Source organism: Choloepus didactylus, chromosome 3 (assembly GCF_015220235.1).
Source record: "Choloepus didactylus isolate mChoDid1 chromosome 3, mChoDid1.pri, whole genome shotgun sequence".
NCBI classification, from domain to species: Eukaryota; Metazoa; Chordata; class Mammalia; order Pilosa; family Megalonychidae; genus Choloepus; species Choloepus didactylus.
In genome coordinates this window covers 122,473,399-122,534,346 of record NC_051309.1, presented here as the reverse complement: position 1 = coordinate 122,534,346, position 60,948 = coordinate 122,473,399, and the positions used below count along the sequence as shown (strand labels likewise).

The 60,948-nt window shown below is 36.8% G+C and overlaps 1 protein-coding gene across 2 annotated transcripts; it reads right to left on the bottom strand.

The window, feature by feature from the left end:
- Positions 1–1,973: 1,973 nt before the first annotated feature.
- On the bottom strand, positions 1,974–51,679 carry AP1AR (adaptor related protein complex 1 associated regulatory protein). Of its 2 annotated transcripts, XM_037830470.1 has the most exons (10): positions 51,245–51,679; positions 27,055–27,103; positions 21,527–21,553; positions 19,648–19,673; positions 13,996–14,092; positions 12,728–12,826; positions 10,961–11,019; positions 10,234–10,307; positions 9,355–9,483; positions 1,974–3,940 (listed from the first exon to the last, which is right to left on the bottom strand). In XM_037830470.1, the coding sequence occupies exons 1-10, from the start codon at positions 51,325–51,327 to the stop codon at positions 3,675–3,677; spliced, it is 909 nt and encodes a 302-aa protein (XP_037686398.1). In that variant the 5' UTR covers positions 51,328–51,679; the 3' UTR covers positions 1,974–3,674. The 2 variants fall into 2 exon arrangements, with proteins under 2 accessions (XP_037686398.1, XP_037686399.1); XM_037830471.1 differs by lacking the exon at positions 12,728–12,826.
- Between the last annotated feature and the right edge of the window lie 9,269 nt (positions 51,680–60,948).

Sequence of the window (60,948 nt, the reverse complement as noted above, 5' to 3'; positions counted from 1 at the left end):
TGTTGCCAAAACATACTGACACATCTGTCCTCATCTTGATGCCTCCGTAGCATTTGATACTGCTGTGTTTCCTGCATTCCTCCTGTATCCACTTCTCTTGGCTGTTTCTTTACCTTCTCACCTCTAAATGTCAACACTTAGGTGAGCCCTTTTCTCTACTTACATGCTTCTCTGGGGTAATCGCAGCTAGTAGCATGACTTTAACATTTACCTACTAATGACTCCCAAAGTTGTACCTAGCCCTCCTCGAGGTACAGATATATATACATCATCTACTTGAGACATTCATTCAAATTTCTCAGACACCTCAAGTTTTACTTTCTAAAATGGAACTCTTTAATTTTCCTCTTTACCAAACCTGTTCCTCCCACTACATTTATTAAGTCAAGTCAGAAACCTACAAGTTACTATCAAGTGGTCAAGCAGTTCCTAAGCAGCAGTGCAGTTGTAGCTGCTAGGCTGGCATGCCACGCTTGCATAGGTTTGGCCAGTAGGGAGACAACAAGCCCAAACAGGGACTTGGTCAATTTATTACTTACACATATAGCAAAAGCAAGATCAGCATGACGTCAGCTCCTTGCATTCCTAGCCCCTAGGATGACACTGAACCCAAGAGGCCAGATGACAGATGATGTAAGCTGTGTCATTGAGGAGCCAAGCAGTTTTATGGCCTGCATATGTACCTGAAGGGAATGAAGCAGAAAGTCCATGCCTTACCAGAACCAGGGAGATGAGAAACTGCCTCATGGCAGCGTTCTGCAACAGGGAGAGGGAGGGGAATGGCCTTGTGACAGCTCCTCTAAGACAGCCTATCTTGCTGTGGAGGATTCCATGAAAGGTTTCAGGGGAGGATCACGGGGCATTCCGCTAAGACTTGGGTCAGAATGTGGTTGAACTTTGCCTATGTGATTTATATGCAATGAACAAGGTCACCAGGGTGCCCATGCCAGAGCTATTACCCTATAGTTATCCCTCAATCTCTTCTACCCCCATATCCAGCCCATCAAACTGTTGGTTCTACCTCCAAAATAAATCCGCTTTTCATTCCTACAGCCATTATAAATCCAAGCCATACCATGTCCTATTTGGCCTATGATACATCCAATCCTGTCCTTTTACAACCCACTTTCTACATAGCAGCTTGAGTAATATTTCAAAAATGCAAATCAGATTACAGTATACCCTGGCTTACAAAAATGTCAGTGGCTTCCAATTACACATCAAATAAAATTCCATCTTGGCCATGACCTGCAAGACTTTGCATGACCTGGCCTCTAACTACCCTTCCGATGTCATCTCATACCACTCCTTCTCACTGATAATGCACAGTAGTCTTTATTCTCAGAACATAGCAAATACTGTTTCCCACCTCAGGAACTTTGTGGTTGCTGCTTTCTTTGCTCATAACATGCTACATTAGTTTTTTTTTTTTTAACCTGGCTGGTTCCTGCTCAACAATGAGATCTCAGCTCAAATGTCATCTCTGCAGAGAGGCCTCTTAATCTATTAAAAGTAGTTACTTGGCCCCCAGTTATCCTCTGTCTTATCATCTTGTATATGTCCTAATTGGGATTTGTGATTTTTCTTATTCATATGTCTACATGTTATTGTTGGTCTCTTTTAACAGAATGCAGCTTCAAAAAAGCAGGAACTTGTAAATATTTTTACTGCTATATCCCTAACACACTGTCAGACACAGTAGATTCTCCAATATTTGTTGAATAAAAAAATAAGTTATTTCTAGTGCTTTTTAAATAAAAATAAACAAGGGCAAAAACATTAATACTCTATGCTTTTTCTAGCAGTTAAAACACATCAAACATTTTCAAGGTTAATTCCATCTTGCTTTCCTAGTTTACTCCCTTTGATCTTCATATCAGAGTTAATAAAATAATGATTGTATAAGTCAAAGTCAGAATCCTTGCATGTTTATGGAGTAAAACCAGTAATAAACAAATAATTTATTATTTTTAAATGTAAAAATGTTTTATTCACAATTCTTGAGAAGTTACCATTCCTTCAAAAAATTCTTTATGAACAAATGCCAAGAAAAATTTCAAGAGTAGCTTATGCCAAACCAAAAATATACATTTGATGTATACAAACTTTAAAAAGCGTAACACAGGCAATGTGAATGGAGATTACCTTTAAAATATTTCCAAGACATAGTTACAACTTGAATTAGGTTAAGACAGACATAAATAATAGCTTTATCTAATGTATTATATTTACATATTTAGTTCGTATCATATTTATTTCTATGACATTAAAAAAAGAGAAATTACAGATGTCTTTGCCTCGCAGTTCAAATACTGAAAGGACCACATGATTTTTTTTAAGTATAGCAAGAACTTTTATTTTACTATTTATATCTGGACCTTCTTATATTTTTAAGAACATGCACTGTCATTGTTGCAAGAAAAAGAAAATAAAACACTAAGGAAAAAAACTGAAAAACCATTTGCTTACTAAAATGATACTCAATCGTCAACAAAATCAAGTCAGGTAGTGGATCAGATCCTTGGCCTTTTAAATTGATATATAAACTTTAGGGAAAAGAAGAGCTATTGTATACCATAAAATGAAGCTATATATATTGAAATAATTAGTTCCATCCTGTTAAAGCACCTTGTATTACAAGGCAAAGGAAAGCTTCATAATATCAATGGATCCTTTCTTACCTGAAAGGAATTTTATTTACTTTGAAATACCCGTATTATCTCTTTTTAGTTTTCCTTCCCTCATAAATTGTGACAGAGAATATGTTTTGTGTAAATATTTTTCATTTAAGACTGGAAATGTAGAATTTCATTGGAAACGTAGAACTAAAAGATGATGTCTAGAAATTCAGTAAGTCAACTAACTTAAAGTCAATATTTATTTGTATTAACAATGTAAATGAAGTGAAAATTAAATATATATATTTTATACATATTAAATATATATATTTAATATATATATTTTCAATACATATTAAATATATATATTTAATATATATATTTTCTTGATATTACTTTTGATTATTACCAACTTTAAATGTCCAAATTCTGAAAACTTATTTGTATCATATTACCCTTTGTTCATTTTCAATCAATATTATCAAACTAGGATATACAATAAGCTTTAAAAGAAATTGATAGTTTAGTATTCCTTTAGGGACATCTACTCAAATTAATTATGTTTACAATAAATTTCTAATAAGTCATAGAAATAAATAATTCTGGAAAAGGGAACAATAGTCTATATCTGAAACTGGCAATCCTTCTTCATGCTCCCTTCACATCTGCTGAGAATTTCTAAAAAATGCTTTAATATTTTCACATTCGGATACTGAAATAGACTTAATAAAGTATTCTAAGTGAAATTAATAAAACTATTTTAAAAAGTGAAATTCTAAAGAATGCTATAAAGAAAACAAGGTACTAAACCAAACTTAATCAGTAGCATGACAGAATGATTTAATTTTTCTTGAAATACAGAAGGCAGATGATGAAATTGCACTTAATTATAAAGCAATTCAGATATATCCTATCATTCCTATTCCTTTCTAATAAGCATTTACAAAATGGTTTCTTACCTCCCCTTTACAAAAAGGTTAAGCACAACCATTTATACATTCTAGTTGATTTTTAACATTTGGTAATAACTGATAAACAGGATCTCACAATTTTACCCTACCGATTATGTTGATTTATATCAGATTGCTTTATGCCAGAATCAGACAGTTCTAATACAGGATTTACAAATCCAGAATACTCAGAATTGCCATTATCATCCATTTCAGCACTAACAAAATCATTCTCCCACTCCAGCCCATTGGAATCATCAGAGGCTGAGGTAGGATTACTTCCAGTCTTCTTGCTGCTATACTTCAGTGCTGCACGGAGAATATCTTCCTCTGTTTTGGAACGTTCTCTCATTGGAAGCATTCTATTCATGCCTATGATTTGAACACAGAGTTTTTTAGAAATCTCACTGACGATAAAAAACAACATTAAAATACTTCCCAGATTTGTGAATTATCTTAAAGGGCCAGTCCTATAGAGGCTTTTCTAAGGAAAATTGTTAGGGTCTAATCTTAAAGCATGTCTTAAGTAAAAATAAATATTATTACTCACCAAGAGAGTTTTGATGCAACACTGATCATCTGATAAAGATGACATTTCTAAAGAGCCATAAGTAAAACAGAATGGATGGAGGACTTCAATTGCTATTAGTCTTATATGCCCAAATCAGTTTGTCTGCCAAGTTACTTTCCTACCCAAATGATAATTTCATTTCCCAGAGACTAATAATAACTATAATGACAATAATAACAACATACACCTTTCCAACACTTATTAGGTTCCAGTTCATGTTATAAGCACTTCACATATATTAACTGATTAATCCTCAACAAACCCTATGAGGAAAGTAGAGTACTATCATTACCCCCATTCTATGGATGAAGAGATTGGGACATAAAGAAGAAAAGTGATCTGCCTGTCATGTAGCTATAAAGCAGTGGAACAAAAATTTGAATCCCCTCAATCTGGCTCCAAAGTCTGTGCAATTATGTATTCTGACTTCTGACTACAACAGAATAGAGAAATTTCAAGGGAAAAATTGTTCTAGATCTAATACTGAACAGTAAGAAACTGGCTGGTAAAGTGAAAGTGTAAAAATCTTGGAAGAAAAATAATGTCACTTTATTGACAGAAGGAAGGGAGGAAGAACAGAAGAGAAATTTGAATTTATAAGTGTAGAACAAACAAACACTGGTAACAGAATTGAAATCTAAGATTAGCAAAAAGATTATAAGAGAATACTTAGACACATTAAATATTTAATTTTATTTTCTGACCTTAAAAAATAACAGATCCTACAGTAATAAAAGAACATTTAAATCTGTGTCACTGTTATCTATCACCCCTAAAAAATGAGGGAGACTCAACCCAGAAAAGCAAGTTATCTCTACAGACAAGATAAAAAATATGGGGTGTATGCTAACATAATTTTGTGGATTTGTATCTGGTATGATAACACTATCTAAAAAAAGGTGGACTGCACATCAACCTGGAAGCAGGTTTCTAGTGGGCTCTGTCCTCCACCCAGTCTAGTTTAACAATTCTGTTAATGATTTGAATAATGACCTAGAAAGTTATGTTATATGCAAATTTCATTAGCATACAATGTAGATGACTGAATCAGGAATTTAAAAGACCTGAAAGGTTATAGATTATATTGATCAATCTGCTAAAATAAGAACAAATTTAAAGTCTGATGACTGGGATCCAACCATGTAATAACACATGGTAAAATGGTGTTTACTTGAGAAGACTCAAGAAAGCTAATTCAATCTTTTTTTTTTTTTTTTGAAATAAATTCAAAGTTACATGAATATCTGCAAAAACAATACTAGCCCCATACACAGAATTCCATCATACCCTGACCCCCCTCCCCCGATACCTCAATCCACCAACTTTAACATGCTGTCACATCACTACTTCTTTCCCTCCCTCCCTCCCTATCATCCATCATATATTTCTCTGTCTTCTGAACATATGAGAGTTAGCTGCACACATCCTTGAACATACACTATAATTCACGTATGTACTTCCCATGAACAAGAACATTGTTTTATGTAATTCCATTAAGCACAGTTAAGAAGTATAAGAGATTCAACAATGATACCATGCTTACATTCTATATTTCCTTTTCCTTATGTCTCAACTGTGTCCCTACTAGCCACCTGTCCTTCACCCTTCAATCCCATCCAAGTTCATCCTTAGCATTCAATTGTCTAGTTCGACTGTCTCTTTTTTTTTTTTTTTCCTTTTTTCAATTGTGGAAACATACATACAGCCTGAATCTTCCCATTCCACCCCCTTCCTAGCCTTCCATTAGTGGGATTAATCACATTTAGAATGATGTTATGCTCTTTCCCACCATCCATTGCTAGAAATTTCCCTTCACCTCAAACAGCAACCCTACACTCCTTTCTTAACTTCCCATTGCCCCTTCCCCCATTTCTCTTAACCCAAATTCTACTTTTCATCTCTATGGTTATATTCTCTGATAATTTCTTTGTGTTTACTATGGAGCTTAAAATTAATCTCTTAAATACCTATCAATCTTGTTTTTCTTTGATACCACCTTCACTTCAGTAGGGCACATAAACTATGTTCCTATACTCCTTCATTCCCCCACCTTTATATAGTTGTCTAAAATTACATATTTTACATTGAGTTCAAAACCACTGATTTGTCCTTAGAGTTTATGTATTTTTTATCATGTAGGAAGTAAATAGTGGAGTTACAGTTAAAAAATTATTGACTTCTATTTGTATTCCATTGTGTTTGGAGAATGTTCTTTGAGTATATTCAATTTTTTCTTTTTTTTAATTTCTTGAGGCTTGTTTTATGTCCCAGCTTATGGTCCCTTCTGGGGAAAGATCTGTGATCACTAGGGAAAAATGAGTGTCCTGGTGATTTCAGATGTAAGGTACTATATGTGTCTGTTAAAATTCTCTATATCTCTTTCTCCTTTCTTTGTCTCTCTGTTGGTAGGGCTTCCTTTAGAATCTGAAGTAGGGCAGGTCTTTTATTGGCAAACCCTCTCAGCATTTGTTTGTCTGTGAAAAATTTAAGCTCTCCCTCAAATTTGAAGGAGAGTTTTGCTGGATAAAGTATTCTTGGCTGGAAATTTTTCTCTCTCAGAATTTTAAATATGTCATGCCACTGCCTTCTCGCCTCCACGGTGGCTGCTGAGTAGTCACTACTTAGTCTTGTGTTGTTTCCTTTGTATGTGATGAATTGCTTTTCTCTTGCTGCTTTCAGAACTTGCTCCTTCTCTTCAGTATTTGAGAGTCTGATCAGAATATGTCTTGGGGTGGGTTTATTTGGATTTATTCTATTTGGAGTTCGCTGGGCATTTATGCTTTGTGTGTTTATATTGTGTAGAAGGTTGGGGAAGTTTTCCCCAACAATTTCTTTGAATATTCTTTCTAGACTTTTACCCTTCTCTTCCCCTTCTGGGACACCAATGAGTCTTAAGTTTGGACGTTTTATTTTATCTATCGTATCCCTGAGATCCATTATGATTTTTTCAATTTTTTTCTCCATTCTTTCTTTTGTCCTTCCATTTTCTGTTCTGTGGATTTCTAGGACACTGAGATGTTGTTCAGCTTCCTCTAGTCTTGTATTGTGAATATCCAGTCTTTTTAATTTGGCCAACAGTTTCTTTTATTTCCATAAGATCTTCTATTTTTTTATTTACTCTTGCAATGTCTTCCTTATGCTCTTTTAGGGTCTTTTTTATGGCGCTTATATCCTGGGCCATGGTCCTCTTGATGTCCTTTAAATCCTCTGCCATGTTTTCGTTCTTTGGTTGTAGTTCTTTAATTAAATTTGCGAGATATAACATTTCTTCCGAAATCTTGATTTGTGTATTTGGAGCTGGATTCTCCATATCATCTGGGTTTATCATATGCATTATGATTTTCTGTTTGTTTTTGGCCTCTTGGCATTTGTTTTGCTTGATAGGGTTCTTTCAAGTTGTATCAAAAAAAAAGGGATATGATCTAATTTTTCAGAGACAGTTTGGTGATGTACACTTTCTCTAAGTAACCAGCAGATGGCGTCTGTGAGCCACCTATATCCCTCCAAACAGTTCTCGCGTAGTGAGGGGAAATGATTCTTGTGTGTTCAGTTGGAGAGCTCAGCCTGGGCGTGCCGCTGGAGTCGCCCGCCCTGAATGTGGGGCGCGCGCATGGGTGGCCAGGGAGGAAAGGCAGCTCTCTCTCGGTGTCCCATAAACCACCGGACTTGGCGTAGTACCACTGGGTTCTCCGAGCGGATCCCCCCTCCCAGCTGCGATCCTCCCTCAGCCGAGAGAAAATGCTGTGCTACGTCATCAGTGTGCGTCGTCCCTCCAGGGAAGCCCTGGGCCGCTTGGCTGTGCTGCAGGGCTCTCAGCTAGTTTCAGAATGCAGAATGTGTGAGGCTGTCTTTACTGCAATGCCTTGCTGGCTGAGAACAGCTGAGGTTTTCTCCATAGAGAGTGAGCGAGAGACAGAATATTTCCCCCGATTCTCCCAAGGTCAGTTGTCGCCAAAAGCCTCTGTCTGCTTTTTGAGGATTCGCTGTCTGTATTGAGCAGTTATTATTAAAAGCTCACTTGGAGCTGGGCTGAGAAAGTGCATGGCGCAGCTTCCGTGAGGGAGGGGCTCCCGGCTCTAGGTTCTCGGCTCTCAGTGCAGGTCCGCAATTTTACTTACAGATTTTATGCTGTGATCTCGGGCATTCCTCCCAATTCATGTCAGTGGAGGCTGAGTGTACTATCACGTTTGCCTCCCCGCTACCATTCCAGGTTATTTACTGGTTTGTTGTTCATTTATGAATTGTTCTGGGGGAGACTAAGTCTTCCACTTCTTTCTATGCCGCCACCTTCCCAGAATCTCGGTAATTCAGTCTTTACTAAAGTTATTCAAGTCACCTGTGTATCTGTTTCTTTATTAAAACAAATGGCTTGAATGAAGATACTTAAAGTCTACTCCATTTCAAAATTCTATAAAATATTTAATGCTTCTCAGTTTTCTTAAAGTTCTAATATTCCATAATTGAGTTTCCTTTTTTGACTATCTATTTCTTAAAATGAAAATGAAAACTTGGGTCTTATTCAGCAAAATTAGCTCATTTGAAAAAAATCAGTATATTAGCTACAATTCTGAGTACTTGCTATGTGCCTCATCTTGTTCTGGGAGTTTTATATATATTGTTTACTCAAGCTTCACAAAATTCATTAATTCACTTGTTCAAATATTTACTGAATGCCTACTACGTTCCTGGCATTTTTAGGCTTTGAGTTTATAAACAACCTTTAAAGTGAATTTATTATTCCTTTTTTTCATAGATGAAGAGACCACGGTTTGAAAAGATTAAGTGATATAAAGTACTGCAGCTAGGAGGACATAGGAGCTAAAATTCAAACTCATAGCTATGTCATAGTTTGTGTTCTACAAAAAAATCTAACAAATTACTAATTTATAATGAACCAAAAATAAATAAACTTTTGGCTTTATATTGACCACAAGAGGGCAGTAATTCTTCACACAGAGTAATATCAAGGGCTGGATTACAAAATCCTCAAAATAAGAAATTAACATTTACTTTTTAAATCCCTAGAAACATTAAAAAGTAAGCAACCTTCTGAACTTATCAGCAGATGATAATCACTAATACAATAAGAGTAAAAAATGTTTAATACTGCTGTTTCAAAGTCTCGCATTCATTTCAGTTCAAAGTAAAACACCGAATTACATAATATAAATTAACACATTAAACTTTTTAGATAAAATTGTGAATTATAAAATACCTTCTTCATCTTCCCACTCTAGATCTAAGGATGTGCTGTCATCATTTCCACTAGTTGATTTAGTTTTGGTCATTAAGTCACAACTGCTTTCTGTATTTGGCGTCAAAACTGTAGCATCTGATGAGAGTCCTAGAATATACAACAAATACAATTAAGTGCTATCATCCGTACTTTTTTACAGCAACAGTCATTTATTTTGCAACTGCCTCTCTCCAAATATTACTATTCCTTTTAACTTCGTAAGAAACATTTATTGTTGAAATCAATACACTGGTAAGTTTCTGTTAGGAGTATAGAAGAGTGGTGCTGTTTTATTCCCATCTAAGCACAGTAAAAGTGCAAATTTAAATGAATTATAAACTTTTCAAATATGATGAACTTAAGATAATATTTTTAATAGACCTCCAGCAAAAGGAGACAAAAAAACATGAAAAAATAAAAATGGTAAAACAAAAGAAAAGCAGCCTATATTTCAAAAGGCACCACTGGGAAGCAAGAGTTTTGATTTCTGAAACTTGGTGGAAAAAAAAACCAGTTTAATCTCATAAACTAATTTGTAGTAAGTAAATTTCTTTATAATAAAGATTTTACTTGTCTAATACTCCCTCCTTCCCTTTCTTTTCTGGGGGGGAGGGAGAAGAAGCAACAGAATAGAAATGGAAAAAGGAGTACCTGACTTCCTATATGGATCTACAGATATAGCCTACAATTTTTCTTTGCTCCAACTCATTTTTAAAAGGGAAAGATAATATTGCATAACTAAGGACTAATTAATTAACTTGCAATACAAGTTAAAGGGGACAAAATTCTCTATAGGAAAAAGAGCAAGAATTATTTGTCGAATGTGATAGAATGTACACAGAATATATACAGACTTACTACTATTTCGAAAAACTTCATACTGTGACTTTACATTTCTCAAACAAGACTCAAAGTCATCTTCTGGTCCAGAGCTGTAATAAAAGAGAAATTTTTTTTAGTATAATTTTTAATATATTCATATAGTCATAGTAAAAACAACAAATACACACTTAAATTAATGAAGATTTTTTTTAAGACATCTCACACAAATTCACAATCACTGTATAATTAAAAGAACCTAAGAAAAATAAGTCTTCCTTTTCTAAATGATGGCATGAACGTGAAAACAAGATTTTGGTTAATATCCAAAGCTCAGCCACAAGTCCAACTTTACAACTTACAATAAAAAGAAGCATGAAAAAGCTTCTTTGAATGAGTAGGAGACACTAGTGGAAACATGACATTGAAATGTCTTTTCAAACAAACACCCACACCTTAAACTTTATTATAAAAAAGAAAAGGTGCTAAGGGAAACACAAACAACCAATTAGCTGAAGGCATTCATTTTCTAGGACCACTCTTTAAAAAAATGCAATATAGTCAATTTAAATAAATGATAACCAGTTTCTAATTTTAGGAAAGCAAATGCTTTCAGTGCTCTTTTAAAACAGTGTCTTTGAGAGGCAACAATTTTTATGGCACACAAGTTTGCATAAACATGAGTATGTATACAAACACTCAGAGATGAATTTGTTCTGTTTGGGAAAAAATTTTTCTACCACAATGGGAAAAATAAATGTTTTACCTTTGATATTCTCCTTTGTGGGAAGGATGGTATCGCTGCACAAACCTCTGCTTCTCTTGCTTTGGAAACATAATGCAATACACAAAATCACTCTGCTGTACAATGATTTTTTAAACCTATGCATGTAATGCAAAATATTTTTTCTAATCTCTCTCTAAAAAAACATAAATATTATTTTATTGAAGTCATTTTCCTTAAACTCATTACCGCTCACTTTTATATCATCTTATTTATGGATAGACTTTCTCTCAGTTTATCAATGTATAAACCATAAATGGTCAGAATATTCATAATGTTATAAAAAACAACTTGTTATCATCTTTCAACATCCTTATTATAACTAAGAACTTCCTAATACCTGGAAGGGAAGGCAGAAGGGCAAGAAAAGAATAGTTAAAATAGTATATGAAGTTCATCTGAGTCAAATAAGCAGCAATAAACAATGGATTTAGAAATCCTGGCTCAGTTGGCTCAGAAATAATAAAAGCAAAAATTAGAAGAACTGTCAGAGTTGTAGCTCTGATAGTTATTTGATCTGTGTCTCAGGGATGTCCTTTACCCTCTGCTTCTTCATCTGTAAATTACAGATGGCAATAATACCGCCCTAGCAAACTCATAGAGTTATTGTGAAAATCAAACAAACTGGTGTGTGTCTGTATCAGTGTACGGTGGACTATTATGTATTCCTGTATCAAATATTTAGTCAGGGAAGTTCAGAGAACCCTGGAAAGCACCCAAATAGAAACTACATATGGAATGTTTTTATGCTTTAAAATGTAGGTGATACATGAATTTATTATGTAAAAATAATGACCTATATTGTAACCAGGAAAAATACTTTTACTTCTTAGAAGGTGAGAGTTAATTTTAAACTTTTCCATTACTTAGAACTTAGTTTAAAAAAAAAAGACACTCTTCCATATAATTTAATTAATCTGCTGAAACACACACACACAAATGAGAGATAAAAGACACAGGTCACATAGAAATCACATAATATGATAAGCATGATTTTTCAGTTTCTCTTATAGTTACAATAATTATTATGTGACATGATCTTTGGACTACTGCAATTAACACTACACTGGATTTAAACTCTGATACCTACCTCCTAGGATTGTTGTGAGGAACAAACAAGGTAAAAATTGTAAATTACTTTGAGCTCCTGACATTTAGGGCTCAACTAATGTTTGTTACATTGCTGTCTGGCATTATGGTAATGTCATATTTGCACATGTCACGGTAAAATATGAAAATCTGCTGCCTTCCCTCATAATATGCCAAAGATTTCTCAAGGCTTTTCAAACTCTCAAGGATATAAGATGAGAAAAGAAACATATTCCTATGGGGCAAAACTGCCCCATGTGGTATAAAGTACAAAGAATTGTTTAAAAAAAAAAAAACTTGAAAAATTACATTAAAAAATGTTTGGAAGTTATAAAAGAAGTCTATTTCTGCAATGTTTTCTAAGACTATATTTATTTCTGCAAAAGAATACTGATTTTGGAAAACTAAAATTCATCTTTAAGTAAACAGGAATAAGCTTCTGCTAACCTAAAGCTAAACAGCATTCAATATCAAGTGAGTAAATTGATGTTATTTCTCACTGTAAAAGATTGACTAATTTGCCTTTATATCCCTGAGAATATATACATAAATGTTAAATAAGAGGCCCTTAAGTCTAGAAAGAAGAAGTCCCAACTAAGATTTGTCAGAAAAATAAGGAGAAAAGCAGCCCTAATATATGTTGGGGTCTTTTCCCCTCACCTCCAAGAGCTTTCGCTGCTTTGCTGCCCTGGCTGCTTCACGCTGTGCAGCGTATAAAGCTTCTTCTTCTAGTCTTAACTTCTCTTCTTGTAAGGCTAACTGTACATGAACAAAACAATAAGGATTAACAAAAATCAGAACCTGTCTAACTGCTCTAAAAATAAAATGTTTCTATGAAATAAAAATAAATTATTAAAAAGTAATTGATCTCTACAATGCATAACATAATTGAAATTTTATGATTGCTCATGTTTTAATTTATCTTTTTACAAAACAAATCAAACATATCAAACACTTCACAGAATTCTTTAAAAGCTGAACTATGAAGTAGGAGCATCTAACTTGTATAAATACAGAATTGTTTTTCTTAGAATATGTAATGATCTATATTCTCAAAAATTATATCAATACATACATCCCTGATAAGTTTAATGGTTTTGGGCCTCACAACTCCAAGGTCTCCAAAACTAAGGCCAATCATATCACTGTCTACTAAAGTGACTAATAAGCTTTCACAAAATTCATGACTCTCCATCTAATTAACATTGATGCATGCCTCCTTAATTTTATTATCAAGCTATTCAAAAATTACTTTCAAATTTAAATTCTTGTCATTCATAATAATGGCATACAAACTGCTTTAGTGATACTCTACTGTATGTCAAATCTAATTAAAAATCAAATTTCAACACAATTCTTTAGACTAATATTAGCATCTAGTGTGTAGTTTAAGTGAATGCTTTTGAAATCACTAAGCGGTACTAAACAGGCTATTTAAATGTATGATGGAATAAGACTAATTCCTTTTAGTTTAGAGAATAGAAAAACTTTAACTATAGGCCACTTCTGCAAACACATTAACATAAATATAACATTTATTATTTCTAAAAGTACTTGTTACACTTATAGAGAATGAAGAAGTTGACAAAAACACTTCAAAAAAAGCACTTACTGTGAAGCAGAGTAATTATTTTAAAAGTTGGTTTTGACCACAAAAATGCATGTTCTTGCCAGAAGCTCCTATGTGTGAATTAAGAAACTATTTTTTAAAGAATGTATCATCTTCATTTTTTTGATAGAAAATGACCTCTGATAAACTAAGCCAAACTAAAACACTGTAATTTGCCAGAATAATGTTCTTTTACTTTTAAATCATGTTCATCTGTATATATCTAAACACAGGTCCAATGACTATACACTTCTTTAATGACAAATCTTCCCTATAAACATGTGTTATAACATGTTTAAGCAACATAAAAGATTTTTACCTCTTTTTGAATTTTCATATCAAGATTTTTCTGTTTTTCAGCAATAGAATCATAATGCCTCTCTCTTAGGTCAACAATTTCTTCCTCAGTAAGAGGCCTAGAGAGAAAAAGGAGAAAAGAGGAAAAACTGATGAGTCTGAGTGCAAATAACACTCACAAAGCCAGTGAAATTCTGAAATTTCACTGTCAAAACTATATTAAAGTAACACTTCACACCCACTAAAGAGCTAATATTTTAAAAACAGAGAATAATAAGGGCTGGAGAGGATGCAGAGAAATAGGAACCCCCATACATTGTTGGTGGGAATGCAAAGTGATGCAAACTACTGTGAAAAACAGTTTGGTAGTTCCTCAAAAATTAAACAGAACTACCAATTCACCAGGCAACTCCACATTTAGGAATATATTCACAAGAATTAAGAACAGTTATTCGGACAGATACTTGTATACCAGTGTTCTTAGCAGCATTATGCACAATAACCAGAAAGTGGAAGCAACCCAAATGCCCATTAGCAGATGAATGGATAAACAAAATGTGGTATATACATACAATGGAATATTAGCCTTAAAAAGGAATGACCTTCTGATACATTCCACTACATAGATGAACCGTGAAGATATCACATTGAGTAAAATAAGTCAGACACAAAGGGACAGATACTGTATCACTCCACTTATACAAAATGGCTAGAATATTCAAAAACATAGAGACAGAGAGTACAGGTAACCAGGGACATGAGGGAGGGGGAATGGGGAGTTAATGCCTAATGGGTATAAGGTTTCTGTTTGGGATGATGGGAAAGTTCTGGTAATGGATGGTAGTGAGGGAAGCAAAACATTGTGAATGTGATTAATCCCACTGAATAGTATGCTTGGACATGGCTGAGATAGGAAAGTTTATGTTGTATACATGTTTCCATAATTTTTTTAAAAAAAGAAAGAAAAATTAAAGAGACAATGAGAATTATATGCAATATATGATCCTGGACTGTATCCAATAATGGAGGAGAAAAGGTCCAAAAGGGCATTACTGGAACATATGAAAAAACTGGAATACAAACTGAAAGCTTTGTATCAATGTTGAACTTGATAACTGTACTTAAGGTGGTTACATAAGTGAATATCCTTGTTTGCAGGAAACATACATGGAAGTATTATGTGTTCAAGGAGCATGATGTATATAACCTACACGCAAATGTTTAGAAAACAGAGAAGGTGGGGGGAGGGGGAGATGATGGATGGATGGATGGATGGATGGATGATGTAATGGTATAGCAAATGTGGCAAACTGTTGAAGTTGGTGAATCTGGGTATGGTATGGGGCCTATGTTGGAGTTCTCTGTATGGGTTTTGTATTATTTGTGCAGCTGTTCTATAAGTTTGAAGTTATCTCAAGGTAGAAAGCTTAAGAAAAAATGTACTAAAGTAATTTGAGGCTATGATTTCAACTGTTAGAGTAAAAAAGGATACATTTGCCTTATTCTGACATATAAGTCAAATCTATTATCAGAGTATTTTTTAGAACTACAACCACCTTTTAAGAAATGTGGACTCCATTTACCTTTACCCTGGCTCTACTTCAGCTGTCTAACTTACATGGACATATACTCCAGACCTCATCCTAGAATGTTCACCATAAAATATAAACTTTAGCACTCCATACTCCAATCTTAGTCTTTACACTATTCTGGGGCTCTTATACTCTCATTTCCAATACCCTACACTTCATCTTGCTCAATCACTCTGGGCTCGCCAAGCCCTTGATCCTCCCCTTTTATCACAGTTACCTATCCTGATCATCAGGGTTTACTTCACTTACAACTAATATGGACCTGAACTATTTTCTTACCAACACTCAACTTTCCTGCACTCCTGTCACTATGCCACGTTCACCCACTTCACTCACACTCCAACCTTGGATCATGTCCATAATTACTCCTTTCTCCTGAGGAATGCTAGAGAAAATCCAATATCAATTTGGCCCTCGGCCCCAAACAATAATCCTCTTACTTCTACACAGTCAATTCCCTCTCACATCCTACACTAACAAAATCTTCACAAACTCCTTAAGTTCCTCATTCAAACTCATTTCACTTCACTTTAAGAGAAAGGGAACATCAACCATGAACCCCCTCAGCTTCTTTTCACACACCCTTCTTATTAAGTATATCCTCACTAGTCTTTCCTTAACCTTATCTAAAGAGGTGTTCCTTTACATGTTCAAGGTCACCTACTTCACCTACACTCTTGATGTATTTATTACTGACACCTTCCTTCCACTACACGCATCCCACACCCCTGCATTCCAGAGAACGCTTTAGAACATTGCTATTCTAACATCTCTATTCATCTTCAACCTAGACTTTTTGTCTGCTTTTTCACCTCTCTCCCATGTGAAGGAAAGAAGGAGGAAGAAAGACAAGAAAGAAGACAGGAAGAGGGAAAATCCTTCATTTTACCTGTTTCTTCTCCTTCCTATTTTAGCTCAAATTCCTGAAATTAAATGTATAGTATCAAGAGTTGGCACATCCAGCACTTCCTATACGACAGGCTCTCCTCTAAGTGCTTTACATATATTAACTAATTTTAATTCTCACAACAACTCTTTAAAGTAGATATAGTGTTTATCCGTAGGAGGGAAAAGAGACTAAGAGAGATTAAGATTATGTCCAAGCAAGTCACATATAGTGTTGGGGAATGAATCTTATCTCCCACAAGACATATTTACTTCTTAATCCATACTCCTTACAAATGGGTGTGAACCCATTTATAAATAGGACCTTTCAGGATGTTATTATTAGTTAAGATTAGGCCAAATTGAATAAGGGTGGGCCCTAACCCAATATGGCTGAAGTCCTTATAATAAAGGAAATTGGACATAGAAGTAGAAAGCAGAAGCATCAGCTAGAGAATGAAGGAGATTGCCTGGAGACAGACATAGAGATGCAAGCCAAGGATTGCAGCAAGCCAGCACCATAACACTACAGATTCCAGGACAAAGCATGGCCTGTTGAAGGGCTTCTAGCCTCCAAAACCATGAGACAACTAATTCCTGTTGCTTAAGCCAACCACTGTGTGGTATCTGTCATAGCAGGCAAGGCAGAACTAAGACATGTAGTATGTGGCAAAGCCAGAATTTGAACCCAGGTAGACTAGCTCTCCTTGCTCTCAACTATTTACTATGCTTCTCTTACCTTCATGTTCTTACCTCCCATTCACTCATCAACTCACTGTAGTCTCTGTCTCTGCTCTCATCACTTTTGCCTCTCAAATAACTCTAACAAAGGTAATCAATGGCTTCTATATTGCCAGTTACAATCAACAATTTTAAATCCTTATCTTATTATCTCAGTGTCATGTGACACACTGGTGACCATTCCCTCCATCCCATCTTGTCTGTCAGTCTGTCTCTCTCTGTCTCCTCCCTTCATACCCCATGCTCTCCTACTACTTTCTGTCCACTGCTTCTAGATCATCTTCAGAGTCGTCTTCCAGGGCCTGCCTACTTCCAGACCACTGCCTTCTCTCCATGCTCCACCAGTCATCCTCCATCCCTCTTCCTGCATCCCACATTTTGACAACTACCATGGTTTTAAGTATCTATGTATAATGTCTCCTATGTATGTTCCTCTAGCTCTAAATTCTAGCTAGGGCTTTTATTTCCTTTTTTTTCTTCTTTAATTGAGGTATAATTTACTTTACATATATAATGTAAATGTATATTTACATTATACCTCAATAAAATACACAGAAATTAAGGATCCAGTTCATTAAGTTTTGACGATTCTATACACCCATGTAACTACCACCATTTCTATCACCTAACAAAGCTGCCTTGTGAACCTTTCCAGTCAATTTTCCACCCCTCAGGCCTCCCCCCTGCCCCTGCCCCAACCACTTTCTGATTTCTGTCACCATAACTTAGTTTTTGCCTGGTCTTTGACTTTATAAAAATAAATTATGCAGTATATATTTTGTGTGTGTCAGACTTCTTTCAATATAATGCCTGTGGGATTCACCCATGTTTTCTCTGTTTTTATTTTTTGTTTTTAATTCTTTTTTTCACCCATGTTTTTGCATGTGTCAATAGCACATTCCTTTTTATTTCTGAGAAGTGTTCCATTGTATGAATGCATTATAATTTATTTATCCATTCATCTACTGATAGACATTTCTAGTTTTTAGTTATTATGAATAAGGCTACTATAAACATTCTTGTACAGTCTTTTGAGGGTATGTGTTTTCATTTCTATTGGATAAATACTCAGAAGTAGAACTGCTGAGTCACGGGGTAGATGTAACCTTACAAAAAAGATCTCCAAACAGTTCTCCAAAGTAGTTATGATATTTTAATACTCTCATCAGGGGTGTGAGAATTTCAGTTGCTCCATATTATCATTAACATCTGGATTTGTCAGTCTCTTTTTTATATTAGCCAGTATAGTGGCTGTGAAAAGGTACCCCGTTGTGGTTTAATTTGCATTCCTCTGATGCATTCCTCTGATGCAAGTATTTCAAGTTTAGTTTCCAAATGCTAGTCAGTTCCACCCGGATGTATTAGAGATAGCAATTGCCTTCAAGATCAAAGTCGGAACTAATTAATATAGCATAAAAGGCTTTTTATGATCTGACTTCTCATCTACCTTATCTATTACTATTCATCTAAACTTCATACTCCATAAAGTATATAATGGCTGCCTGTCATTCTCCCCCACCCCCTAAAACACCATGCTGTTTTACATCTCCATTCTTTTGTTCATGCAATTCCTTCTGCCTGGGATGCCCTCCTCCTCTGCGTGAATAGTTACCACTAACCAGCCCTTCAAGGATCAATCCAGGTTTGTCACCTCCTTAAAGAAGTCTTCTTGGACACACCACCTCTTATACACTTTGGGCCAAGGGTCCCTGTTCTAGGTTTTCCTAGCATGCTTTACAATCACTATTTAATCACTTTTCCAATCTCATACTGAAATTAGTCATTTCTGGGATTGATCTCCCAGAACATGACGTTCTTCTAATACAGAGAATATGTCTGATTTTTTAGTTCCTAGTGCCTAGCACTGTGGCTGGCACATGGTAGTTGCTTAATAAATGTTTGCTAAACTAAAAAAACTAAGAAACATGGATTCAAACTATCAAGTATTATATGAAAATATTTTCTTGATATTAAGTACTTTCTTTTGAGTTAAAAATAGATGGGGCTTCTTTTTCAAGTAAAAAAACGTAGTTTTAAAAGAACATAAAGGGGCTGCTTAAATAAAATGTAATATCAAGGCTCTAGTTACTATTGAAAGGTATAAAAAGCTTCTGATTAGTAAAACAAGTTTTAGATTGCCATAAGGAAGGTAGAGGAGGATAATGGTAAAAATCTTAGAGGAAATATATTTATCAAAATTAAATGACTTTTAGAAAATTAAAAACATATAACAACTTAGGTTCAATAGGAAGCACATAGGCACTTATACACAATTATTTAATAACACAAACAATATTTTGAGATATTTATCATTTGTCTCAATTATATAGAAAGATGTAACTAAGATTGTAAATGCAAACAGTTAATGTCTCAAAGCAAGTAAACAATCCAGCCTGGAGTCTTTGCTTCTCAGAATTCAAACAGAAGCTTTTAAAAAAAAAAAAAAAAAGCCTTACCGATGACTGCTTCCTGGGCTTTCCCCCTGTACAAAAATTAAACAATTAAAGAAATTCCACTAGCTGAATTCTATTTAAAGCAAACCAATAAAATTTTCATTCAATAAAAAATATTTTCTACTTACCTTCTGCTATCATAGTAAAATGTTTTTTCATTATTAAAAGTTTTTTAAACAAAAAGCTTTAAAATTTTACTATTTCTCAAAGGCAAAATTTAGTTTATTATCTAGATTAATAATATAGCAACCATTTGCTGGATATTTCTTTTCATTTTTTCTAACAAAAACATACTATATACAAAATGAACTTCTGGAATTGGAATGGTACTAGACAACATATTCTCCATGTCCTCACCACTTATATTTTTCTTTCACAGGGTTATGAAATTACCTACATTTTTTTTTCTAAAGCAAACCATAACTATTTTCAAGACTGACTCAGGTTTACACATCTCTTACACAAGTAAGCAGTTCACATCTTAACGACAGAGTTAAAATATACGACTAAGTAATACCCAGAAATAAAATTCCAAGTGGTCTAAATGAATTTTAGGAAATAGCACAACAAAATAGGATGACTTTCAACAAAAACAAATGCCAAATGTAACACTAGAGAGAAAAATATTGGTTAGCAAAAACAAAAAAAAAAAACCTTGAGCAAACAAACAAAAAGCACTTTAGGAAAACACATGGAACCACATGATCAACTATATCAGAGGCTGGAAGAATTCTTTTACATTTAGTATTTGTCAGAAGCCTTGAAAATATGTCTAGTGTTTGCTTAAACTATTTTTAAAAAAGAGATGGAGATTAAAGTGACCTTTGGGAAGGGAAAGAAACTAGGATCTACGAAGAAAACTTCAGAATATATGGGAGAAATTTAGCTGAGGGAGCAAAAGGATAGGATCTTTTCCTAAATGTGTTCTACTAGATGATAATAAAATTTATATTATTTTCTTAAAAGGATTAATACCCAAATTAATTTGGGAAATGCTGAATTAAACATGTTTAAATAATTTTCTTTAACAATGATTCTCCCAAGAACATTTAATATGCTAATACACATTGCGAGTCTAGTATTTGGTACACATGATATAAAATGCTGGGCCAAAGAACAACTTAAGTTTTTAAAGGAAAGGCTTGATACATTTCCTCTTTCACTAGAAAACAAAAATGAAAAAAGGTCAAGTGTTTGCAATGATCCTCCACTTAGAGATGTTGAAGGTAGGTCTTAGGGAGGTTACTTTGCACAAACTCATACAATTAGTTTAGTGATAAAGTTGGAAATTAGCAAACAAACTAAAGCTCTTCTATTAAGAATATATACCACATTTCACTAAATCTAAGTTGCACTTTTTTCTGCCCATATTTTAAGACTTCTGTACTTGGAGTGTATCTTAAAATTGAATTTTAGATTTCAATGAAATGCAGAAATCGATATAAATAACCGTTAAAAGAGGTAAGTTCAAGTCAGAAATTGATTGTATAAATTCAACCCTCAGAAATCCATGAAAAATATAATAAAAGAAAGGGTTTACTCTGGATTGCTGAGATATTTTACTTACATGATAGCAAAAGGTTAGAAATGATCCCTTTTTGAAGTTCCTCAAGTTCTACACCTGTTACATATTATTTCTATAATCTAATGTTATTTATACCATACTAGAAAATTCTGGATTTGTTAATATAAATTAGTAAAAGAAGGAAATGACAAAAAAAGGACTGAAAAGTAATTTTACATACCAAAACAATAAAAATTACAAAACTAAAAAAATTTTAAATTAAATTAAAATTTAGAAAGTATAATTAAGGATTAGAACTAATGAGATGATTAATGAGAACAACAAATATGGGTTTTGTGCTATTATGGAAATACTTACCTCATCACTTTCTACTAGATTCTCAAACTGAAAGAACAAGAAAACAAGTGTTAGGAGGGATGGTTGTCTAAGGCATATAGCTTAAAAGAAATTATAAGTCACTTTCACCTTAAAAATAATATACTACTATATTTGTAAGATATTGAAAGCCAAATGCCTTTTTTTTTTCCTTTTTAAATTTTATTGGGATTGTTCAGATACCATACAATCATCCAAAGATCCAAAGTGCACAATCAGTTGCCCCTGGTACCCTCATACAGCTGTGCATCCATCACCACACTTAATTTTTGTTTAATTTTTAGAAACTTTTCATTACTCCAGACAAGAAATAAAGTGAAAGATGAAAAAAGAAAAAAAAAAGGAAACTCGAATCCTCCCATATCTGTAACCAACCACCCTCAATTGTTGACTTGTAGTGTTGGTATAGTACATTTGTTACTGTTTATGAAAGAACATTGAGATACTACTAACTGTAGTATATAGTTTGCAATAGGTATATATTTCTTCCCTATATGCCCCTCTATTATTAACTTCTAACTGTATTGTCATACATTTGTTCTGGTTCATGGAAGAGATTTTTAATATTTGTATAGCTAATCATGGACATTGCCCACCATAGGATTCAGTTTTATACATTCCCATCTTTTGACCTCCAACTTTCCTTCTGGTGACATATATGACTCTGAGCTTCCCCTTTCCACCTCATTCATGCACCATTCGGCACTGTTAGTTATTCTCACATCTTGCTACCAACACCTCTGTTCATTTCCAAACATTTAAATTCATCCTAGTTGAACATTCTGCTCATACTAAGAAACCGCTCCCCATTCTTAAGCCTCATCCTATATCTTGGTACCTTATATTTCATGTCTATGAGTTTACATATTATAATTAGTTCCTATCAGTGAGACCCTGCAATATTTGTCCTTATGTGTCTGGCTTATTTCACTCAGTATATTGCCCTCAAGGTTTTGTCATCAACCCATTTTTTTTTTAAGATGGTTTTGTTCACACACTATACATTCCATCCTAAGTAAACAATCGATGGTTCTCTGTATGGTCACATATTTATGTGTTCAGCACCTTCACCACTATCTACATAAGGGCATCTACATTTCTTCCACAAGGCCGGAGGGAGAGTCAAAGAAGGTGGAGAGGAAAAAGAAAGAGGAAAAAAAAATGACAGCTAGGAAGCAGCAAAAGGAAAAATAACTTTAAATCAAAGTAGAGTAAAGAGTCAGACAACACTACCAATGTCAAGTTTCTAACATGCCTCCCCTATCCCCGCTCTTACCTGCATTTACCTTGGTATATAGCCTTTGTTACATTAAAGGAAGCATAATACAATGATTCTGTTAGTTACAGTCTCTAGTTTACAATGATTGCATCCCTCCCCCAATGCCTCCCCATTTTTAACACCTTGCAAGGTTAACATTTGCTTGTTCTCCTTCGTAAAAGAACATATTTGTACTTTTCATCACAATTGTTGGACACTCTAGATTACACCGAGTTACACAGTCCCAGTCTTTATCTTTCCTCCTTTCTCCTGGTGTCTCACATTCTCTCAACCTTCCTCTCTCAACCGTATTCATAGTTATCTTTCTTCAGTGTACTTACATTGCTGTGCTACCATCTCCCAAAACTGTGTTCCAAACCACACACTCCTGTCTTCTCCTATCACTCTGTAGCGCTCCCTTTAGTATTTCCTGTAGGGCGGGTGTCTTGTTCACAAAGTCTCTCATTGTCTGTCGGAAAATATTTTGAGCTCTCCTTCATATTTGAAGGACAGCTTTGCTGGATATAGGATTCTTGGTTGGTGGTTTTTCTCTTTCAGTATCTTAAATATATTACAACACTTCCTTCTTGCCTCCATGGTTTCTGCTGAAAGATCCGCACATAGTTTTATTAAGCTTCCTTTGTATGTGATGGATTGCTTTTCTCTTGCTGCTTTCAGGATTCTCTCTTTGTCTTTGACATTTGATAATCTGATTATTAAGTGTCTTGGCATAGGCCTATTCAGACCTATTCTGTTTGGAGTATGCTGGTGCTTGTTGGATCTGTAATTTTACGTCTTTCGTAAGAGATGGTAAATTTTCATTAATTATTTCCTCTATTATTGCTTTCTGCACCTTTCCCTTCCCTTCTCCTTCTGGACACAATGATATGTACATTCTTGTACTTTGTTTAATCCTTAAGTTCCTGGAGATGGTGCTTATATTTTTTCATTCTTTTCTCCATCTGCTCCTTTGCGTGTAGGCTTTCAGGTGTTCCGTTCTCCAGTTCCTGAGTGTTTTCTTCTGCCTCTTGAGATCTGCTGTTGTATGTTTCCATTGTGTCTTTCATCTCTTGTGTTGTGCCTTTCATTTCCATAGATTCTACTAGTTGTTTTTTTGAACTTTCAATTTCTGCCTTATGTATGCCCAGTGTTTTCTTTACAGCCTCTCTCTTTGCGAAATCTTCTTTAAACGTTTTGAATTGATTTAGCATTAGTTGTTTAAATTCCTGTATCTCAGTTGAAGTGTACGTTTCTCCCTTTCACTGGGCCATAACTTCGTTTTTCTTAGTGTAGGTTGTAGTTTTCTGTTGTCTAGGCATTTGACCTCCCAGGCCACCCCAATCAGGTTTTCCCAGACGAGAACAGGCTCAGGTCACAGAAGGAGGAAATACTCAGTATCCGGTTTCCCTGATGATTTTTCTTAGAGGGCTGACACACCTGTGCTTTTCTGCCCAGCAGGTGCACCTGTCAGCCTGTCACTGGCTGGTGTAAGAGGGTGTGGCCTGTGGTTCTCCTCCCCCAGGCTTTGGGGTCTGGTTTAGGTAAGGCAGACAGTAGAGCTGGGTCCCTCCCTTTCCTCTTGGGAAGCTATGCCCACCCCAGAGAAGTCATTTGCATATCAAAAAGTTCTTTGTTTCTCTGACTCTGCTGATCAAAGTGTTTTGATTTTAAAATGGCTGAGGCTTTCTTTACTGCAAAGCGCTTCGGGCTGAAAATGGCTGAGGTTTTCTCCACAGAGAAAGAAAGGGACAGAAAGCTCCCAGATTCACCAGTCAGCCAGAGATAGCACCCAATTCTCTGGGCTCCCCATCCTGAGACAGATATGTCCTCCGACTCTCCCAAGGTCAATTGTCACCAAAAGCCTCTGTGTGCTTCTTGGGGATTCACTGTCTGTATTGAGTGGTTAATATTAAAACCCCAGTTGGATCTGGGCTGAGGTCCACTTGCTTGTTTGGAGAGTGCTGCTTTCTAGCACCGTGAGGTTTCTGTGAGGGAGGGGCTCTTGGCTCTCAGTTCTCAGTGTGGGTCCACAGTTTTTACTTACTGATTTCATGCTGTGATCTCGGGCATTCCTCCCAATTCAGGTTGGTGGATGATGAGTGGACAGTCACATTTGTCTCCCCGCAGTTATTCCAGGTTATTTACTAGTTTTTTGGTCATTTATGAATTGTTCCTGGGGGGGGGGGCTAACAGTCTTCTACTCCTCTCTATGCTGCCATCTTAGCCCAAATGCCTTTTCATACATCAGCCATTCAATATATTCAACAATCCTACAACATACCATTCCTATTTATGACTTTCCATGAAAAATGAAAAGAATTAGTGACTTTCCATATAATCAGAAACTTAAAACTAATAAAAACTTACACCTGAATTGAATATTTCACACCAGAATTTAAAATTCACAGTTCCAGAACCTTCCATTTCCCTAGGGTTCAGAACAAACTACACAATCTAAAGTATAAACAGCAAGATTTTTTAAAAAAATTCAATCTTGAAAGCCAACTCTGATTTAAGAGGCTACCTGCATTACTGTTTTAGGACAGATTCTGAGGTGTTATCTAGGCTGCATGAAAGAATTGCTTGATCCCTTAAATAGCAAAGTCATTTGATATATATTTACCAAATTTTTGACCTAGACCAGTGGTTAATAATTGTGGTTGATATGAATATCATGGATAAGTAGGACAGCTATAACTAAATTCTATTGCTAATATCCTATTTCTGATACTAGAAAATATATTTTTGCTTTCATAACAAACACTAGTGGAGTTAAAATACAATCTTTCTGAGAAATGACAGGTACCTAGATTTCTGTTAAATATCACTTCTTAAGCAGGCAAATTGATAAATGTTAGAAAATTAATATTTCTTATGTTACGTTGCCATAATAAAGAACAAGATGTGAACACTGCTTTGGTGGTTCTTAAATAAATTATAGAGCAAAGTAGAAATAAAACATGTGGCAATCATTTGTGCTGTTCAACAAATATTTTCAGTTTTTTGCCTTGATGCAGGATGGGATTACACTTCTCCTCACCTTGAAATTAGTCAGATAAGACTAGATGAGAAACTAGGACTAGAAAGTTAGCCAAATAAGAATTTCTCTAAGTGTTTATTTATTCATATATTCATTCATCTAACTATTTACTGAAAATCTGCTAAATGGTAGCTTGCTAACCCAAAAAAACAACGTCTTGCTAGAGATAGGAATGTAAATTAATTTAATCATAATGTGATAGATACCATTACATCAAATGATCAAATGAAAGTCATTACTATTAAATCACATTATTAAAATATCTGTATTTAAATATAAATAATTTGACAAATATCCACTTGAAGGAAAGGAAAAGTGTTTTATTATTAATATTGTGTTGTTTAAAGATCTAGAGAAAAACAACGAATTCAAAAAGTTAAGAAAAGACAAGATTCTAAAGAAATGACTTAAAACTATTTAAAATTACATATTATCTTAAACTTGATTTTTGTGGTAGTGATTTGTAATTTTTTAAAAAAACCAATTCCTGGTTTACATGTTTCCTTATTTAATATAGAAGGCAGTGAAATACAGTGTTCATACTTTGGGGCCAGGCAGTTTGAAACAAGAATTTAGGTTCTGCCACTTACAGGTTGTTGTAACATAGCCACATTTTTTCACCTAAGTGTGATTTCTCATCCATAAAATGGGAAACCTATTTCATATTGCTGGTAGTAAGAGTTAAGTGCAATAACATCCATAAACTTATGGTGGAATGGCTGGTACACAGTAGGGACTGAGTAAATAGTAGCTACTATTATTATGTTTTTCATAGGAAGAAAAAGTGACTCAGTGATTCTATTGGGAGTTGCTTAAAATCAACTTGCTGCTTTGATACTACTATACCTCTCTGCAAGGGCAGGCAAGCCATCTGTCTCTAGAATCAATGCCTTAGTGAGCCACTATTACTATTAGGGGAATACCCTCTCCCTCAGTTGTGTAGGGTGAAAAAACAAAAACAAAAAACTCAAGTAGAAATACCAATTCTCTTAGAAAAACAGGATCTTAAATTTTATGCAAACTTCTCCCTACCCACTCCTCTCCTCTCCCACCCACTGCCCTAATGCTTTCCTTTTTCAATAGCATCAAGAATACTGAACTGCAACAGTCCATATTAAATTTAGGTCCAGCTCCTTCCCACTTCATAAAAAAAAATCCCTTCTGACCTCCTGAAGGTACTTTTAATCCAATCAAATTCATGGCTGTACTTACCTCTATAGTTAAGTGCTCACCTCTTGAGCATGTTCTAAAATACTTGGACCTAGGAAGAAAAGCAGAGAAAAACACCAACATTAAAAATCACAATCAACCATAAAACAGAATTAACATAGTGGCATAAATATATTTACTTAAGAGCAACTTTTAATTCTCTAACATATAATATCTTATATTTATAAAACAAACTACCAAATTTATCTGTGAATATAAAGAATCCTGATTCATAAACTTATAAATATGAGTTTAAAATAGTGTTTAGTCAAACAATATTTCTTTATATTGGTATTAATATATACTAAACTTGTAATAATTAATTTACTATATTCATTATGTAGACTAGAATTGAATTTTCAGTTTATCCCATTACTTTCAGTGCATCAAGAAAAGTATCTAGTTAAAATACTGATACGTTAATGCATCGAAGAGAATGCTCCCAATTTTGTTAAACGTACACAAAAGAATAAAAATCTGAAAGGATATATGCCAATATGTTAAGAGTGGTTATCTCTGGAAGGATCATATATCCTTATATAAAGCTTGGTGCTTATTCTTCTCTCCCCATATAAGACACCGGGAGGGGCCGGGAGGGGCCGGGAGGGGAGGGGAGGGGAGGGGAGGGAGGAGGAAGGAAAGAAAAAGAAAAACAATGCATATACACATCACCCAGATGACTCATTACATTATCTTTTCTAACCAAGGCCAAATGTTAACTTTAATATCCATTCGTTTCTGCTCCTACTAGTGAAACTTACACATAGTTAAATAAGTACCTTCTTTTACTATATCTGCTCCAAGATATGTCCACACTCTAACTACTACAGAATCAAAGTTGGTATAGGACAGAGCCACTAAAACTCCTTTACCACAGAATGTACCAGGAGATTATACTTTCACCCATAATATGGTCCCTATGTTATAGCTGCCAAAATTGATGGAGAAGAGGACTCCTCTCTCTCCATGCGGATCTAAAACACACTGTCGTTCCTAACGTGTCATAATTCATGGAGCAACAACTCCCCCCTTTAGGGACAGGGAGAATCCTGAGATTACAACACATCAGAATGCTTTGTGAGTTATATACATGTGTGGGGAAGAGGACGAAGGGGAACAGATTTAGTGAAAGGGAATGCCATATTATCATATGACTGAAGAATAAAAACAACAGTGAAATTATAGGTGCTATTTTTTCTGCCCTCATCTATTTGCTGACATATACAAATGAGTTTTACTACCCATTAAAAGATCACCAGTAAAAAGCAGAGGATTTGGTATTGCCATTCCAGAGATTATTTAATAATTCATGGAACATTGCCAGTAAACACAACACCCTTAATTCCCTAATCATCTAGTGCCCCCGCTCTCTCTTCTCTTCCCCATTTCTCAAACAAAACCAAAAATGAGTTGAACCTTCCAGTAAGCACTGTGTCCTGGCCTTATGACTCTTGCTTAAAGTACTGTATGCTTCTTTCCCTGCAAGTATCTCTGTTCCCGAATGAAGAATCTGCCTCTGATTAATCCATTTCTCCTTCCTGGCTTACTAAACAGTATAACTGAATAATAAAATAAAGTTCAATAATACAAAGTAAAGTGCCTCAATATAAGCATCAGTATGACTTCAATGCTGAAGCAAAGCCTAAAGCTAAGTACAATGTCCAAATCAAGGGACATGATTTTTGCACCATATGTATATCAGACAACAGAACACTGTGTTCTATTCCAATATACATAGGTATATAGATAATTTTGGTAGAAGCCCAAAAATAATGTCAGTTCCAAATGTTTCCCTTTTCCTGGGAGCTGTCCCCCCTATCCACATCTAGCTACAGTGGGGACAATCATGTTCTTGTGTGGCTCTGACTTTCTGAATATCCAACCAAGCAAAACCACAGCCATCCCCCAGACCACATTTGATTGGTTCGAAGTTATATAGAAACTGAGCAGAAGGTGCCAATACCTTCCTGACAGCTCTTTGGAGCTGCTAAGACTATGCTTCCTGACAGTCTCCCTGAAGTCAACAGAAAGGATGCCCTAACAGCACTGAAGTCATTCCTAAAGGACCAGATGCATCCCTACCCTGCCCATGATTTGCTTATTACTTGAGAAATCGACTATCCTTATAATAAATTCCCCCTTTTCCCTAAAATATTTTGATTTGGGTTACTGTTCTTTTAACCAAAGTTCTAACTAATAAACATGAGTCTAAGTGACATAATAGTAAAACAGCAAATTAAGAAATAGCAATAAACAATTAAAATCAAGAATTAAAATGGAAGGTAAACAGAAAAGCAAAAGAAACTTGGAAGAAATCCATCCTTTTAAGACAGATTAGATTGAGACCTTATTATTCACAAAAGGCATATACTGACTCTGACAACCATTAATACTAAGACTATAATTGACAAATTAAAGTAAATATTGAATTTGGCAAACTCAGGGGCAACATTTTTATCAGAGGAGCTTTATCCTGGGATTTATCAGAAAAAAAAAAAGGAAAGAAATATTGTGATATATATTTTTGAAGTAATTAGAAAGCTGTTTGAAAGTTCCTTCAGATTTCAGAGAATTCTCTATTATTTAAGCAGTAAGGAAGAGAATTAAAACTAAAATCTTTCCATATGATTGAAGCTTAAAAGCCTAAATAATTTGGAATATGCTTTTTTCAGCGTTTCCTGTTAAAAACTGTCCTGATGTTTGAAATTTTATACTTCACCTCTGTGTTTGTTCTAGAGTAAGGCTCTTGGCAATCACTTCACTACTTATTCTTAGGTAAAGATAAAAACACAGGTCAAGGGTAAGCAGAGTAATTGGGGAGAGGAAAGGAGACATACTTAACTGTTAAAAGTGGCCTCAAGTTTGTACATTTTTATTTCATAAATATCAAGTGCCTATTAAGTGCCTGGCACCATTCTAGGTGCTGGCAATACAACTGAAATAAAACAGATAAAGGGTCTGCCATGTTGTAGCAAACACTTTTGGGGATGAAAGACAATAAACACATAGATAAATGCATGGTGGGAAGTTCCATGAAGAAAAATACTTCACATTAAGTAAGTGAGGACAGTAACTGGGGGAAAGAGGTTATTTTATTAGGGTGGTCGGGAATGGCCTTTCTGTTAAAGTAAAATTGGAACAAAGACCCCAGGGATATGAGGAAGTGAGCCAGACAGATAATTGGGAGAAAAGCAATTTAATCAGAGAAAAGGCAAATGAAAAGATCTGGGGCAAAATTGTGCTTGACATATTATTCTAAGAAAAGCAAGTGGGGCAGAAATGGCTGGAGTGGAGACAGAGAAGGGGAGATGAGGCCTGAGAGGTAGCTAGAATCAGACCACAGGCCTTTGAAGGCCATGGGAAGGAGTCTGGATTTTTTTTTCAATTAGATGAAAAGTCATAGGAGAGATTCTGCTTTTACTTTCATTGTTTTTTTAATCACGAAAAACTTCAAATAGAGAAAATAACATTAACCTCTTTGTACCCATCATCCAGCTTAAAATTTTGTCATTTCCCAATCTTGTTTCGTTTATCAACTACCCCTCAACTTTTGTTTGGTTTTAACAGAGTATCTTACTGCAAATCCCAGTCATGTTATCTTACCCTTACCTTAATTTGCATCTCTGCTTGTTGAGAACCTTTTTTAAAAAAATATAACCACCATGTTATCATCCTAATAAAATTAAAAATTATTCGCTATATCATCTAATACCCTGCCATTATTTTCAATTTCCCTTATTATATTTCTATATTTGATTTGCTCAAATCAGAATTCAATGTCTACAGACTGCATCTGCTTGTTAGGCTTCTTAAACCTCCGTTAGCCCATAAAAGCCCTCCTTCTGGTACCCTCTCCTTTTCTCATACCATTAATTTGTTGGAAAAATCATGACTTTTGTCCTGCAGAAATTGTCACATTCTAGATTTGGCTTATTTTTTTCCTCTTGGTGTTGCTTAATCTTTTCCCTCTATTTCTTGTATTTCCTGTAAACTGCTAATTTGAGAGTAATATGAATGTGGAGATACTTCCTTCATGATACATATTTATCAATGTTATCAAGTAGATATTAAGACATCATCTTTTATCAAGTGTAAAATCAGTCTCATCAAGAATACTCTGAAACTACAATTATTTATGCTTCTCTACATGTTATTTTTCATAGCTGTTAACAATCATACTAAAATGACTTAAAAAAGAGATAACTAAAAAATTCTCACAACTTCTAAATTGGCACTGTTTCTTTGTATTCTCCTGTATAATTGACATTAATGTAAAACAGGAGAGTATTGCCTGTATCTCCTGTTTGACACTATAAATAAATGATGAAGAACTACAGTAAATTGTTCCAAAGTCTATTAAAGATTAGAAGCTTCCCAAGACTCTTTTTTTTCTGAACAAAAGATTGGAAAGGTTACAAATCAGATGACTAGCAAAAACTATTTACAAGGAAGATGATGGACAGATAGTTTTAAATTAGTATCAAATCTTTCAGTGGAGGCCTAACCATTCTAATTTCAAGGGATGGCCCAACAATAGATTTTCTAGTTAAGGATAACACAAATGAATAATACCAGCATTTACATAGGTGGTAATAGTAAAATAACAATATTTACTATTCATGAAGTCCCTCCCTTACTAAAGCAAATTTAGAAAGAATGGATGTTCGGAAATTAATTTTATGCCTTGGAAGAGAAAAGACAAATCTTTCTGCTAAACATGTTGAAGACACAAAACATGGGTTAGAAAAAAGATCTTTGCCCTTTAAGAGCTGCCTGATTTAGGAAGGAACTTTAGAGGTCTCTTAGTTCTTTTTCATTCATTCTCTACAATCTCTGTGTGCAGCATCTGCAATTGTTGACTACACTCTTCTCTTGGAAACTTTGGTCACTTATGCTTCTATGCCATTGAACCTTCTCATTTTTATTACTTCCCTGAGTTATTGAATGACAGGCATATTGTTTGGTAGGCACAGCTGGGAATTTAAAATACAAAGGTGAATAAAAATTGACCCATGCATGCAAGAGCATATGGTCTAACAGGTTATACAGACAGATAAATTAACTACTACTGTGTACTGACAGAAATATGTTCAAATGAGAGGCATCAAAAATCAGCTTAAGGAAGAGGAACGTGCCAGGGCCCCAACGAGGGTAAAGCGGTGTTTCAGGAAGCAGCGAGTACCAAAGGCAAGAGGGAGGGAAAAGAACATGATTTACTTAAGGAACTGCATTCATCAATTCTGTCAACAAGTATTTAGTGAACATCTACAACGTATCAGGCACTGAACTAGGAGCTGGGCATTCAATGGTAAACAAAAGTGGGCAGGGAGTCCTTCCTTTCTATTGAGAGCAGAAAGCAGACATTAACCAAATAATTACACTATTACAGGTATAATCATAACCTTAGGAATTGTTCAGAAGAAAAGCAAAATGGTTCCTTGATGGTGTGCAGACATTCACTGGAGGGTAGTAGGTAGTTTGGGAAGACTTTCTGTGGGAAAATCTTGAGCTGTATCTAAAAAATGAGTGAGTAGGAGTTATCTTAAAGAGGAGAAATTGATTCGAAGAAGAGTGGGACATAAGGAGAGGCAAAAAAGGTAGGTAAGGAACAGATAATGCAGAGTCTTGTAAGCTATATCAAAGATTTCAGTCTTTATCCTAAAAGCAATGGTAAATCACTGAAAAATTTTAAGCCACGTTTGTATCACAGATTTGCATTGAAGATCACTTTGACTCTAGACACAGTATAAAAAACTGAAAAAAACTGGAAAAGATCAGGAACGGATATGGGTAGATCAGTCAACAAATATTTATTGAGTGACTATGTGGCAAGCACTGTCGGTGAATTGGAGATAAAGGAATGAACAAATAAAAATCCTTGACCTCATGGAATTTACACTCTATTAAGGGGGAACTGACAATAGACAAATATCCAGTCTACAAAATCACAGAATGAAAAGCTCTATGAAGGAAAATAAAGTAGTGTCAGAGAATGGTGAATGAGGAAGAGTACTATTTTAGCTCAGGGTATTGGAAATCTAAGCAAGAAATGATGCCAGCTTGGACTAAGGTGGTGACAACTTGGGTTAACTCCTAAATAGTTTGGAGGCAAAAAAAAAAAAAAAAAAAAAAAAAGTCATCTAGTCTTAGACTAGACTGTAAATGAGAGATCACGGGGAGCAGTGTCAAGAGATTACTTCTAAATTAGTGGCTATATGCATGCCATTCATTAAGGTGAGTACAGTGTGAGAAGATAAGAACTGTGCTGGATTGAATCTATTATGTACCCCACAAAGGAAGTGTTCTTTTAATCCAGTCTTGTGGGTACAGGCTTATTGTGGGTAGGATCTTTTGATTAGATTGTTTCCATGGAGATGTGACCCCACCCAGTCAAGGTAGATCTTGATTAGTTTACTGGAGTCCTTAAGAGAGCTCAGAGCTGACACAGACCCAAATGCTTGGAGAAACTGAGAGAGACGCTTAGGGAGAAAATGCTCAGAAACATTTTGGAGACAGCCGTTGAACCCAGAACCGGGAGAGAAGCAAAGAGATGAAATCCAGATTTGCCCCTGGTAAGCTGAGAGAGGACCCCCAGATACTTAGAGAGAAATAAGCAAGGATGCACAGGAGCTAAGAGAAAGAAGCTAAAACAGAAGCCCAGAGACATTTTGGAGAAAGTCAAAGAAACCAGAAGCTAATCTCAGGAGAGGCCCAGCAGACTCACATGTGCCTCCCCATGTGACAGAGGAATACCAGACGCCATCAGCCTTTCTTCAGTGAGGTAACCTCTTGTTGATGTCTTAGTTCAGACATTTCTATGGCCTAAATAAGTAACCTAATAAATATACTTTATAAAGCCAATCCATTTCTGGCATTTTGCATTTTGGCAGCTTTAGCAAACCAGAACAAGGACTTAATAAGCTTTGAAGTAAGCCAACATTTAATTACTGAGATGAAAATGAATATGAATAGGGGACAGGGAAGAAGCACCCAGGGAGGTAGATGGAAAATACAGACAGTGTGAAATCATGGGAGTTAAGGAAGAAGACAGCAGCATCAAATGCTAAGCGATCAAGTACAAAGATTAATATTGCCCACTGGATATTTTTTTATTTTAAATTTTTTTTTATTTCCTTACTGTGAAATATAGCACATATCCCAAAAAAATAATATCTTTCAAAGTATGATTTAACAAGTAATTATATAGGAAATTTCCAAAGTTGTTAAGAGTTACAGTACCATAATTTCAGTTATTTCCTTATTGTGAAATACTATATATATATATATATATATATATATATATATATATATATATATAAAGGTATGTTCCGGTTTGCTAATGCCACTCTTATGTAAAATACCAGAAATGGATTGGCTTTTATAAAGGGGGTTTATTTGGTCACAAAGTACAGTCTTAAGACCATAAAGTGTACAAAGTAAGGCATCAAAAAACAGGATACCTTCACTGAATGATGGCCATTGGCATCTGGGAAAACCTCTGTTAGTTTGGAAGGCATGTGGCTGGCATCCACTTGCCCCCAGGTTGCGTTTCAAAATGTCATTCTCCAAAATGTTGCTCTTGGGGCATTTTGCCCTCTCTTAGCTGCAGCTCCTCTCCAAAATGTCACTCTCAGTTGCTCTCCAAAATGTCACCCCTAGCTGCTCTGCGTCTGGGCATGTGTGGCTTTTTAAAGTACTCCAGTGATCCAATGAAGACCCACCCTGAATCGGCAGGGCAACACCTCCATGGAAATAATTCAATGAAAGGTCTCACCCACAGCTGATTGAGTCACACCTCCATGGAAATAATCAATATGCTCCAGCCTAATCAACACTAACATGCCTGCCCACACAAGATTGCATTAAAGAACATGGTGTTTTGCGGGACATAATACATCCAAACTGGCACAAGGTGATAGCTTTCAAATTACAAGTTGGGGGCAGCTGGAGTACTGGGTCAGCTTAGGGAATACTTTGCCACAGGTGGAGTCCCACATAGAGCCAGATTTTGGCCAGGAAGGTGAGGGCATAGGAACCCCACAGTTTCAGCTAACCTGTGTATATGCAGCCTGTCCTCGGACACAAAGCAGTTTCTGAGGACAATTAAGTTACCAAACATTGCCATCTGCTGGACAGTCCGGAAGGTGCAAGGGAATTGAAAAACTTGTAAGATGCCCCAGACCCTTTCTCAGGACCACTGGATCTGGTCTACACACCGTGTTATGGAAATCTGGCCCTGTTTTGGCTGAGAAATACAGAAGACCCAAATGTCAAAGCAGGGCTCTAAAACAACCCAGGTCTTGCTGGCTGGTGGAAAACAGAGGACCACTGGAAGCCAGCAGATTTGTATTACCACAGCGAACTTGCTTGGATGCCCAGTGTCTACTTCTGATCCCTGTGGCAGGCCATGGTAGGTGCCTGATTTTGGGAGGAAGCCTGGGAGGCAGAGCCAATCTGACAACTGGCCAGTGAGAGAAACAAAGAAAAGATGGAGATTCAAGACAATCAATAAGAAACCCCAGGAAAAAGAGAGAAAACAACCTCCAGAATAAACTAATCAAGAAAATCAGATGCTTAGCCAGTAAAAAATCACAAGCCACACCAAGAAACATAAGGATATGGCCCAGTCAAAGGAACAAACTAACACCTCAACTGAGATTCAGGAGTTAAAACAATGAATTAAAGATGTTCAAACAAACCTTCTAAATCAAATCAACAAGTTGAAACTAAAGGTGATAAAAGAGATGAAGGATATAAGAAGACATTGGGTGACCATAAGGAAGAATTTGTAAGCTTGAAAAAAACTAATAGCAAAACTTATGGGAATAAAAAGTACAACAGAAGAGATGAAAAACACAATGGAGTCATACAAACAGCAGACTTGAAGAGGGAGAAGGAAGGATCCACGCAGTAGAGGACTAACCATCTGAAATCCTACACACAAAAGAACAAATAGGGAAAAGAATGGAAAAATACGAGCAGGGTCTCAGGGAACTGAATGACAACATGAAGTGCACAAATATAAGTGTTATAAGTGTCCCAGAAGGAGAAGAGAAGGGAAAAGGGGCAGAATGAATAGACGATACAATCAATGAAAATTTCCCAACTCTTATGAAAGACATAAAATTACAGACCCAAGAAGTGCAGTGTACTCCAAACAGAATTGATCCAAATATACCTACTCCAAGACACTAATCAGATTTTTCAAATGTCAAAGACAAGGAGAGAATTCTGAAAGCAGCAAGAGAAAAGCAATCCATCACATACAAGGGAAGCTTGATAAAATAAGACAGTGGTATGATATATTCAAATACTGAAAGAGTAAAGCTGCCAACCAAGAATACTGTATCTGGCTAAACTGTCCTTCAAAAATGAGGGGGGGTTTAAAATATTTACAGATAGACACTGAGAGAGTTTGTAAACAGGAGACCTCCTATAAAAGAAATACTAAAGGGAGCGCTACAGACAGATAGGAAAACACAGGAGAGAGAGATTTGGAGAAGAGTGTAGAAATGAAGATATCAGGAGATAGAAAAAGGGTAGAGATTGGGCATTTGATGCTGAAGGAGTACAGAATGTTCAAGAGGATTGATTGTATAGATTCAGAACTGGATAGCACAATACCAAGTGATGGTAGCACAATATTGTAATACACTTAACAAAGAAGGCTGTGAGTATGGTTGAAAGAGGAAGGTTCGGGGTATGTATGACACCAGAAAGAAAGACGGAAGATAAAAACTGGGACTATATAACTTAGTGAAATCTAGAGTGGTCAATAATTGTGATTAAGTGTACAAATATAAGAATGTTTTTACATGAGGGAGCACAAATGAATGTCAACTTTGCAAGGTGTTGAAAATAGGATGGTATTGGAGAAAAAAATACAATCAATACAAACTAGAGTCTATAGTTAACAGTAACATTGTAATATGCTTCCATTAACTGTAACAAAGGCAATATGTCAAAGCTAAAAGTCTATAAGAGGGGGATACAAGGAGGAGTGAGGGATTCTTGAGGTTGGTGGTGTTGTCTGACCTTTTAATTGTATTTTATTTTATTTTTTCTTTTTTGGTCATCTTTTCTTTTTCTTTTTCTTTTTTTTTCTTTTTCTCCTCTTCCTCTTTCTTTGTGGAAGAAATGGAAATGTCCTCACATAGATTTTGGTAGTGAAAGCATAACTATGTGATTATACAGGCAACAGTGTTTTACAACTTCAATTTCTCTGTGAGACCAAAGAAAGAGATGTTTATTGGTGCAAAATTTATATTTTCTGCAGTACACTACATAGTTTGACTTGTATGGTCAGTTTGTTTGAACACCATGATTACATGGAACTTTGAATGCAGAGTGAGATCTGGTTGGTTTGTACAGGTTAGCGTGAAGCCCCAATATATCCCAGAGTAATGTGGGCAAACACTGAAAATGTATTTGCAAAGTCCCCTTTAGGGACTGGGGGAAATTGTGGAAATATTAAGCTTCCCCACCTTGAGAATTACTGATATTCTCACAAGCTTGAGGACTACCAATTCAGAAAGCCAAGCCCTCAATGTTGGGGCTTGCCCTTATGAAGCTTGTTACTGCAAAGGAGAGGCTAAGCCCACTTATAATTATGCTTAGGAGTCATCCCCAGAAAACCTTTTTTTGCTCAGATGTGGCCTCTCTCTCTAAGCCAACCCTGCAGGTAAACTCACTGCCCTCCCCCATACATGGGACATGACTCCCAGGAGTGTAAATCTCTTTGGCAACATGGGGCATGACTCCAGGGGATGAACCTGGACCTGGCATCATGGGACTGAGAAAGCCTTCTTGACCAAAAGGGGAAATGAAATGAAACAAAATAAATTTTCGATGGCTGAGAGATTTCAAATGGAGTCAAGAGGACATTCTGGAGGTTATTCTTATGTGTTATATGGATATTCATTCTTAGTTTTTAGTGTATTGGAATAGCTAGAAGGAAATACCTGAAACTGTTGAACTGTAACCCAGAAGCCTTGATTCTTGAAGATGATTGTATAACTATATAGCTTACACTGTGTGACTATGTGATTGTGAAAAATCTTGTGGCTCACACTCCCTTTATCCAGTGTATGGACAGATGAATAGAAAAATGGAGACAAAATGTAAATGAATAATAGGGAGGAATGGAATGTTCTGGGTGTTCTTTTTTACTTTAATTTTTATTCTTATTCTTTTTTGTTCCAGTAATGAAAGTGTCCAAAAATTAATTGTGATGAACGCAGAACTATACAACGGTACTGTGAACAAATGATTGCACACTTTTTGCAAGATTGTATGGTTTGTGAATATATAGCAATAAAATTGCATAAAAAAAGGTTTAAAAAACAAACAAGCACAGCAAAAAAAAACAAAAAAAAAACATTGTAAACTATTGCCTGAAGCCAACTTTGCTGCTAGAACCAAAAAGGCCAACAAACTTCAAGATGTAAACAAACAAGATCATACCTTTATACAAAACTACAATACCTCTCAACTGGAACACTGTACAGGATTATACGGTAAGAAAAAGATAGGATTGAAACAAAAGACAACACAATTGGGTCTTCAGACTAAGAAAGAGACATTTAGATAGAAGTCTAAATAATTTTAAAGGTATGGCAAAAGCCAAAAAGCAGGTGAGAGACAGTGTGACACAATGAAAAAAAAAGAAATACCCATAATATAATGAAGCAAGAAAAACCTGCACAATGTAAGAAAACTAATCCTAATTCCAATCTGAACTATGTAGCTTCCAAAAGACTTTAAGACAAATCATACAGTCTCTTTGGACTTCAGGTTCCTCATCTGTACAAGGTGTACATGTCTGTTCCAAATTATAATTCTGAATTAGACAAACATTTAGTTATGAATCTGAAACTAGGAGGACAAGGGGTGTGCCAGTTTGGATGTATTATGCCCCCCAAAACACCATGTTCTTTAATGCAATCTTGTGGGGCAGATGTATTAGTGTTGATTAGGTTGGAATCTTTGGATTAGGTTGTTTCCATGTATTTGTGACCCACTCAACTGTGGGTAATACCCTTGACTGAACTGTTTCCATGGAGGTGTGGCCCCGCCCATTCAGCATGGGTCTTGATTTAATCAATGGAATCTTATAAAAGAGCAGCTGCAGCTGAGAGAGACATTCTGGAGACAGCTGTTGAAAGCAGACTTTTGCTGACACTCTGGAGATACTAGCCCAGAGTTTGCACTGAGAAGCTAAGCCCAGAATACTGCCATGTAAGCCTTTGGAAAGGACCTGGGAAAAAGAACCAAGCATGCACAGGAGCTGCGAGAGGAGATGGAACACAACCTGGGAGCAAGCAGATGCCAGCCATGTGCCTTCCAAGCTAACAGAGATTTTTCCAGACACCAATAGTCTTTGTCCAGTGAAGGTACACTTATGTATACGCCTTGGTTTGGACACTTTCATGGCTGTAGAACTGTAAATTTATAACTTAATAAATCCCCTTTACAAAAGCCAATCCACTTCTGGTATTTTGCATAAAGGCAGCATTAGCAAACCAGAACAAGGGGACAACTATGAAACTCAGACAAAGTAAATGAAAGATAAAAAAGGGAGGGTGTAATTTGCACTCTTGTGTGGTGATATCAAGAGAAATATAAACGAAATTGAAAAACAAGGCTTGGATAAATTTACCAGTAACAGAACTATAAATAACTACTAATAAAAGTTACTTTATAACCAACCTGTAAAATGGAGGAAAACTATTAAATATTCTCAAGGGCTACTATAAGCAAATGAATACTGGGCAGGATAGAACAATTATTACAATTTCTTTTTCATGCATATTAATTCCATCTCCTCAGCTATACTAAAAACTGAGTTCCAATAAAACCTTACTTACAAAACATAGTTTGTTGACCCCTGCTATAAACAATTTGAGCCTGGCACTCTATCATATCTTTCCCATATCCCTCTGTTGCACTCCATACAGCTCTAGCCTGCCTGTAAGTACTTGTTCCGGTTTGCTAAAGCTGCCAAAACGCAAAATATCAGAAATGGATTGACTTTTATAAAGGGGATTTTTTAGGTTACAAATTTACAGTTCTAAGGCCATAAAAGTGCCCAAACTAAGGCTTCAACAAGAGGATACCTTCACTGAAGAAAGGCTGATGGCGTCTGGTATTCCTCTGTCACATGGGGAAGCACAAGGCCAGAATCTGCTGGGCCTCTCCCTGGATTAGCTTCTGGTTTCTGCTGCTTTCTCTAAAATGTCTCTGGGCTTCTGTCTTAGGTTCTCTCTCTCAGCTCCTGTGCATCCTTGCTTGTTTCTCTCTAAACATCTGGCAGTCCTCTCTCAGCTTCCTGGGGGCAAATCTGGATTTCATCTCTTTGCTTCTCTCCCGGTTCTGGGTTCAATGGCTGTCTCCAAAATGTTTCTGGACTTTTCTCTCTAAGCGTCTCTCTCAGCCTCTCCAAGCGTTTGGGTCTGTGTAGGCTCTGAGCTCTCTTAAGGACTCCAGTACACTAACTAAGATGCACCTTGAATGAGTGGGGTCACATCTCCATGGAAACAACCTAATCAAAAGATCCTACCCACAATAGGTCTGCCTCCACAAGATTGGATTAAAAGAACATGGCCTTTTATGGGGTACATAACAGATCCAAACCAGCATAGTACTTAACAAATAATTATGGTTGACTGATCACAGTTCTTTCCATTTCATCAGAACACTGCCAAACTCAATGTAAAATAAGCTGTAAATTTGGGATATTAACGTATTAGAAAGTATACTGAAAATAGAGTAACACTACAGCAAAGGCAAGCAAGAGTACTGGTCATTACAAAAGATTTCTAGTACTGCCCAGGGAAACAGGAGAACTGACCAGCAGATGGAGCTTTCTAGAATGTGCTAGCAGGCAAAACTCCATAATGAAGAAGGGTAACTTGTTAGGATGACTAAATATTATTCCTTAAGGATAGTCAACTCCCTCTGCTTTAATCACCAAATAACTTTATTGGTAGTAAGGTTTCTGACATAACACTGATATTGATATTTTGACTAGTCAACAGATTATTCTAGTCTTTATGGTAAAGAATTCTCTAGCATTTCATAAATCAAAAAAAAAAAACAAAACTTTTTTTTTGATTGTCCAATTTTAAGATTGGACAGCTAAGCTGAATGTCTGATTTTGAGATATCTCTGGGAAATGTTCAAGGGTAAAGGATCATAAAACACTCCTATGATGTCCAGGTTTAATCAGCCTAAGAAAGCCAGTGTACCCTATTCTCCTACCTGTGGTGACCATGGTGACAAATATAAAATTTGTCAAGTTTTTCAACCTTAGATTAACTACTAGCTAACTAGCCAAACTTACACCTAAAAGAAAAGCCTAACTAAATTAACCAGGTGGTTAAAAATACTAACTAAAATGAGAGGCAAAGTTCAACCTTACTCTGTAAATAACAATTAACTTGTCCACCTATCTCTGCATGCTTACTAGAAGCTGCTAAAATAATATTAAAATTAAAGTAAAATAACATTAATCAGAAGATTCAAGTAAGCAAATTGTTAAAAGCTACGTTTATGGATTAAAAAGGACAGTATCGAAACAGAAGCCCAGAGACATTTGGGAGAAAACCAGGAAACCAGAAGCTAAACCTCAGTGAGAAGGACAAGCAGACTCTGGCCTTGTGCCTTCCCATATCACAGAGGAACCCCAGATGCCATCAACCTCTCTTCAGAGAAGTTACTCCTCCAGGAAAGTAGGTAAAAAGCCAGGAACTGCGTGGACTGGACACCACAGAGCAATCTGTCTTTGGGCATACTTCATACAACACTCATGAAAACGTGGAACTGCTGAGATCACCGAAATCTATAGACTGAGGCCAGACACCAGAGACTCTGAGAGCAGCCAGCCCAGCAGAGAGGAGACGGGCATAGAAGGAAAACAACACGAGAAGCTCCAAAGTAAAAGCAGAGGATTTTTGGAGTTCTGGTAAACACAGAAAGGGGAAGGGCGGAGATCAGGCCTTGAGGCGCATATGCAAATCCCGAAGCAAGGCTGATCTCTCTGCCCAGGGCACCTTTCCTTAATGGCCCTGGTTGCTTTGTCTATTAGCATTTCAATAACCCATTAGATCTCTGAGGAGGGCCGTTTTTTTTTTTTTTTTTTTTTTAAATCCTTTTTGCTTTTTCTAAAACAATTACTCTAAGAAGCTCAATACAGAAAGCTTCAAAGAATTGAAATTTGGGCACGTCAAGTCAAGAGCAGAAATAAGAGAGCTCTGAGACAAAAGGCAATAATCCAGTGGCTGAGAAAATTCACTAAACAACACAACTTCCCAAGAAAAGGGGGGTGTCCGCTCACAGCCACCATCCTGGTGGACAGGAAACACTCCTGCCCATCGCCAGCCCCATAGCCCAGAGCTGCCCCAGACAACCCAGTGTGACGGAAGTGCTTCAAATAACAGGCACACACCACAAAACTGGGCGTGGACATTAGCCTTCCCTGCAACCTCAGCTGAATGTCCCAGAGCTGGGAAGGGGGAGCAGTGTGAATTAACAGAGGCCCATTCAGCCATCATTTGAGCAGACTGGGAGCCTCCCAACACAGCCCAGCAGACCAGAACTGCCCTGGGGGGACGGCACTCACCTGTGACATAGCACAGTCATCCCTCAACAGAGGACCCGGGGTGCACAGCCTGGAAGAGGGGCCCACTTGCAAGTCTCAGGAGCCATACGCCAATACCAAAGACTTGTGGGTCAGTGGCAGAGACAAACTGTGGCAGGACTGAACTGAAGGATTAGACTATTGCAGTAGCTTTAAAACTCTAGGATCATCAGGGAGATTTGATTGTTAGGGCCACCCCCCCTCCCCGACTGCCCAGAAACACGCCCCACATACAGGGCAGGCAACACCAACTACATACGCAAGCTTGGGACACCAATTGGGCCCCACGAGACTCACTCCCCCACTCACCAAAAAGGCTAAGCAGGGGAGATCTGGCTTGTGGAGAACAGGTGGCTCGTGGACGCCACCTGCTGGTTAGTTAGAGAAAGTGTACTCCACGAAGCTGTAGATCTGATAAATTAGAGATAAGGACTTCAACTGGTCTACAAACCCTAAAAGAACCCTATCAAGGACAGCAAATGCCACGAGGCCAAAAACAACAGAAAATTATAAAGCATATGAAAAAACCAGACGATATGGATAACCCAAGCCCAAGCACCCAAATCAAAAGACCAGAAGAGACACACCTAGAGCAGCTACTCAAAGAACTAAAGATGAACAATGAGACCCTAGTACGGGATATGAAGGAAATCAAGAAGACCCTAGAAGAGCATAAAGAAGACATTGCAAGACTAAATAAAAAAATGGATGATCTTATGGAAATTAAAGAAACTGTTGACCAAATTAAAAAGATTCTGGACACTCATAGTACAAGACTAGAGGAAGTTGAACAACGAATCAGTGACCTGGAAGATGACAGAATGGAAAATGAAAGCATAAAAGAAAGAATGGGGAAAAAAATTGAAAAACTCGAAATGGACCTCAGGGATATGATAGATAATATGAAGCGTCCGAATATAAGACTCATTGGTGTCCCAGAAGGGGAAGAAAAGGGTAAAGGTCTAGGAAGAGTATTCAAAGAAATTGTTGGGGAAAACTTCCCAAATCTTCTAAACAACATAAATACACAAATCATAAACGCTCAGCGAACTCCAAATAGAATAAATCCAAAAAAACCCACTCCGAGACATATACTGATCACACTGTCAAACATAGAAGAGAAGGAGCAAGTTCTGAAAGCAGCAAGAGAAAAGCAATTCACCACATACAAAGGAAACAGCATAAGACTAAGTAGTGACTACTCAGCAGCCACCATGGAGGCGAGAAGGCAATGGCACGATATATTTAAAATTCTGAGAGAGAGGAATTTCCAGCCAAGAATACTTTATCCAGCAAAGCTCTCCTTCAAATTTGAGGGAGAGCTTAAATTTTCACAGACAAAGAAATGCTGAGAGAATTTGCTAACAAGAGACCTGCCCTACTGGAGATACTAAAGGGAGCCCTACAGACAGAGAAACAAAGACAGGACAGAGAGACTTGGAGAAAGGTTCAGTACTAAAGAGATTCGGTATGGGTACAATAAAGGATATTAATAGAGAGAGGGAAAAATATGGCAAACATAATCCAAAGGATAAGATGGCCGATTCAAGAAATGCCTTCACGGTTTTAACGTTGAATGTAAATGGATTAAACTCCCCAATTAAAAGATATAGATTCGCAGAATGGATCAAAAAAAATGAACCATCAATATGTTGCATACAAGAGACTCATCTTAGACACAGGGACACAAAGAAATTGAAAGTGAAAGGATGGAAAAAAATATTTCATGCAAGCTACAGCCAAAAGAAAGCAGGTGTAGCAATATTAATCTCAGATAAAATAGACTTCAAATGCAGGGATGTTTTGAGAGACAAAGAAGGCCACTACATACTAATAAAAGGGGCAATTCAGCAAGAAGAAATAACAATCGTAAATGTCTATGCACCCAATCAAGGTGCCACAAAATACATGAGAGAAACATTGGCAAAACTAAAGGAAGCAATTGATGTTTCCACAATAATTGTGGGAGACTTCAACACATCACTCTCTCCTATAGATAGATCAACCAGACAGAAGACCAATAAGGAAATTGAAAACCTAAACAATCTGATAAATGAATTAGATTTAACAGAGATCTACAGGACATTACATCCCAAATCACCAGGATACACATACTTTTCTAGTGCTCACGGAACTTTCTCCAGAATAGATCATATGCTGGGACATAAAACAAGCCTCAATAAATTTAAAAAGATTGAAATCATTCAAAGCACATTCTCTGACCACAATGGAATACAATTAGAAGTCAATAACCATCAGAGACTTAGAAAATTCACAAATACCTGGAGGTTAAACAACACACTCCTAAACAATCAGTGGGTTAAAGAAGAAATAGCAAGAGAAATTGCTAAATATATAGAGACGAATGAAAATGAGAACACAACATACCAAAACCTATGGGATGCAGCAAAAGCAGTGCTAAGGGGGAAATTTATAGCACTAAACGCATATATTAAAAAGGAAGAAAGAGCCAAAATCAAAGAACTAATGGATCAACTGAAGAAGCTAGAAAATGAACAGCAAACCAATCCTAAACCAAGTAGAAGAAAAGAAATAACAAGGATTAAAGCAGAAATAAATGACATAGAGAACAAAAAAACAATAGAAAGGATAAATATCACCAAAAGTTGGTTCTTTGAGAAGATCAACAAGATTGACAAGCCCCTAGCTAGACTGACAAAATCAAAAAGAGAGAAGACCCATATAAACAAAATAATGAATGAAAAAGGTGACATAACTGCAGATCCTGAAGAAATTAAAAAAATTATAAGAGGATATTATGAACAACTGTATGGCAACAAACTGGATAATGTAGAAGAAATGGACAATTTCCTGGAAACATATGAACAACCTAGACTGACCAGAGAAGAAATAGAAGACCTCAACCAACCCATCACAAGCAAAGAGATCCAATCAGTCATCAAAAATCTTCCCACAAATAAATGCCCAGGGCCAGATGGCTTCACAGGGGAATTCTACCAAACTTTCCAGAAAGAACTGACACCAATCTTACTCAAACTCTTTCAAAACATTGAAAAAAATGGAACACTACCTAACTCATTTTATGAAGCTAACATCAATCTAATACCAAAACCAGGCAAAGATGCTACAAAAAAGGAAAACTACCGGCCAATCTCCCTAATGAATATAGATGCAAAAATCCTCAACAAAATACTTGCAAATCGAATCCAAAGACACATTAAAAAAATCATACACCATGACCAAGTGGGGTTCATTCCAGGCATGCAAGGATGGTTCAACATCAGAAAAACAATCAATGTATTACAACACATTAAAAACTCGAAAGGGAAAAATCAATTGATCATCTCAATAGATGCTGAAAAAGCATTTGACAAAATCCAACATCCCTTTTTGATAAAAACACTTCAAAAGGTAGGAATTGAAGGAAACTTCCTCAACATGATAAAGAGCATATATGAAAAACCCACAGCCAGCATAGTACTCAATGGTGAGAGACTGAAAGCCTTCCCTCTAAGATCAGGAACAAGACAAGGATGCCCGCTGTCACCACTGTTATTCAACATTGTGCTGGAAGTGCTAGCCAGGGCAATCCGGCAAGACAAAGAAATAAAAGGCATCCAAATTGGAAAAGAAGAAGTAAAACTGTCATTGTTTGCAGATGATATGATCTTATATCTAGAAAACCCTGAGAAATCAACGATACACCTACTAGAGCTAATAAACAAATTTAGCAAAGTAGCGGGATACAAGATTAATGCACATAAGTCAGTAATGTTTCTATATGCTAGAAATGAACAAACTGAAGAGACACTCAAGAAAAAGATACCATTTTCAATAGCAACTAAAAAAAATCAAGTACCTAGGAATCAACTTAACCAAAGATGTAAAAGACCTATACAAAGAAAACTACATAACTCTACTAAAAGAAATAGAAGGGGACCTTAAAAGATGGAAAAATATTCCATGTTCATGGATAGGAAGGCTAAATGTCATTAAGATGTCAATTCTACCCAAACTCATCTACAGATTCAATGCAATCCCAATCAAAATTCCAACAACCTACTTTGCAGACTTGGAAAAGCTAGTTATCAAATTTATTTGGAAAGGGAAGATGCCTCGAATTGCTAAAGACACTCTAAAAAAGAAAAACGAAGTGGGAGGACTTACACTCCCTGACTTTGAAGCTTATTATAAAGCCACAGTTGCCAAGACAGCATGGTACTGGCACAAAGATAGACATATAGATCAATGGAATCGAATTGAGAATTCAGAGATAGACCCTCAGATCTATGGCCGACTGATCTTTGATAAGGCCCCCAAAGTCACCGAACTGAGCCATAATGGTCTTTTCAACAAATGGGGCTGGGAGAGTTGGATATCCATATCCAAAAGAATGAAAGAGGACCCCTACCTCACCCCCTACACAAAAATTAACTCAAAATGGACCAAAGATCTCAATATAAAAGAAAGTACCGTAAAACTCCTAGAAGATAATGTAGGAAAACATCTTCAAGACCTTGTATTAGGAGGCCACTTCCTAGACTTTACACCCAAAGCACAAGCAACAAAAGAGAAAATAGATAAATGGGAACTCCTCAAGCTTAGAAGTTTCTGCACCTCAAAGGAATTTCTCAAAAAGGTAAAGAGGCAGCCAACTCAATGGGAAAAAATTTTTGGAAACCATGTATCTGACAAAAGACTGATATCTTGCATATACAAAGAAATCCTACAACTCAATGACAATAGTACAGACAGCCCAATTATAAAATGGGCAAAAGATATGAAAAGACAGTTCTCTGAAGAGGAAATACAAATGACCAAGAAACACATGAAAAAATGTTCAGCTTCACTAGCTATTAGAGAGATGCAAATTAAGACCACAATGAGATACCATCTAACACCGGTTAGAATGGCTGCCATTAAACAAACAGGAAACTACAAATGCTGGAGGGGATGTGGAGAAATTGGAACTCTTATTCATTGTTGGTGGGACTGTATAATGGTTCAGCCACTCTGGAAGTCAGTCTGGCAGTTCCTTAGAAAACTAGATATAGAGCTACCATTCGATCCAGCGATTGCACTCCTCGGTATATACCCGGAAGGTCGGAAAGCAGTGACACGAACAGATATCTGCACGCCAATGTTCATAGCAGCATTATTCACAATTGCCAAGAGATGGAAACAACCCAAATGTCCTTCAACAGATGAGTGGATAAATAAAATGTGGTATATACACACGATGGAATACTACGCGGCAGTAAGAAGGAACGATCTGGTGAAACATATGACAACATGGATGAACCTTGAAGACATAATGCTGAGCGAAATAAGCCAGGCACAAAAAGAGAAATATTATATGCTACCACTAATGTGAACTTTGAAAAATGTAAAACAAATGGTTTATAATGTAGAATGTAGGGGAACTAGCAGTAGAGAGCAATTAAGGAAGGGGGAACAATAATCCAGGAAGAACAGATAAGCTATTTAACGTTCTGGGGATGCCCAGAAATGACTATGGTCTGTTAATTTCTGATGGTTGTAGTAGGAACAAGTTCACTGAAATGTTGCTATATTATGTAACTTTCTTGGGGTAAAGTAGGAACATGTTGGAAGTTAAGCAGTTATCTTAGGTTAGTTGTCTTTTTCTTACTCCCTTGCTATGGTCTCTTGAAATGCTCTTTTATTGTATGTTTGTTTTCTTTTTAACTTTTTTTTTCATACAGGTGATTTGAAAAAAGAAGGGAAAGTTAAAAAAAAAAAAAAAAAAAAAAAAAGAAAAAAGACAAACAAGGGGAAAAAAAAAAAAAAAAAAAAAGATGTAGTGCCCCCTTGAGGAGCCTGTGGAGAATGCAGGGGTATTCGCCTACCCCACCTCCATGGTTGCTAACATGACCACAGACATAGGGGACTGGTGGTTTGATGGGTTGAGCCCTCTACCATAAGTTTTACCCTTGGGAAGACGGTTGCTGCAAAGGAGAGGCTAGGCCTCCCTGTATTTGTGCCTAAGAGTCTCCTCCTGAATGCCTCTTTGTTGCTCAGATGTGGCCCTCTCTCTCTGGCTAAGCCAACTTGAAAGGTGAAATCACTGCCCTCCCCCCTACGTGGGATCAGACACCCAGGGAAGTGAATCTCCCTGGCAACGTGGAATATGACTCCCAGGGAGGAATGTAGACCTGGCACCGTGGGACGGAGAACATCTTCTTGACCAAAAGGGGGATGTGAAAGGAAATGAAATAAGCTTCAGTGGCAGAGAGATTCCAAAAGGAGCCGAGAGGTCACTCTGGTGGGCACTCTTATGCACACTTTAGACAACCCTTTTTAGGTTCTAAAGAATTGGGGTAGCTGGTGGTGGATACCTGAAACTATCAAACTACAACCCAGAACCCATGAATCTCGAAGACAGTTGTATAAAAATGTAGCTTATGAGGGGTGACAATGGGATTGGGAAAGCCATAACGACCAAACACCACTTTGTCTAGTTTATGGATGGATGTGTAGAAAAGTAGGGGAGGGAAACAGACAGACAAAGGTACCCAGTGTTCTTTTTTACTTCAATTGCTCTTTTTCACTCTAATTATTATTCTTGTTATTTTTGTGTGTGTGCTAATGAAGGTGTCAGGGATTGATTTAGGTGATGAATGTACAACTATGTAATGGTACTGTAAACAATCGAAAGTACAATTTGTTTTGTATGACTGCGTGGTATGTGAATATATCTCAATAAAATGATGATTTAAAAAAAAAAAAAAAAAAGGACAGTATCAAGATCATCATTGCATGGTTTTAGATGACAGTGTCTACAACCTGGAGACTCTCATTGTCTCAGCAGAACTTGTTCAAGGAGTTTTGCTCAAAAGCTAAGAGCAGATCCTCAACTACTATGTTTTTAAGGCCTATTTACAGACAATTTACACTCATACTGATTCATGATTTCCTGTCACTTCCACATGCTGCCAAGATCATGTGCTCAGGGAGAATCTAATTTTAATGCTATACTCTAAGGAAAACATAATTAGTTTTTGAAATCACCAAGAAAGAATAAAACAAAAACTCAAAAGACACCACATAAGGTAGTCCAAAGTCAAACATAAATGGTTTTTGCTTACTCACTTAGAATGTAAAACCCTATTTTTACAGAGTTAGAATTTCTTGCAAATTTTAACACCCCACAACACAACCACAAATAAAATAATAACAAAGCCAAAGAGTTTGTGGCATCTATTTCTCAGGCAAGCCTATATAAGCAGCTTGATTGTACGAGTGCATCCACACATAAAAAATTAGAAACTATAAATTAGATGATTTTTGGCTCTGGGTGACAAGATAGAACAGCTGCCATGTCTACCCGCAACAGTATTAATAGCCCCAAAGTCCAGGAAACTAAAATACTAAACTAGGCACAAAATCTAAAAGTCCTAACTTTTCCATTCCAGGGATATTTAGCATAAAACCTTAGCTACTTTATACTAAGCACAGTATCACAGAGGCAGCACTCAATGCCTGGTGAATGAATGAATGAGGGAATCATTAATTTTTTAAAGTCCCCATTACCAAAAGATCAAAATTATAAATCATTTGGCTTCATTTTACTTATGCTGAACACCTTATTATCTAATAATGTTGGTTAAATGGGGCAGATCCTGAAAGCTTAGCCATGTGTTCCAGAAAGGGCAAAATAGTCCTATTCCTTACACAAAGCTGACTTGGTTCAGATTTTCGATTACAAGTTTGACTTCCTGGCAGACAGTTAACAACAAAGCCAATGTCAAAGGAATTTATTCTAACTTTTTCAAAACCCTATGAAATAAAAAAAACACAGAAGTGTAATATTAACTTGGAAGTTTTAATTCTGCAAATGGTGTGAATAGAAACACCTTAAACGTGTCCCAGTTTTACTCATGACAAGTGAGGTTCAGAAGGACTGTGATTAACCTAAGGCTTGCGGGAAATAATCGGGGTACGGCATTCCTCTTGGAATTCCAAATAAATGAACATGAGAAAACAACACATCGCCCCTCTTGTTATCAGCACTAAAAAGAATGCCCACTGGAAGCCCAGCAATTCGTCATGTCGTTGTACCTATCGAATAAGTGTCTGGAACCTTACTTCATTGTAGCAACCAAATGACTCACTAAAAATCCATCAGGTATCAACTTTGGAGCCAGGGCGTCACCTACTCTGTCAGGACCAAGGAGAGAATCAGAGGTATTACCGTCGGCATTAAACTTCAGCTCAACAAAGGGTGTGTCCGGGTTACTGTGGAGCCCAAACGCGTGAGGAAGCCCCCATACTTCCTCGAGATGCTTCCCATGACTCGGTCCCCCTGTGACAGCGCGAATCACGGTGGAGACGGGAATGACACTCTGCCCCCTCCACCAGCTCTTTCCTAGAGAGGACAGGAGTCGGTCCCTGGCAACCAGGGCCTTCACCACGACCACCCGCCCCGTGCGGGTTAAGTCTAGAGGATAGCGGGGATCCAACGCCCTCCAAGAAGTCACCATAGTGAAAGGGGTTCCCCGCCAGGGGTCGAATAGGAGGAGTTAAGGGCGCCAGGCCCCTCCCCCGCGGGCTTACCCACCGCCGCCTCCTAGACGCTGCAGCCGCCCCGCTTCTTTGCGCAGGAGCCCAAAGCACTGCGTCCAGCAGCAGTTCCCCATCGCATGCCGCCCAGGTATCGCCGCTCCTCCTCCAACTCCCGCGCAAAGCCCAAACCCAGGCCCGGCAGCCGCATCCGCGCGGCACAAGCCTCAGAGGGATCCCGGGCCGAGGGCGAGCTGACCGGAGCGCGGTGGCGTTAGGGGCTGAGGCGACGGGAAAGACGAGGCGCGGGGAACAAAGACAGCGGTTAATCCAGCGTCCGCCGAGATGCTGCCACCGTGTGAGGGAGCAGCGCCGGACTGCGGGGTTTGGACTCCCTCGCGGTCCTCATGGCCGCTCGACCATCGCAGCCCCGAGCCCCGCACGAGTGACCGCCTCCAGCTGCTGAGCAGTCCCCGCGACTCGCGCGTCCGTGCCCCGCCCTCGCGCGCTCCGCCGCCGACGCTGCCACACCCCCTCCTCTTCCGAGCCCCGATAGGGCGGGCTCCCTTCGCTGCCCCGCCTCCTCCGGCTACCGGCCGTTACGTCACTTCCGCCAGCTAGTTTAGAAATCTTCGCAGAGATATTCCCCCAATTCTTAGGTGTGGATGTTTGTTTTGGCGGACCTTGACCTGACTAGGAAATTTCAGTCCTTAGCTCGCCGGATGGCACACGACGAAGTTCAGACTTCGAACATTGTACCAAAACGTTGTGAATGGCTTACTTATAGCCCCAGGTCAGGAGTCATGGGGTGTGATGGGACAGTTCTCTGTGCATTGTGTGCTTAGTTTTGTTAATGTTGCACCGTAGCTGGGAAATAGGGTCAGGGGACTGATGGAAGTTGCTTTAGAAGCAGTAAGAATTCTTTTCTTCCGGCCTCGGGTTTGCGTCGCAGTCTCCATACTGTTAACATTGTGTAGGGAAACTGATGGTTCCCTACTGGCTTCATTTTGTTTTGTTTAAAATCAAATCTTAATAATTAAACAATTTCGGCTACGCAGTTGGAGTCCAGAAGAAATTGGTAGGAGGGCTGTGTTTTTGTCAGGGACACCAGTTTTAACCATCCACCAAGCAGGCTGCCCAGAACCGTTGCAAATAGGAAGGGAAAGCCACTTTGATGCGTGCTGGTATGCGGCACCCTGCCGGAGTGGTACTCATTTAAAACTCAGTCTTCGCCTGCAGTTCCATTAAAATGAGATATAAGGCGTAGCTTAGCAAACGCCTAATTTAGTGGATAAAATGATTTCGTAAACTAACCAGGCACGTCAGTTTTTAGTCTGTTTTATACTAAACGTTATAATTTAGAAAATTATTAGAAATGTTAAAATATTCTTTGAACTACTCATTTACTTGCTTCTTGAAATCTAGACCGACCTGGGTTCCAGCGTTTAGCAATGCTACTTAACTAAGTTTGACCTTATTTGGGTCTTAGTAGCTTTTGTAATCAAATACATAGGGTAGTGTTTGGCCCCTAGTCTGCTCTCAGTGAATGTTGGTGGAATGGTTGGATGACTTCCTAAAAGTGACTGTTTTCTCCGCTCCCCCCCCCCACATCAAGCAAACATTCATGAAATAATCTTTAAAATTCAATTATTTTATCTTTAAAAAAATAAATATTTTTTTAAAACTGGTACATATATCTTATGCAATACTATTTGGCAATAAAAAGGAGTGACCTATTGATACCCGCAAAAACTTGAATGAGTCTGCAGGGAATTAGGCTGATTGAAAAAGCCAAACCCAAAAGCTTACATACTGTATAATTCTACTTATATATAATTATTGAAATGATAAAATTATAGGAAGTGACAACAAATTAATGGTTTTGCCAGGGATCAGGAAGGTGGGGGATAGATCCTTGTGGAGATGGAAATGTGCTGTATCTCCTCTATAAATGTCAGTATCCTGGTTGTGATACTGTACCATAATTTTGCAAAATGTTACCATCCTGGGGGTACACAGAATCTCTCTGAAGTGTCATACAACTAATGTGGAACTACAATTTTCTCAAAATAAAATGTTTAATTAAAAATTCAACTATATAGGCTTGCTTAAATATCTCTTTCTGCAGGCATTCTTTGCAAACCTTTATTAACAGTAAATCTCGTGTATCAGGAAAAGGATATGAATGAGTCCCAAATTTAATACAAATGATTAATAATAATATGAAAAATTTCAATTTTACTGATCAAAACAATGCAAATTTAAAACAATGAGAAGTCAGTTTCCATTTGTCAGGTTGGCAGAGATTTACAAATGAAAATGTTGACTCTTCGTAGGGTACAGTGAAATGATTCTCTCCAAAACTGCTGGGAATAGTGGAACTCATTCTGAAAAATGATTTGGAAACATGTATCAGGAATCAGAAACAAACAAAATGTTCAACAATTGTAGGATGTTTACATAAACTCTGCTGTAGTTGTCTAATATTACATAGGCATCAGAAATGTTTTCTTTAAAGTAGTTTTGAGATAAATTCACATACCATAAATCCATCTGAAGTGTACAATCATTATCTTGTAGTATATTCACAGAGTTATACATACATCACCACAATCAATTCTAGAACATTTTCACCCTGAAAGGTTCATTATGTTATACAGTCCCATGTTTCATCCTCTGGCTTTCCTTCCAGTGACATACACGACCCTGAACTCTCCCTTTCAACCACAATTGCACCCAAATATCATCACTTTTAGTTACACTCTATAATATGCTCCCAACACCCCTATCCATTTCCAAACATTTGGCATCAAACTTACTACACATTCTTCACAAATTAAGCATCAGCTCCTCATTCTCTGCCCTCATTCTATCTTTTGGTGACCTATGTTCTAGATAACACCATGAGTCTGCTAGTTATACTTAATTATACAATATTAGTGAGGTTATACAATATTTGACCTTTTGTGTCTGACTTATTTCATTCAACATAATGTCCTCAAGGCTCACTCATGTAGTCACGGGTGTCATGACTTCATTTCCTCTTATAGCTGTATAATATTCCATCATACGTATATACCACATTTTGTTTATCCATTCATTGGTTGATGGACGCCTGGCTTGTTTCCATGTTTTGGCAATTGTAAAAATTAGCACTGTGAACACTGGTGTGCAAATGTCTGTGTCCCTGCTTTCAGCTTTCCTGAGTATGTATCTGGTAGCAGGATTGCTGGATCGTTTGGCAATTCTATACTTAGCTACCTGAGAAACCGCCAAACTATCTTACACAGTGGATGCAAAATTCTGCATTACCCCCAACAGTGAATAACTGTTCCTATTTCTCCATATCCTCTCCAATGCTTGAAGTTTTCTGTTTTGTTTTTTTTTAAGTGGCCATTCTAGTGGGTGTGAAATGATACCTCACTGTAGTTTTAATTTGCATTTCCCTAATAGCTAGTGATGTTGAATATCTTTTCATGTGATTTAGCCATTTGTATATCCTCTTTGGAAAAAATGTCTATTCATATCTTTTGCTCAGTTTTTAATTGAGGTGTTTCTCTTTTTATCATTGAGTTGTAGGATCTCTTTATATACCCTGGATATTAAACCCTTATCAGATATGTGGTTTCCAAATGTTTTCTCCCATTGAGTCACCTGCCTTTTCATCCTCTTGACAAAGTCCTTTGAAGCATAAAATTATTCAATTTTGAAGAGGCCCCATTTGTCTGTTTTTTCTTTTGTTGCTTTTGCTTTGGGTGTAAGTTCTAAGAAACCACCTACCACAAGATCTTTTATTTTAATTAATTTTTTTATTAGAGAAGTTGTGGGTTTACAAAACAATCATTCATAAAATACGCAATTCCCATACACCTCCCCACCACCAACATTTGCATTGGTGTGAAAAATCTGTTACAATTGATGATACCACTTTTTTTGTAATTCTATTTTTTTTACCAGTAGTTACATTTGTTACTATTGATGAAAGATTATTAAAGTAGTACTATTAACTATTGTCCATAGTTTACATAGGGGTATTTTCCCCCATATTCCTAAACTATTATTATTTTTTTAAGCATGATTTTATTTTATTACTTATATACCCATACACTGGATAAAGGGGCTGTCAATCACAACGTTTTTACAATCACATGGTTACAAGATAAAAGCTATATAGTTATACAATCATTATCATAGGTCAAGGCTACTGGATTACAATTCAACAATTTCAGATGTTCTGGCTATTCTAATACACTGGAAGCTAAAAAGAAATATCTATATACTGAGTCGGTAGTCATAATCATTGTTAAGTCCTAACTTCTCAGTTGCAACTCATTCCTCTCATTTGGGTATTCTCTCAATCTTCATCCTAACTTCTTTATGTTGAAAAGCAGTGCCCACATTATGGCTATGACAAGATATTGAAGATGCTTCCCTACATTTTCTTCCAGGAGTTTTATGGTTCTGGCTTTTATATTTAGGTCTTTGATCCATTTTGAGTTAATTTTTGTATTCTTTCATTCTTTTGGATATGGATAACCAGTTCTCCCAACACCATTTGTTAAAGAGACTGCTCTGTCCCAGTTGGGTAGACTTGGCAGCCTTGTCAAAAATCAGTTGGCCATACTTCTGGGACCTGAGCCTGTTCTCATCTGGAAAAACCTGACTGGGGTGGCCAAGGAGGCCAGATGCCTAGACAACAGAAAACTACAACCTACACTAAGAAAAACAAAGTTACAGCCCAGTGAAAGTAACAAACTTAAACTTCAACTGAGATACAGGAATTTAAACAACTAATAATAAGTCAATTCAAAAAGTTTAGGGAAGATATGGCAAAAGAGATAAAGGCTATAAAGAAAACACTGGGTGTACATAAGGCAGAAATCGAAAGTTCAAAAAAAAAAAAAACAACTGGCAGAATCCATGGAAAAGAAAGGCACAACACAAGAGATGAAAGACACAATGAAAACGTACAACAGCAGGACTCAAGAGGCAGAAGAAAACACTCAGGAACTGGAGAACAAGCCACTTGAAAGCCTACACACAAAAGAACAGAAAGAGAAAAGAATGGAAAAATATGAGCAACATCTCTGGGAACTTAAGGACAGAACGAAATGCAAGAATGTATGTGTCATGGGTGTCCCAGAAGGAGAAGAGAAGTTAAAGGGGGTAGAAGCAATAATAGAGGAAATAATCAATGAAAATTTCCCATCTCTTACCAAAGACGTAAAGTTACAGATCCAGGAAGCTCAGCGTACTCCAAACAATAGATCTGAATAGGCCTACACCAAGTCAGTCAGATTATCCAATGTTAAAGACAAAGAATCCTGAAAACAGCAAGAGAAAAGCAATCCATCACATACAAAGGATGCTTAGTAAAACTATGTGTGGATTTCTCAGTAGAAACCATGGAGGCAAGAAGGAAGTGGTGTGACATATTTAAGATACTGAAAGAGAAAAACCGCCAACCAAGAATCCTATATCCGGCAAAACTGTCCTTCAAATATGAGGGAGAGTTCAAAATATTCTCTGACGAACAGACAATGACAGAGTTTGTGAACAAGACACCTGCTCTGCAGGAAATACTAAAGGAAGCACTACAGACAGATAGGAAAAGACAGGAGTGAGAGGTTTGGAACACAATTTTGGGTGATGGTAGCACAGCAATGTAGGTACACTGAACAAAGATAACTATATGAATATGGTTGAAAGAGGAAGGTTAGGAGCATGTGGGACACCAGAATAAAAGAGCAAGAATAAAGACTGGGACTGTATAACTCAGTGAAACCTAGAGTGTTCAACAATTGTAATCAAATGCACAAATATGGTTTTTCATGAGGGAGAACAAATGAATGTCAACCTTGCAAGGTGTTAAAAATAGGGAGGTATTGGGGGAAAAATACAATCAATGTAAAGTAGAAACTATAACAGAATCATTGTATTATGCTTCCATTAATGTAACAAAGGCAATATACCAAGGCTAAATGCATATAAGAGGGGGACACAAGGGAGGGGTATGGGACTCTTGGCATTGGTAATGTTGTCTGACTCTATTCTACTTTAAGGTTATGTTTCCTTTTGCTGCTTCCTAGCTGTCATGTTTTTTTCTCTCTTTTTTCTTTTTCTTTTGTCTCTCTACCTTCTTTGACTCTTCCTCCTGTTTTGTGGAAGAAATGGAGATGTCCTTATGTAGATAGTGGTGAGTGTGGTGAACACATAAATATGTGACTATACAGGAAACTATCAGTTGTTTACTTAGGATGGAATGTATGGCATGTGAACAAAACTGTCTTAAAAAAATGGGTTGATGACAAAACCTTGAGAGCAATATACTGAGTGAAATAAGCCATACACATAAGGACAAATATTGCAGGGTCTCACTGATAGGAACTAATTATAATATGTAAATTCATAGACATGAAATATAAGTTACCAGGATATAGAACAAGGCTAAAGAATGGTGAGTGGTTGCTTATTATGAGCAGAATGTTCAACTAGGTTGAACTTAAATGTTTGGAAATGAACAGAGGTGACGGTATCACATTGTGCGAATAACAGTGCTGAATGGTGCATGAATGTGGTGGGAAAGGGAAGCTCATGTATGTCACCAGAAGAAAAGGTGGAGGTTAAAAGATGGGAATGTATAAAACAGTGAACTTTGTGGTGGGCAATGTCCAAGATTAACTGTACAAACATTAGAAATCTCTTTCATGAACCAGAACAAATATATGACACTACAACTAAAATTTAATAGTAGAGGGGCATATAGGAAAAAATATATATACCTATTGCAAACTGTATACTACAGTTAGTAGTATTTTAACGTTCTTTCATAAACAGTAACAAATGTACTATACCAATAGTATGAGTCAGCAGTGGATGGGGGGTGGTTAGAGATATGGAAGGATTTGAGTTTCCTTTTTTGTGTGTGTGTCTTTATTTTCTGGAGGAATGAAAATGGAAAAAAAGTTAATTGTGGTGATGGATGCACAGCTGTATGATGGTACCAGGTGCAATTGATTGTACACTTTGGATCTTTGGATAATTGTATGATATGTGAACAATCCCCCCCCCCCCAAAAAAAAAGAAAAGAAAAAAAAAAAAAGAAAATCAATTGGCCATAGATGTGAGGGTCTATTTCTGAACTCTCAATTTGATTCCATTGGTCAATATGTCTATCTTTATGCCATTACCATGCTGTGTTATCACTGTAGCTTTGTATATGCTTTACATCAGGAAGTGTGTCTCCTCTAACTTTGTTGTTCTTTTTCAAGGTGTTTTTGGCTATTTGGGGCTTCTTACCCTTCCAAATGAATTTGGTAGTTGACTTTTCCAATTCTGCAATGTAGGCTGTTGGAATTTTGATTGGGATTTTGTTGAATCTGTACCATCAGTCTAGTTGAATTGACATCTTAACAATATTTAGTTTACCAATCCATGAACATAGAATGTCCTTCCATTTATTTAGGTCTTTGATTTCTTTTAGCAATGTTCTCTGAATACAGGTCCTTTACATCTCCTTGGTTAAGTTTATTCCTAGGTATTTAATTATTTTAGTTGCTCTTTATAAATAGAATATTTTTGTTTTCCTCCTCAACTTGCTCATTACTAGAGTGTAGAAACACTATGGAGTTTTGCATGTTTATCATGTATTCTGCCACTTTGCTGAACTCATTTATTAGGTCTGGTAACTTCTTTGTAGATTTTTTGGAACTTTCTAGGTATAGGATCATATTGTCTGCAACAGTGAAAGTTTTACTTGTTCCTTTCCATTTTGGATGCCTTTTATTTCTTTCTCTTGCCAAATTGCTCTAGCTAGAACTTCCAGCACAATGTTGAATAACAGTGGTGACAGTGTGCTTCCCTGTCTTGTTCCTGATCTTGGAAAGCTTTTTTTTTTATCATGTTGAGCAAGTTTCCATCTCTTCCTGTCTTTCAAAGTGTTTTTTCAAGAAAGCATGCTTGGATTTTGTCAAATGCCTTTTCTGCATCAATCAAGACTATCATTTGGTTCTTCTCCTTTGATTTGCTAATGTGGTGTATTACATTGATTGATTTTCTTGTGTTGAACCACCTTTGCATACCTGGGATAAACCCCAGTTGATCATGGTGTATAATTCTTTTAATGTGCAGTTGGATTCAATTTGCAATTATTTTGTTGGAGATTTTTGCATCTATATTTATTAGAGAGATTGGTCTGCAATTTTCCTTTCTTGTACAACCTTTACCTGGTTTTGGTTTATGGTAATGTTGGCTGTAGAATGAGTTATGTAGAATTCCCTCCACTTCAGTATTCTGGAAGAGTTTGAGCAAGACTGGTACTAATTCTTCTTGTAATGTTTGATATAATTCACTTGGAAAGCTATCTGGTCCTGGATTTTTCTTTGTTGGGAGTTTTTTGATGACTGGTTAAATCTTTTGACTTGTTATTGGTTTGTTGAGATCTTCTGTTTCTTTTGGATGGAGTGTAGGTTGTTCACATGTTCCTAGAAAAGTGTTCATTTCATCTAAGTTGTCTTGTTGGTGTATAGTTATTCATAGTATCCTCTTACGATCTTTTTTATTTATGTCGGGTCAGTAGTGAGGCCCACCCTCTCATTTCTGATTTAATTTAATTGCATCTTCTCTTTTCTTTCTCTTTGTCAGTCTAGCTAAGGGTTTGTCAATTTTGTTGATCTTCTCATAGAGCCAACTTTTGGTTTTGTTGAATCTCTCTCATGTTTTTTTTTGTCCTCAATTTCATTTAATTCTCTAATCTTTGTTTTTTCTTTCTTTCTGCTTGCTTTAGGATTAGTTTGCTGTTCTTTTTCTAGTTCCTCCAGGTGTGCAGTTAGGTCTTTGATTTTAGGTCTTTCTTCCTTTTTAATGTAGGCATTTAGGGCTATAAATTTCCTTCTCAGCACTGCTTTTGCTGCATCCTGTAAGTTTTGACACATGGTGTTCCCATTTTCATTTGTCTCTACATATTTACTGATTTCTCTTGCAATTTCTTTCTGACCCACTGATTGTTTAAAACTGTTTTGTTTAACCTCCATAAATTTGTGCATTTTCCAGTCCTCCTGCTGTTGTTGACTTCTGGCTTCCTTCCATTGTGATCAGAGGAGGTGATTTGAATAATTTTTGATCTTTTAAAATTTATTAAGAACTGTTTTGTGACCCAATATGTGGTCTATCCTGGAAAATGATCCATGAACACTTAAAAAGAATGTATATCCTGCTGTCTTGGAGTGTATTGTTCTGTATATGTTTGTTAGGGCTAGTTCATTTATCAAAGTATTCAAGTTCTCTATCTCTTTATTGATCCTCTGTCTTGATGTCTTATCTATTAATGTGAGTGTTGCATTGAAGTCTCCAACTATTATTGTAGAGGCATCTATTTTTCCCTTCAGTTTTGCTAGGGTTTGCCTCATGATTTTAGGGTAACCTGGTTAGGTGCATAAATATTTATGATTGTTACTTCTTCTTGATGGATTGCCCTTTTATTAATATATAATGCACTTCTTTTTCTCTAATAACAGCTTTGCATTTAAAATCTATTTTGTCCAATATTAGTATAGCTACCCCAGCTTTATTTTTGGATACTGTTTGCATGTGTGCTGGTTTGGATATATTATGTCCCCCCAAAAGCCATGTTTTAATCCAATCTTGTGAGATATTTGGATTAGGTTGTTTCCATGGAGATGTGACTCACCCAACTGTAGGTGATACTTTTGATTAGATTATTTCCATGGAGGTGTGGCTCCGCCTATTCAGCATGGGTC

Excerpts from the sequence above, each read along its gene's own strand:
- AP1AR (XM_037830470.1), bottom strand. The coding sequence starts at position 51,327 with ATGGGGAACTGCTGCTGGACGCAGTGCTTTGGGCTCCTGCGCAAAGAA. Across the intron at positions 21,554-27,054 it reads GTGAGCACTTAACTATAGAG|TTTGAGAATCTAGTAGAAAG; the intron begins GTAAGTACAGCC and ends TTGTTCTTTCAG. Across the intron at positions 14,093-19,647 it reads AGCCCAGGAAGCAGTCATCG|GCCTCTTACTGAGGAAGAAA; the intron begins GTAAGGCTTTTT and ends TTTTCTCTCTAG.